The sequence below is a fragment of the Hibiscus syriacus genome, unplaced genomic scaffold (assembly GCF_006381635.1).
Source record: "Hibiscus syriacus cultivar Baekdansim isolate YM2019G1 unplaced genomic scaffold, ASM638163v2 tig00110299_pilon, whole genome shotgun sequence".
Classification (NCBI taxonomy): Eukaryota; Viridiplantae; Streptophyta; class Magnoliopsida; order Malvales; family Malvaceae; genus Hibiscus; species Hibiscus syriacus.
In genome coordinates this window covers 1,405,460-1,477,548 of record NW_024062668.1, presented here as the reverse complement: position 1 = coordinate 1,477,548, position 72,089 = coordinate 1,405,460, and the positions used below count along the sequence as shown (strand labels likewise).

General features: G+C 35.1%; 3 protein-coding genes and 1 pseudogene across 3 annotated transcripts; 2 read left to right on the top strand and 2 right to left on the bottom strand.

Annotated features, from left to right (window-relative positions):
• The first annotated feature begins 18,210 nt into the window (after positions 1-18,210).
• LOC120116600 lies at positions 18,211-23,547 on the top strand. The gene is made up of 3 exons (XM_039137039.1): positions 18,211-18,245; positions 22,806-23,094; positions 23,227-23,547. The coding sequence occupies exons 1-3, from the start codon at positions 18,211-18,213 to the stop codon at positions 23,545-23,547; spliced, it is 645 nt and encodes a 214-aa protein (XP_038992970.1).
• Positions 23,548-24,842: 1,295 nt separating this feature from the next.
• LOC120116599 (L-ascorbate oxidase homolog) lies at positions 24,843-26,702 on the bottom strand. Its single transcript, XM_039137038.1, has 3 exons — positions 26,452-26,702; positions 25,248-26,354; positions 24,843-25,158 (listed from the first exon to the last, which is right to left on the bottom strand). Exons 1-3 carry the CDS (start codon positions 26,700-26,702, stop codon positions 24,858-24,860), a joined length of 1,659 nt encoding a protein of 552 aa, XP_038992969.1. The 3' UTR covers positions 24,843-24,857.
• Positions 26,703-27,617: 915 nt separating this feature from the next.
• LOC120116598 lies at positions 27,618-41,732 on the top strand (annotated as a pseudogene).
• A 15,780-nt stretch (positions 41,733-57,512) lies between these two features.
• LOC120116565 (L-ascorbate oxidase homolog) lies at positions 57,513-59,387 on the bottom strand. Its single transcript, XM_039137019.1, has 3 exons — positions 59,122-59,387; positions 57,918-59,024; positions 57,513-57,828 (listed from the first exon to the last, which is right to left on the bottom strand). Exons 1-3 carry the CDS (start codon positions 59,370-59,372, stop codon positions 57,528-57,530), a joined length of 1,659 nt encoding a protein of 552 aa, XP_038992950.1. The 5' UTR covers positions 59,373-59,387; the 3' UTR covers positions 57,513-57,527.
• Between the last annotated feature and the right edge of the window lie 12,702 nt (positions 59,388-72,089).

The window sequence follows — 72,089 nt, the reverse complement described above, 5'->3', positions numbered from 1 at the left end:
AAATTGATTACTTTAAATATTTCCATTGTTGTAGATTTAATAGCAAACTACACATTATCATTGTGATCACTCCTTGATAAGAAAGAAATTGAATGACATACACTTCCTTGACTGGTTCCATAATTTGATAATTGTTTTCAAATAGGCAAGGAAAAAATATGTCTTTGAAGAACATGTTCATGTTAAACCGACAACTAATACCTCTAGAGCTGACAAAGACAAGTTTAAGAAACATATGAATGTTATGTTAGACGTTGAATGTCTAATGCTTGCCACCATGACTCCTGAGCTTCAGAAGCAATATGAGGCCATGGTTGCATATGAGATGATTCAAAATCTCAAGGAAATATATGAAGGGGAAGCATGTCAAGAGAGGCATGAGACTTCTAAACCTCTATTTCAGTACAAAATGGCAGAAGGATCTCCTGTAGGAGCTCATGTCATCAAGACGATGGGCTATATCCAAACGTTAGAAAAGCTAGGAGTTCCTCTCAAAGATGAATTGGCTACCGATGTTATCCTGCAATCGTTGTCAGATAGCTTTAATCAATTTGTCCTTAATTTCAACATGAATGAAATTAACAAGACTTTTCCACAATTACTTGGCATGTTACGAACTACTAAAAGTAACATGAAAAAGGTTGGACCTAAGCCCATCTAATGGTCCGTAAGGAAAAAGGAAAAGGAAAGAAAACGATAGTGGAAAAGTCTAAGGGAAATTGTAAGGCCACGTCCAAATGAAAGGATGAATTGAAACCAAATGGGGGAGTTAGAAAGGAAGGAAAATGTTTTTACTGCAACAAGATCAGATATTGGAAGAGAAACTACCATGTTTACCTTAAAGTGGTCACAAAGGCAAAAGCAAACAGAACGTTTGTTCTAGGTATTTATGTTATTGATGTTAATTTATCAACATCTATTTATTGGTTAATATATACCAGTTGTAGTTCTCATATTTGTAGTTCTGTACAGGGATTAAAAAAGAGAAGGAATCTGGCTAAAGGAGACGTAGACCTACTAGTGGGAAATAGAGAAAGAGTTATTGCATTAACTATAGGGACATATGTTTTATCTTTGCCTAGTGGACTTGATTTAAATTTATAAGATCGTTATTTTATGCCTAGTTTGACTAAGAACATCATTTCCATTTCTTGTTTGGACAAGATTGGCTTTTAGATTATTATTAAGAATAATTGTTTTTCTTTTTATCTGGATAATGTTTTTATGGTTCGACACAATTGGTTAATGGTCTCTATATTTTGGATCAAGAAAACACCATTTATAACATAAATACTAAAAGATAAAAAATAGAGGATTTAAATAAAACTTATCTTTGGCATTGTCGTTTAGGCCATATACGTGAGAAATACATATAAAAACTCCGTAAAGATGGATTCTTATATTCATTTGTTTTTTAAAAATATGATGTATGCGAATCTTGCTTGTTGGGAAAAAGTGACTAAGGCTCCTTTTAAAAGCAAGTGATTTATTGGGGTTAATACATAGTGATGTATTTGGAACGATGAATACACAAACCAAAGGTGGATTCCATTACTTCATTAGTTTCACTAATGACTTCAGTCGGTATGGATATATTTATCTTATGCACCATAAATATGAAGCCCTTGAAAAGTTTAAGGAATTTGAAAATGAAGTACATAATCAATTAGGTAAGAGTATTAAGGCACTTTGATCAGATCGAGGTGGAGAACACTTAAGCATAGAGTTTGATGAAATCCTAGAAGAATGTGGGATTGTCTCACAACTTACACTACCTGCTACACCACAGTGGAATGAAGTTTATGAAAGAAGGAATCGAACGTTGTTAGACATAGTTTGATCGATGATGAGTCATAATGATCTTTTAACTTCTTTTTAGGGAGATAAACTTGAAACAACAGCTTTCACACTAAATCGTGTTCCATCTAAATCAGTCCAATAGACACCATATGAGATATGGACTGAGAAGCATCTTAGTATGTCTTTTATGAATATTTGGGGTTGCGAAGCCTATGTCAAACATTAAATGTCTACAAAGCTTGAACCTAAATCTCATAAGTGTATATTTGTTAGATATCCTAAAGAACTAAGGGATACTATTTATTTAACCCTGAGGAGAACAAAGTGTTTGTTTCTCGAACATGAGTCTTTGTTGAAAGAGAATTTCTCCTAAAGAAAGGGAATGGTAGAAATATTGAACTTTGAGAAGTTCAAGAAAAACATATCAATGAACTGAAGTTGAGCATGTTTCACAAATTTTTAAATAGCAATCAACAGATTTAGAAACACAACCATTGTGACGATCCACAAGATAACACCATATACATGAGAGATTTGGATTTCTTATTGCCACACATTGAGACGTTCTTTTTATGGATCAAGATGAGCCTGGAACTTATGAAGATGTAGTTTCTAGCCCAGACTCTGAGAAATGATTTGAAGTCATGAGATCTAAGATGGATTCTGTGTCTGTAAGCCAATAGTGGACTTTGGTTGAACCACCTTAAGGGGTCAAACCTATAGGGTGTAAATGGGTTTTCAAGAAGAAAATCGACATGGATGGTAATGTACAAGTATACAAGGGGTGATTAGTCACTGAAGGTTTTCAACAAGTTCATAGTGTAGACTACGATGAAACTCTCCCCTGTAGCTATGTTTAAGTCCATCAGGATCTTACTTGAAATAGCTGCATTCCATGATTATGAAATCTTGCAAATGGACATCAAAATCGCTTTCCTTAATGGAAAACTCGAAGAGGACGTGTATATGGCACAACCAAAAGGTTTTGTCGTTCCAAGAAATACTGAAAGGTTTGTAAGCTACAGAGGTCTATATATGGACTAAAGCAAGATTCTCGAAGCTGGAATCTCCGTTTCAATGATGCAATCAAAGAATTTGGTTTTATCAGAAATGAAATTGAACCTTGTGTTTCTATGAATGCTAGTGAGAGCATTGTTTGTTTCCTAATCTTGTATGTAGACGACATACTCATCATATGAAATGATATTCCTATTTTACAGTCTGTTAAGACTTGGTTAGGTAGTTGGTTTTCTATAAAATATTTGGGTGAGGCAGCGTATATCTTAAGAGACCGGATTTTTGCCTAAGTCAAAGTATATATGTAGATAAAGTGCTGAAAAGGTTCAGTATGGAAGAATCCAAGAAAGGATATATGCCTATTAGACATGACATTTATCTTTTGAAGGAAATTTTTCCTTCAACTTCACAAGAAAGAGAACGGATAAATAAGATTCCATATGATTCAGTTATTGATTCTGTCATGTATGCCATGATGTGTACTTGACTAGATGTATCGTATGCTTTAAGCATGACGAGTCGGTATCAGTTAAATCATAGTAAAAATCATTGGGTTGCAGTTAAAAATATCCTTAAGTACTTAAGAGGAACTAGGATACATTTCTTGTCTATAGAGGTGAAGAAGAGCTTAGTGTAAAAGGTTATATTGATGCCAGCTTCTAATCTAACAAGGATGACTCACGATCGCAATCGAGTTTTATGTTTTGTCTTAATTGAGGTACTCTGAGCTGGAAAAGTTCAAAACAAGACACAGTAGCAGATTCTACAATAGAAGTTGAGTATATTGCAGCCAGTGAAGTAGCAAAAAAGGTTGTTTGGATAAAGAAGTCTATATCTGAACTAGGGGTTGTTCCTAGCATATAAGATGTTGTATAACTCCGTTGTGATAAAAATGGAGCCATTGCACAAGTAAGGGAACCTAGATATTATCAACAGTCCAAACATATTCTTAGGCACTTCCATATCATTCGAGAGATCATAGATCGGGGTGATGTGGAGATATGCGGAGTACACACGGAGGACAACATTGTTGATCCCCTGACAAAGCCTCTGGCACAATAGAAGTATGACTAAGTCACTCAATATTAGATATGTGAGTGATTTCTCTTAGTACTAGTGGGAGATTGTTAGAGTATGCCCAAAGACCAATCATATGATGATTGTATTGTCATAGATTATTTATGGTATTTATTAATGTCCATATAATAATATGGTTATTACTAAAAGATCCTTAGTCAAGTATTATTATGGACATGGACATTAATAATACGCTTAAGACTAACATGTTATTGATTGATGAAAATGAGTTATCATTGACATAGAGATGTCAGAATTGATACATAAATATATTGTTAGAGAACAATGTATTGGATTGACATGCTATGAGCATATGTCTTGTATTATTATGTGATTGTCATGATAATGCTCATGGTAACAACTATATGTATGATCCTTAGACTTTATCATTACTATTTCAACATATATTGTTGGATGTTTTGATACATTTAAACATGATATGTAACTGGTTGCACTACAAAGACTATTATTGAATATACCTCGATATATGTAGTGGGATGTGAATGATTAAGATAGGATTTATTCTCCTTACATAATAGGAAATATATCACAGGACACTTGATTGAGTGGGACTAGAAATGCATGGCCATGCTCGAATAAGTTGATATGAGATATCATAAATTATTTATTAATCAGAGTCTACTCTAGATATCAAGAAACAATAGATGGGCTATACAAGTGTGACTATTCCAAGACTTGTGTCTACTATAGATATAAAGAACAAAATGATGTAATACATAAAAAAGTTAATCACGAAGATGATATGTCGAATCATGATTTCTTGTATCTTAGGCGACAATGATATAATGCTAGATGCCACTCATTGTTTGTAATATTAGAATGGTTCTAATAATTTCTACTAATGTTGTATGAACCTACAGGTCACACCCTAGGTTTGAAATGAGCAAATATGTACAATTTATTGTACATTATTAAAATATATATCTAGAGTTAATATATGCATATTTGCTAAACATATGATTTTAATTATCTCGAATATGGTAAGTAAACATTAAAAAATGTAATTTTGATTACAACTCTTTTAATCGATATTTAATTTGGAATAATTAAATAAGGATAAAATGAACATTAAAAGAATGTAATTCATATTATAACTCTTTTAAGAATTAGTTTATTAAGAATTTAATTAATTTAAAATAACTAGACCTTAAATGTTAGGGTAACTCAGGTAAATAAAGATAAGTAAGGTCAAGCAACCACTTTAATCTTAGTTGATTTTATCAAAACTGTTTTTGGGAAAAGGTAAAATTTTACTCTCAACCGAGTGAACTGAATAGAGGCCGAGGCATTTTTGTAGAGGCTTACAATTCGTATCGTTCGTGATCACCATTAGTTGCTGCTGTCTTTACTGTTTTGTTCAAAGAACCCAATGTAAGTAATCATATCCCTTTCTTTTGATTTAGGATAAACGTACATGGATTGCTGGTGTGACCGTCGTATTTTGTTTTGGCTATGCCATAGGGTGCACCAACGGTCCCAATAGTTGGTATATGAGAACGAGCCATATACAACACACAATATAATGCAGCTTTGCGTAGCACCATAGATTTTAGTATTTCAGACTAAAGGAGATCGAGTGAATTAAGTGGCATTCAACTAGCGTTAGTTGTCATCAGATAGTTCTATGGTGGTAAACAATATTGAGTGCAAGACGTAAAGTCTCAGAATCCTTAATTTAAAGTGCGGTTGCGAGAGATCTCTGTTTGTGAGGTGTACTATCCAAGAGAGCCAGATGTTGTTATTTCGTTGGGCAAGTGGCCAATTTTTAGTTTTGAGGACATTGGATGTACAATCAGGTAAAAGTGAGAAATCGTCTTGGGGGCATAGATGAGTATTAAATCATAATTGCACAGCAAAAACTTGGAGATTGACATTAGGAAGTCAAGAATTATCATCATATCTTCAATATTCATTATCGAGACGGTATTGGCAAGTTACGTAAGATTTCAAAATTTCATATGTTCAGCAGGTAAAAGAGGTTATTGAGTTATGATGTGAGTTAACTCGATTGAGTAAGATTAGCTAATGAAAGATTCTATGATAGTATTAATTGTTGGAGTAACATCATCCTTATATAGCGCTCTGAGCATACATTATCAAATAGCCAAAATGTGATTTCCTTAGCTTCGTGCTTCTTGAAGGTTTTCGCTTAAGGTTCAGCGTTGGTAACGACCTCATAAAATTGTAGACCGATTTTACGAGTTTCAAGCAGCATGTCAATTTATGAGGACTTCTTCCTTGAGAATCAGTTTTTTCAAGGCTTAAGCGCTTCAAGATCTCCTAAGTGTTGACCTAAGGATAGGTCGTTTAAACCAAGTAAATTTTAAAGACGAAATTTCTTTCAATGAGGGGAGAGCTATAACACCCCAAACTCTAGGTTAGAAGTTTGGAGTTTACCCAAGAGGTAAGTGGACCTTGTGAATTTCATATTTTAAGTTGTTAGGTTGAATTAAGTTTAATTAGGTTGGTTTAGAGCCCAATTATCCATAAATGAGATTTTTGTTTAGTATAATGGTGAGAATGACCAAAAATGTAGATTGTCCAATTTTAAAAAGATAAAGACTTTATATTTTCCTTATCTTCTTCTTTTATTCTTTTCTTCATTTTTTATTTCCTTTTCATTTTCATCTCTTCTTCCTCTCCAAGTTCCTTAAGTCAAATGTAAGTCCCTTGAGCTATTTCCTACTTCTTTTAAGCTTCAATTTCATTCATAATCCCTCCAGCAACATTGTTTTAGTGATTTAAAGCTTTGAGTTCTTTGGTTACAAGAAAATTGGGGGTTTTGCATCCAAGACTTGGTAGAGGGTCTTTTCTAGCTAAAGGATATTCGTTTCAAGATTCAAACACCAAGGTAGTTTATTTATAATCCTTTGAGTATTAAGCTTTCATAAATTTTAAGTTTTGCTAAGAATTGAGTATTTAAGCATTTTAGGGTTTATGTTTGATTCTTTCCATGGATGATGTTATTTGTTAAAATATTAGTGTTTTATAGTACTAGATGACCCTAAATAACCTCCATAAGTTTTCTTAAACATTTAGGGACCCTGAAAGGGTTTTAAGAGTGATTTGGAGAGCTTTCTATTAAGAAAAAGGGAAATATATTGTAGAGGTTTCGAAACCCCCAAGATGCCTTTGAAACCCCTTATCCAGAATAAATAAATTACCAAGTAGTTTCGACACCCCCTTGGGTGGTTTCGAAACCCCTACACAAAATGTCAAAATAAGCTTAAATGTTACCCAAAAGGCCCTAAACCCATAGTATGAACATAAATAGGATTGAATATGAGTAAAACACTAGAATAAGTGTTAAGGAATGTTCTTAGAGGTGGTTCATGGCAAAGTAATCATATTGGGCGTGATACTTTCAGTATCTTCAATCTAACACATATCGAGTAATTCTAAATTAAGGATCATTGCGAAAGATGTGCCATCAGGTATAACAAGGAATGACCTAACGAGCGAGATAGAAGGAATCAACTAACATAAAGACCTACATTCAAGATGAGCAATTTACCCTATCAGTTCAAGGGTGAACCATTGGGATGTATGATGAGATTGACTAGGGAGTCATCGGATGAACTAAGCCTGAATTGAGTGTTTAGGATAGTTATAATATAACTAAGTGTGGCAATGATTATGAATTACCTTAAGGGCATAAAACACTAAAATAAGTAAGCCTTCACATAACGTTCTAAATGAGATAATGAACGAGATAACAGCTAGTATGACACTGACATAACTTTAGTGAGTCCAGCTATGTTAAGGTGTATCCAGGTACCCTTAGTTTCCCTAGTGGGGCATTACCAATGTGCAGGGCACTTCAGAGGCTAACTAGGGTATGAGACCCAAATACTTGCGAGAAATGGGTTAGCGATGTCAGTGTTATTTGTCCTATGGGCCTTAAATATGCATGGATATTTATATTAGTCCAGTTCAATTGGGTAAGCTTTCGATGCATGTAAATTATGGTTCTTACCCTTAGGCTTTTCTGTATGTAAGATAGGCTGGGTATTGTTCCGAGATGCACGTAAATTCCTTCGTCACACCACCAGACCTACTTTATGTCTATTTGTCTTAGTCATGCATGTGTAGTCTCATCAGTCCAATATGTCAGTTATGTTAAGCTTGGTTTGAAGGCTATGTGAGAGTCAGCCAATGCTTCAGCTTGTACGAAATTACACCGATGCTATGTGACATCGGGTTCCCCTCAGTGATCTACATGATAGCTATATGAGGATCAAAAGGTCATTTATTATGTTTGTGGGAATTACACATTTTATTATTGACACCAGGGTTCTCTCAATAACTAATGTCTAAGAGCTATGTGAGGTTAGATACTAGTCATGTTTATATTCAGATAATGCACATTTTGTTAGGTTTGCATTCAGGTAATGCACAAGAGTACCAGTGTCGCATTTAGATAATGTATAGTATGTTTAATCATTAGGGTTAAAGACACCTTTAGAGGTATTCTCACTGTGAGGTCGTAGTAGAGGATTAAGGGAAGCGTGAGACCTTGCTTCACTGATAGAACACATAATCCTTAAGTAGGCAAGTCTTGATTGGGATCATTAATGTACCTACTACTTAGTACCACGTCTTGGCATTCTTACACTTATGAAATTTTTATGTTGCTCTAAATTAGCGATTATATTGTTAGGCTTTGTAAGAACAACCTTCGGATGTTTTTCGTTAGTAGGTCAATAGCTGGAGCCGTTCGTGGAGCACTGTCGCAGTAGGACTTCCAGCAACTCCTTCAGAGTATTGTACTATAGCTTTGGTGGGCATTCATATTCGTAGAACCTTACTTATGTATATGAGTTGTAAACCTCGAGTTGTATTATTCTGATTTTAACTATCTGTCACAGAGCTTCGGTTTGTAAAATGTTTTATAACTGTTATCTATATATTTTTATGATACCATTTAGATTATCAGAAAAGAAAATAAATAGGTTTTAAAAGTCAGGGGTTGCCTCGGCATCTCAATGTGGAACTTTAGGCCTAATCGAATTTAGGGTATTACAGAATGAGTATCCTCAGGTGAAACCATAAAAAGAAAATTGATCAAGAGGGTAGAAAGGAAAATGTTTCTATATTTAGACTTATCAAAAGTGGGCCTCTCGACTCTATTTGGAGGTTTAATTTCAGTGTTTATATATACAAACATCTCTTATCTATCTTAAAGGCTCGGTAATTTCCATTAACCAAAGTTTTATTTGTTGCACAACTTTAGGTAAATAAATATAACTGTCGAGACGTTTATTGCCCAGCGAAAAAACAAATAGTACACATAAGTGTAGATGTCTCGAAAAAGTAAGTGTTTTTCTTCCTTGAATCAGATAAAACACCATTTTGAGGAGTCGCCACCAATCATTTAATGGGGTGTGATTGGTCACCAAAATGTTATGATATTTTAATAAAATTCCTCAGAATAATACTAAAGTAACACAACAAGGGTCTGTTTACCAGAGAATGAGTCCGGGAGTCGTTACGTATGGGAAGGATTAGCACCCCATAACGCCCAAAATTGGTACCATTGCTTACTAATTAATTTGTTTTTGCAATAAATTAATAAATTTGTATTTAATTTAATTACTAAATTATAAAAATAAAATTATTTAAAATCACTAATGCAAATACCTAATATATTAAGTGTTATAAGTTTAAATAATCATATAATTATTTACAATATTAAAGTTTAGGGAATAGATTATAAAATAATAAAAATAGTAGCCTTAATTCTAAACTTTACAAAATATAGATATTATTAATGTAATTTAACCTTTATTATTAATAAGGATTAAAATATAAACTATTAAAATATAAGGGACTAAACATGGTATTTACCTTAAAATATAAATATATATATATGGTAGTGACCAAAACATAATAAAATAAAATGTAAAAACTAAATTAAGATGCAAGAAAACATTCTTTCAATGACCAAATTGAATATTACAAAGTTACAAGGACCACGGGTATGATTTACCCATACTAGTATTTATACACATGCCTCTCCCCAAAACGACACCTTTCGGGGAGGGGTATAAATAGGCCCTAAACCGACCTAAAGAGGCCTAGAACCTCATTTCTCTCTCTTAGAGAGAGAAGCTCTCGTCCCTTCTAGATTTTCCTCGCCGGAGGGAAAACTAGCCACCGTCGGCCACCACGCACGGTGGCCGAAAATTACCAAAATACATCAAAACTTTCCCTTGTCCGTCCTAAAGCTGAATCCGATGATGTTTACCCCTAAAAAGCTACCAATCGAAGTAGATCTAAAGATTTACCTTCAATGTTTCAACTTCTTCGGTGAAATTTGGGAGCTCCGACGACAATAAGACTTTCTCACTCTCTCTTTTATACTTTACTGGTTTTGGTTGATGGGTCTTTACTTGCTTGCTCTCCTTGATTTTTATTTCTTTTTGCATATTTTGACACTATTTATAGGGTTCTTCGAACCACCCTTTGGTTCGATTAAAAGGGTAAACCTCGGTGAGTCCCCGGAGCTACGGTGGTGACTCACCCTAGGGGCAGTGAGTTGTGTGGTTATCAAGCTGGGTGCATTAAATGCACCCAGATCTCTTTGATCTAGTGATGAGGTGGTAGCGTCGTGGCAGCTGCTAGTTAGAGCGTTTGTAAGTGACGGCGACGGGTTCATCATCACACTATGGCGACGGCCGGAATAGCCCTAGGGTTGTAATGAAAACCCTAGGGTTTCTGGAAACTCCATCTGGGCCGTTGATCTTTGTCTGGATAAAACATTGAAGATGTTGGTGGCACTAGAGAAGCTAAGATGAAAACCCTAGTTGCATTTGGGCTTGTTGGGCTGCTCGGGTCAAATATGGGTCTGAACCTGGTTTGGTTGTAACATGGGCTTCAGGTTAAATTTGTTTTGTATTTGGGCCTTCATGTTGTAATTGGGCCTGTAGAATTATAATTATCAATTATAATAATATAATATAATATAATAATAATATAATTATAACGAAACCAAATTTAGACGAAAATGATTGTCGACAGCTGTGACTCTTTGCTTATTTTTGTGTCAACAAGAATAGAGCAAAGATAAAAAGACAAGAAGTTTTGGTCCAATTAACTTCATATTATGATAAAAATTCATTCCATTACTCTTCCCTGATCGAACTTTTGATATGTTCCTTCTTCACTACTCTTTCATGAAGGTTGGATTTGTATTTCTTCACTACTCTTCTATGAAGGCTTAATTACTTTACTACTTTGATGTAAAGGCTGAATTGCATTGCTTCAATACTCTTTTATGAAGGCTTAATTGCTTTACTTGAAAATAATATGTTTCACTACTCTTCCGTGAAGAACATATTCGAGGTTGATTTGCTTCCACTACTCTTCCTTGGAGATCAAACTGCAATGTTGAGAAGAACTTGTTCCACTACTTCTTTGTGGATACTAGGCTCATACAATATTTGGATATCCCTTTTTTTAGGAATTTTGAGTTGATTACTCATATCTTGGTGTTTCAATATCTTTAACCTTTAGTTTTCTTTTGAGAAACCTGTAGATATGATATTGTATTTGCTATCATGCATGTCATGATTTTATTTATGCCTAAATATGTGAAATGAAAAAGTTGTAGGGTATTTTATTTTTCGAATAAAGACCCTCTTTTGTTGTCCATTCTTTACTCAGTCTCATTATGGGTGTAGCAAACACAACCGTTTTATCTCAACTGAAATCTTAATCCTTTTTTGTCGAACCCGAACATGTTTTTATTCTTGAATTCCACAAGTACTAATGACAAACCACTCAATTAGTGAAAAAAATTAGATCATCTTCAAATGTCTTAAACTGTTCATGTACTTCAATGCTTAATGTATCATGCCATTACATGTTAAAAACATTGTCTGCCTCAGAATATCTGTATTTTTCAAAAAACTTTTTGTATAATAATACACCATGATTTCATATATTTCAAGTTAAACTACATGTTTAAAATTTTTAAAGCAAAATACTTACAAAAAGAGAAATTAACAAGAAAATGTCATTTTTTATTCATATGAAGCTTTTTTAAGTAAATACAGGAAAACTTGTACTGAAAATTTTTAAAAGACAAAGTATGCATCTTCAAACATCAATAGCACAAATGCTTTTAAACTGATATGGCGTAAAATGATTCAAGTGTAGCCTTTGTCAAAAAGATCTCGAGGTTGTGATAAAGGTGTGGAATTCCTTCTTATACCACCAAATCTTCAGTGCTAAAACTTATCATCTATCATAAGAATGAACAACAAGATCTTAAATCCTTCTTTTCTTTCATGTAAAATACCTTTTAACCGCACCAGAATTTATTGGATAAGGTAATTCAGGTCCATCCATTTCAGCAAGGACTAAAGCTCCTCCAGAAAAAAACCTTTTTTACAACATAAGGTCCTTCCTAATTTGGCATCCACTTTCTCCGAAAATCCTTTTGAAAAGGTAAAATCCTTATAAGTACGAGATCTCCTTTATAAAATTCTCGGAGGCAAACTTTCTTATCATGTCCTCGTATCATCATCTTTTGGTACATCTGACCATGACAAATAGCTTTCATTCTCTTTTCTTCAATCAAATTCAACTGTTCATATCTGGTTTATACCCAATCTGCCTCATTTATCTTTACTTCTGATAAAACTCGTAGTGAAGGAATTTCGACCTCAATAGGTAGGAATATTTCCATCCCATAAGCTAACAAAAACGGAGTGCCTTAGTCGATGTTCATACTAAAGTTCGATAAACTGATAGAGCAAATAGTAGTTTCTCATGCCAATCCTTATAAGTTTCAGTCATCTTCTCTATAAGCCTCTTGATATTCTTATTAGCTGCCTCAACCGCTCCATTCATCTTTGGGCGATAAGTAGTGTAATTATGATGCTTTATCTGGAATTGTTCATAGACTGATTTCATCATTTTATTGTTTAAATTCAAAGCATTGCGGTAATAATTCTTTCTGGCAGACCATATCGACAAATAATTTCTTTTTTCAAGAATTTACAGACTGTGGAATGAGTGATGTTTGCAAAAGAAACTACTTCTACCCATTTGGTAAAATAGTCTAATGCTACCAAAATGAAGCGATGACCATTCGAAGCTTTGGGAAAAATTTGTCCAATAACATTTATGCCCCATATAAGAATGACCAAAGTTGTCATCACATGCAAAAGATGAGGAGGAATGTGCTTTCTGTCTCCATAAATCTGACACTTGTGATTTTTGGTATAATTGATACAGTCATTTTCCATGGTTGACCAATAGTATCTAAGTCTCATAATTTGTCTAGCCATTGTATGTCCATTGGCATGAGTTCCATATACCCCTTCATGCACTTCTTCAAGAATTATTATTGGTTTTTTGGTATCTACACACTTTAATAGGACTTGATCCAGACCCTTTTTATATAAGATTTTACCATTGATTACATATCCTGACGTCATTCTTCTAATGGTTCTTTTATCATTATCGGTTGCTTGTTTAGGATAACTCTGATATCTGATGTATTGCAATATATCATAGTACCAGGGTTTCACCTCTTCTTCTTCATCAATACTAAAACAATGATCTAGATATTCATAGGCCTTCATTTCAATAGGCATCATGCTTGAATACTCATCTACCTTAAATGCGACTGCCAAAGTTGCCAAGGCATCTGCCATTTGGTTTTATTCTCTGGGGAGATAATTGAAAATTACCTTTTAAATTCCTTAATGAGTTCCATAACCAATTTATGGTATTCTACAAGCTTGAAATCTTTTGTCTCCCATTCTCATCTAATTTGGTAAATTACTAGAGCTGAATCCCCATATACCTTGAGCATTTTTACTTTACGTTCAATGGCAGATCTAAGACCTAAAGCACATGCCTCATACTCAACCATATTATTTGTGCAGTCAAAATTAAGTCAGCTGGTAAACAGATAATGTTCTCTATCAAGTGATACCAAGATTGCCCCAATTCCATGCCCCAAAGCATTCGAAGAGCCATCAAAAATCAACTTTAATATTCACTGGTGGATGTAACTGATTATTCCACAGAGATTTCCATTAAATTTTCGTTTGGAAAATCAAAATTTATCGGCTTATATTCTTGAGAAGTTCTACTTACTATAAATTTAGCTATTACATTCCCTTTTATTGCTTTTTGACTGACATATTGGATGTCAATTTTTGATAAACAGAATCTGCCTACGAGCTAACCTTCTGGATAATGCGGGTACATCCATTAGATACATCAAAGGATCAAATATGGATATAAGCCATGTAGTGTGATATAACATGTACTGTCTAAGTCTTTGAGTGGTCCATAGCAGAGCGTAACACAATTTTTCAATCAAAGAATATCTAGTTTCACATTCAGTGAACTTCTTACTGAAATAGTAAATAGCTCTCTCTTTTTTCTTAGTTTGATCATGCTGTCGTAATACACACCCCATTGAATTTTCCCAGACTGATAAATAAAGAATTAAGGGTTTTCCTGGGATGGGTGGTACCAGGATTGGAGTACTTGACAGATATTTCTTAATTTTCTCAAAAGCTTCTTGACATTCTTCATTCGTACCCCAGATTTACTATTTCTAAGAAAGCGAAAAATATGATCACATTTCTTAGTTAGTTGCGAAATAAATCGAGCTATATAAATCAGTCTCCCCAAAAATCCTCGAACCTCTTTTTGTGTTTGTAGTGATGGCAAATCTTGAATAGCTCTGAATTTATCTAGATCTATTTCAATTCCTTTTTGGCTTACCAAAAATCCCAAAGGCTTGCCAGATGTTACTCCAAATGTGCACTTATTTGGGTTAAGCTTTAACTGACATTTCCTTAATCTTTGGAAAAACTTCCTCAAATTCTTAACATGTCCATCTTCTTACTTGGCTTTGAGAATCATATCATCGACATAAACTTCTATTTCTTTATGCACCATGTTGTGAAATAATGTTACCATGGCCCTTTGATATGTTGCCCCTGTATTGTTTAGACCAATCGACATTACTTTATAATAAAACGTTCCCCATATGGTGACAAACATTTTTTTTCATATCATCAAGGTGCATTCTGATTTGATTATAGTCAGAGAAACCATCATAAATGAGAATAAAGAATTCTTAGCAGTATTGTCTACCAATGTGTCTATGTGTGGTCAAGGAAAATTATCCTTCGGACTGGCTCTATTGAGATCTCTGTAGTCAACACACATTTGGACCTTTCCATCTTTTTTGATACAGGGACAATATTTGATACTCATTCAGGGTACTTGGCTACTTTAATAAACCCGACATCGAATTGCTTTTTTACTTCTTCCTTGACTTTAAGTAACATTTCGGGTTTCATTCTTCTCAACTTTTGCTGCACAGGTTTACATTCTAGCTTTATTGGTAGCTTATGTACTATCAATTTTGTATCTAATCCTTGCATGTTATCATATGTCCAAGCAAATAAATCATTTTATTCTTGCAACAACTCAATCAAACTCTGTCATCCTTTATCAGATAAGGTAGTGCCAATTTTTACCTTCTTCTTGTCATATAAGACCCCAAATATAAGATCTCAATAGGTTCTAATGAGGTAGAATTTTCTTATCCTCCTTTTCTACCATTTTTAACAACTTGGGAGGTAAGTCACATTCCTCATTATTATCATAACTCTCAACTTCCTCAGGACACATGGCTGCTCGAAGTCAATTTCCAGGTCAGTATCACTAGCATTCATGTTATTGATATTTAAGTTCCTAAAAAGAAAATGAACAAGAGTATATACATATAATCATAAAAATGTACTTAAAAATGATTGACATTTGGAACTAATGCATATTTTATTGAAAAAGAGAAACACATAGTTTAACCCTTTACACAAAATCAAACTATTACCCCAGGGTATAAGCAACAGTGAAAGTTCTGGTGTATTACTCTGAAAAATATTTGAAAACTACATGTAATTCTTATACAATCCAATTATTTAACTCAAAGTTTGATGGTGTGGGGTAAATGCCCATATCTTTCTTTTCTACAGATTCATCATTTGATATGAATATGATACTCATTTTTTTCAAAGCATTCTCAACAATCAACTCTTTGTTTTGCTAATCCTATTGGAAAATGTATCCTCCATATACAAAAGTATTACCTAATGGTGGAAAAGTCATTGGTTCCCATATGAGATCCTCTCCAGCTGATATGGCCTTCCTCAGTTCTTGATTCATTCTAATACCCCCTTTGTTTCTCCTTTACAGTCGGTTGGTATCCCAAACCAAATCGATCTTTCTTAGAGATAGGAAAATTGGATTAATTGGTCCTTGCAAATAACTTCCTAATCCTTTTCCAACTTTTTCTCCTTTTCTTAGGGTCATTCTGAGCCCTATTTTAGTACAATTTTAAATTTTGGGTTTGGGCATCTTTTTGCCTTCGGCCACAAATATAGCGTTAACAAATTCCAATGATCTAAAAGAGCACTCAATAGCTTTTTCCTCTAATTCAACATATAGAGCATTGGTAGAGACTGGAGTAATGATGTCTTGTTCAGCATTAAGACATATCAGCTTGCCATCTATTACAAAATTTTAACTTTTGGTGTAGTGTAGATGGAACTACCCCTGCTTGGTGAATCTAAGGCCTTCATGGTAAGCAATTATAAGTGGGTATAATATCCATTACAAGGAATTTCACTTCATATGTAGCTGGACCAATAGTTAAAGGAATGTCTATTTTCCCAATACCTCTTTCTTGGTTCCATCAAAAGCTCGGACAATATTCTGACTATTTCTTATGAGTGTACTTCGACTGGTAATTTCTTCAGAGTCAATAATGGCATTACGTTCATAACTGAGCCATTATCAATTAATACAAGAGATAGAATATGTCTTTTGCACTTAAACGTGATGTGCAGGGCTTTAGGGCTACCACTCATCTCAGAAGGGATTTCATTTTCAGAAAAAGAAAGGAAATTGTCAGCCTGTATGTTTGCAATCAGCATATTCAATTTGCTTACAAGCAATTCCTTTGGCACAAAAGTTTGATTTAATACTTTCAGTAAGGTATTTTGATATGCTTCTGAGCTTAATAAAAGTGCTAAGGCTGATATACGAGCTGGCAATTTGTGTAACTGTTTAACAAATTGTATTAACTGTGTTTGAGAAACTTCAAGAGTTCTACAACTTCATTTTCAGTTATTGGTTCATTGATGACAATTTCATATTCTTTCAGTTGTAATTCAACATTCTTTCCTTTATTGACTGTAGCTTGCTTTTCAGGCTCCTTAGAATAACACCTTCCACTTCTGGCAAAATGTCCAACCTCATTTACCTCTTTATTTTCTCCCATTGTTTCCTTTATTTTGCAGTTATAATTCCACGACACTGTCTTTTATCTTTATACGTGAACGAGGATGGGGAAGTGATAACAACCTTTGGAGCTATTTTATATGATAGACGGTCCTTGGTGTAATAAGTAGAGGATAATTAGAGTTGTAGACCTCTCTAGATGATCCTTTTGAGGCACAAATATCTATTTCATCTTTTTCTGGTACTTCCTTGAAAAATTCCATTTCCTTGTTATCCATCATCCTTTGTACCAAAGCTCTAAAATCTAGACATTGTTGTATAACGTGTCCTTCTTAGCAATGGTAATGACATACATTTCCAATGTCTGATTGTTCTGTTAATAAATTAGGCTCCAATAGATAAACTTTGATCATTTGAACCCATACCCAAAACATAGGTGATTTCACCTCACTGACTTGCCTTATAATCTACTTTCCTTTTTCCTCTACAACTGTATTGATTCCCGCTCCTACAAGGTTTGGCAATGGGTTATGAGCCACATTCGATTGCTCATTATCACCAAAATGTATGATATTCTTTGTTCTAAGCCTTTGGATGATTCTTTTTAATGTAATGCAATTTTTAATAGAATATCTACGAGTACCTACATGATATTCGCATTGCAAACTATCATCGTACCACTTAGGATATGGAGGTTGTACAGGTGACACGTGATAAGGTGAAACTAGATGTTTGTCATATAATATCTGAAATAACTCTTTGTATGTCATAGAAATTGGGTCAAACTGGAGCTTTTCTCTTTCTTGTCTTGGTTCTCTTGCCCCTTGCTTGGCAGAGTTTTGTGTAGAGGATCCAATAACCTGAGGTCGAGATACTGTGATATTGTTTGATTCATATTTTCTCACATCATTTACCTCACTTTCCTTCTTTTTCATTAACATTTTTTTGCTAGATTCACCAATTTCAAGTTTCCCACTTTTAACCGCCATTTTAATCATCTCACCTGCTGTGACTATGTCAGTGAAGCTTTTAAAAGAATTCCCTATAAGGTAAGTAAAGAAATGAGCTTTTAAGGTGTTTACAAAGAGTACATTTGTTTCTTCTTCTTCTTGCATGGGTGGATACACCTGTACAGCTATGTCCCTCCATCTCTGGCATAATGCCTGAAACTTTCATTGAATTTTTTTCCATGTTTTGTAGCACCATTCGATTAGGTCTTATATCCTTCACATGCTTATATTGTTCCAAAAAAGATTTATCCAAATCTTTCCAAGACTTAATATGAGCTCTACTTAACTGGTTGTACCATCGAATGGTCGAGCCTGTTAAGCTTTCTTGGAAACAATGAATTAGCAGTTGATCAATCTCTATATAACTCGTCATTTTTCTGTAAAACATTGTGATATGGGTAGAAGGACATTTCATGCCATCAAATTTTCAAAATCTAGAATCTTGAACTTAGGTGGTAATACCAAATCAGACACCAAACTCAATTCTTTTGCTTCAATTCCATATACGCTAGAGCCCTCTTTCATGACCCTAACTTCTTCTATTAGTTGTTCAAATTGTTTATTTGATTCTTTCTTTTATTCTTGATCAAAATCCGGAACATTTTCAACTTGTTGTTGGCTTATTGAAGCACTAGGTAAGTTTATTTTTACTCTTCCTGATTGAGTAATATCATCTGACTGGGTCCTAACATGAGATGTTGCAAGGTCTGGGGGTATATGGGTCCTCAGTTACTTGAGCTTTTTGACGATCTACTTTTGGTGTAAAGCCTAGAGGGTACAAAGGTTCTTCAATGATAGTACTAACAACTGGGGTATTTACTTGGTTCATTGTTCTCCTTTGTAGAATACTTGCAAATCTTTCCATCATGTCATTCTGTGATTTCAACATTTTTTCATACATCTCTTCCTGGGCCTTCTTAAAATTTTCTTGCATCTCGAGTCTTTTCAATTTGAGCGATTTTATTATCCATTACCCTTTCTCTGGTATTGTATGGATGCTTAGAGGTTTCCAGTATTCTTCAAAAAAGAAAAAACCCCTTTTAATAAAAATGGATGTTTTATTAACGAATATGCTCAAAAAATATAACAAAAATGCTTATGAAAAAATATGCAAGATGCAAGGTGTTGATATTGGAATGATTCCTTTATAACAACTTTTATACTAAAACAAAGTTTTATTATAAAGCTTTTAAACATAGTACAAATACAACATCACAGATACATCTGAGCAATTTCTCCTAATTGCTATATATGCTCAAGTAACTCAAAGACCTTATGAGCTTCTTCGGTTTCTGGCTCTAATCCTTTACTTAAAGTGGTAGCCTCATATGCTAAATCAACCAAGTATTGTGCCACTCCCTGAGCTTGCTCCAAATATTTTGCAATAAGATTCTCTTTGTTTGACTTTCCATTGGGCACGTTCCCAACGATAACGCCATTGCAAAATTCCTTAATAAGGGACGATAAGGAGTTGAGTTTGCTTTCCCGCAACCATTGCTCTAATGTCTCCTTTTCTTTGAAAAGTATCTTGGCATGATGTTTATTTTGTTTAAGCTCTTTTTTCTTTCTTCAGCCTTTCTTTTTAAACCTACCAATTTTGCTTGAACCTTTTACAATCTGAGTCCTTACCATCTGCTGATAAGATGTCTGGAGATCATTAAAATCTAGTATGAGCTATTTTTCAACTTTGCTAACTTGATATGCTCTTCCTTTATGGATGTCTATCTCAATTCCCTTATGGTATACTTTATCTTCCATTTTTTACAGAGTTCTTCTCCATTGTTTCCTTTCAATCTCAAATTCCTATCTTGCTAACTCTAATGGAGATGGTATAAATCTTAAATGTTCTTGGATAGGTAGAACATTCTTAAGATTAACCATTGGGAGGTTGTCGTTAACTCGGTTGATTCTCCATTGCTCATATTCTTGTGAAAGCTTCTGACTGAAAGTGAATAAATTTACTCGATGAATCACTTTCCAAGCATCAGCGATTCTTCTGACTTTATCCTTGTACTGATCACTTCTAAATGTAACTATGATTTAGACAAACCCGATGTTGTAGGAATAAACTGCCTCGGTCCATATTGTCTGGAAACCATCAAAAGTGCATATCCTACTAAACCCCAAATGACAGGCAAAGGAACCCAATCATATTCTCCACATTTATACAGTATATTTGAAGAAAATTTCCAGGAGGCACGCCATAATATGTCATTGTCTTTGAGATTTTTGAAGATATTCTTCCATTTTTCTTCATCATAATTTCTGGGCCATTCTTGAGAAAGGAAATATTGCAGGGGTGAAAAATCTTCCAGAAATACTCGGCCAGGTGCTCTTTCCTGTGCTTAAGATGATTAAGAATCCCTACCAACAAGAAAGGTGCACAGCCTATAAAACGTCCCTCTCCTTCATGTCTGCAGGAATTTATAGAACGAAATGTTTTAGCTAAAATAGCTGGTACTTGTAACACCCATAACCCGTATAATTATACATATACAGATTATAGATGTTATCCAAATTTGTAAAACCATTATGATATTCAAAAGCAATTTAAAATTTATATTCTTAAAATGGTAAATGATATTATAAATAAAATTTCATATTATATAAATCATGTTTGTTGTAACCAATTTAATTCGAAATTTTTTTTTAAATAGTGAACAGTACCCGTGAACAGTGGGGGAATCGGTTCCTCTATGGGGGAATCGGTTCCCCTTTTGCATACTGGAAAATTTTTGCCAATTCGTGGTTATTGTTCATTGCTCCAGTAAAACATATAAATTCCATTTTGTTTCCAATTTTTTTCAACAAAACAAATAAAACATAATAATTACACGCCACTAATTAAGTCTATATTACATCTTAGGATGTCTTACTGATATAGAAATATACTTCTTGATGATTGATTTCGCTTTGTACTCCTTATTCCACTACTGGCTTTTTACCTACGCGTGAAAATCATCACACGCTAAGTATATACTTAGTGAGGCAATTATAACAATAATAGTGCAATGTAACTCATGCATGAATTTCATAAAAAAAACAAATACCTTAAAATCATATTATCAACATATCCAATATTTTACCATGATAAAAAATAATATAATTGAGTATAAAATTCCTTACCAATATACTTGCCATGATTTTCTTAAGCAAGTAAACTTAATTTTATGCTTACCATTTATTAACCAATAATTTATAAAACCATAGAAAATAGCCCATTTTAAAACCCTGAGGACCCTGGGTATTCGAGTAAAATACATGCACCGTAGTGCTAAACCTGCACTAAGCTTACGCCATAGTGTTAATCCGGATATGACACATAAGGTCGTGCCCACCACCTATACTAAGCTTACGCTATAGTACTAATCCGGATATGATACATTAGGTCGTATCCACCTTACCGCACTTAGTGCCCTTTCGCACTATAATGTTATTATAAACCTGCAGCTGCTATACTCTATGGCATGCCAACTATACCCTGTCCCTCAATGACTTACTTGGGCATATAATCTATTTCATTCGATTCATCCATGGCAAAGTATATTATCAATATTTAACATTGGGCAGTTCATACCCAAAAAACATTCATGGTAGAATATCATAATTTCCATAATCAATGCATTATATTTTTCAACCTTTGACATATTTAGAATATATCAAATATATGATAAATGACGTATATCATGATGATATAAATAAGGTCGACTTATCGCAAGTCTTCCTGATGATGTATACAACATTCATGTATAATTCATGCATGTATTGCACTCACCCTGACACTTTATATAGTCCACACTATGATCCTCACTAATTGTCCACAATATCTCTTTTATACTTGATTTGCTTCAATCACACTTAAATCAAAATCTGTATAAAATCACAAATTCATAACAATACTTATGTTAGTATTATACTAACATAAACACATCCATAACAATTCCATATTATACTTGGAACTCATTTTCTACCAAGTATTTAACACTTAATAATTCCTTATACTATTATATTATAGATTAGATAAAATTTTATAGTTTCATAGAAAATAGATAAAATACATATACTATTATAGTATTATAAAGTGAATTGCTCTCTTATACAAAATTTATATAATAATAAATAAACATATAATTATAATACTCAATGTTAATATAAAAATTTAATTTAAAATTAATGACGTCAATTTTAGATATGAGAAAAATTCAATTTAAATTTAAATTAATTTAATTTTAAAATAATGTTAATGAATAATTTTATTAATTTAAATTTAAGTAACTAATTTTAAGCATAACTATTACGATATTATTAATCATATATATTTATAATTCAGTTTTAAGAATTAAATTAGAACAATTCATCTATGTAATTTTATATTTCAAATAATTTAAAGTTAGTTGCGACGTTGCGGTGCAATTTATAGCGCGTTGCGGTATTACGTAACGGTTTTTGACCGCAACAATCGTGATGTGATTACCTTATCGCGTTGCGCCGATATTACGTCACAGTAACCTTCAAAAACGATACGATGCGGGCGTTACGCTGCAGCCGCAATTTAGTACTATGATGGGACGACGTTGTTCCTGCTTCCCAAAATGCCAGCTTCTTCTCCACTGATCTCTCCACTTGGCTGCTTGGTAACCTTGCAATCACAACTATCTCCCCAGGCTTAGAGATTCCTTCGTCTCCTCTCTTTGCTTCAGTCCTTCGGCAGGTTTGGAAGAATCGTAATGACGAAACCTTCAATGGAATTGTGCAGTCTCCTTCCTCTGTCTTCCAACGTGCTTACAGCTGGGCATGCTGCTTTGAATCAAGATCAGAGAAAGTGCATGGGGTGTCTTCTGCCAGCTCACATAGCAATGGTACTTGGATTAAACCGCCTAAAGGTTGGGTCTGTTTAAACTGCGATGGCAGTGTTCAACCCTGGACGGGGTTAGGATCTGCTGGTGGTGTTTTACGCGACTCTAATGGTCATTAGATCACCGGTTATGCCAAAAATCTGGGCCTCTCTTTTGTCCTTCAGGCGGAATTATGGGATTTATATGAAGGGCTTAGACTCGCGTGGAATCATGGTGTTGCCAACCTTGAAGTTCAATCTGATAACTCTCAAGCCGTGAAGCTCATCAACTCATCTGATGCTGCAGTCGGCTCCCTCTCACTGATCCGAGCTATCGCCTCCCTGCGTAATCGCCAATGGGAGACCCGTGTTCGCTGGATTCCACGATCTAAAAATTGTGTTGCTGATAGTCTCTCCAAAATGGCTCCTTTCGGTCTGTCTGATGCCACCTACTTCGAGACACCTACAAGCGGCGTTGCTCATCTGGTGGAACGCGAAGCTCATTGATCAACTCCAGTAGCTTAGTCTTTAAAGCTTCTTTCAATTAAAAATAAAATAAAATTGTCTAACAATTGCATCAAGTCTAAATTTTAAATTAATCCGAATAAATACTTCAATCGAACCCTTTTACTGCTTGTTCTTTAATATCTTTTTAGATACAAATCTTAAGTCAACATTTGAACCAATGAGTTTAAAAATATAATATTGTTGATTTCTTAGATCAAATTATATAATATATAAATATTAAAAATTATTTTTATTATTATATTAATTAAAATCATATATAATCGTTTAAAAATATCATGTTATGTTAAATCATATATAATCATTTAAGCTTAATGGTATGGAGAAGACCGACTAATGTTGAACTCATTAAATGATCTTAGTAGTTAAACAAAAGTATTGTTCTCCTTTAAGATTATAAGTTTGAGTAGTTGCGAGGATTTGTATTCGTTATCAATAGATAAAAATTCTTATAAATAAATACTACCTTTAATGACCTCATACTACTAAAAACAATACTATGTATTATCCTCCCGCCTATGTCGAAATTTATCAATTTCTTTTATAATTTATGATAAAAAAAATTAATAATTAATTGAAAATAAAATATTCAGATAATATTTTTTATTTTTTTGGAATTTAAATTCTCTATTAAAATATATTTTTAACATTTATTTTATTAAAAATTGTTATATAATCAGGATCTGACACATAATATATTTTTAATTTCTTTTCTTTTAAACCAACCTCATTAATTTTCTAAAACCACCTAAAATTTTTAAATTGCTTAAAATTTTTATATCCTTAAACTCCTAAACCTTAAATCTCTAAATATTATATATCATTGTTAAATAATCACCTCTGGTCACCCTTCTATTATCCGACTCCTACCGGTCGTTGCCCCATTTTCGTACATGATGTTGTCCGAAATAAAATAATTGTAACATATAATACACCCATCATACGAGATAACTTTATTTTAACCCAATCATAGCCCGTTTGTTGTCGTTAATGAGATTATATTGTTGTCCAAGCCTTTCTATTTTGTATATCAATAATAATTATACTCAATTTTGTATAAAATTAATAATATAATGAAAAACAAATGTATTTTTATTCGGTTCAAAATTTTATTTCATATATATTATATATATATATATATATATATATATATATATATATGTTATACTTTAATTATTTGATCATAAAGTTCATATAGACGACATCATTAGGAATTACAAACTTCCTCGTACTCTCCCACTCCTTCTAATATGCATTTAAACGGAAATTAGGCACACATAAATGAGGTTAATTTAACTGCTAAACGGTGGAGGCCTTGGCATACCTTCCACTACACCGCAAGTCATTACGTCGTCGGGCAAGTTGTACTCGTCTCTCACAGAACGATTAGGGGAAAGAAGACTAATATAAAGTTGTTGTCCAAGGTAATGCCTGTCCCATATCTCGGACCTGATGTTCCACATCCCGCAGTTGTCAAGAGATATAAGGATAGCAGCCCATGAATGTGGGAATACCTGAATGGTGTGCCTGCTCACCGCGTCTAGAAGATTGTAGTTCATCCTCTTTTCTGGACTCCATTTCCCTATCTCTACGCTGCAAACAATCATTGTAAAAACAACTCATTATTCATATCAAATGATTATATTAAAAGGTACAGTCTTAGTTAGATTTCCAACGCTTACGCCACAGCGAAGAATGCATAGCCATCGACGTGCCAAGATTGAAGGGCTGTTTCACGATTCTCGAATATAATTTCTACAAAGCTTTTGTGTGTCATGTTGAGGACAATAGATTCTAGAGCTACTTTGGAGATTTCAGCTGGTGGCTCATCTGGAATATTATTATACTTGAAAACCTTGTCAGCAACTCCGTAGTATTCCACAAGTTTCAAAGGAGTGGTTGGCTCCACAAAGGAGACTCCATTAATTGCATATCGAAGCTTTCCATCTACCTTCTCAGCGGTGTTAGCCAGCGTGATGGTACGGGTAATGTTAATGCCACCATATTTGTAGGATCCCTGAGGGTTAGGCCTTGCAGCACTAGCAGTAAGGTTCCAACGAAAGGTGCGGAATTGATTGAGAGACCAAGCCCAACCAATAGGTGGCTTAGGAATGTCAGATGAGGGTCCTCCTTTACCATTCATGTAGCGGATGATGCCCATTGCTGTAGACTCTCGTTTGGTAAAACGAGAAGAGACAACAACATAGTAATCCCTTGGTTCTTTGTCGGCCGTGACGAGCACAGTGTAGCACTGTCCGACATGCACATCAAGCGACTCATAGTCATTCTGAACTGTGTGAGAACCTTCCATCTCAACTAGTTTCATGGTGTGGCCTTGGAACCTGAAGTTGAGAGAAGTCTTTAATCCAGCATTGCAAATCCTATATCTGTAGGTTTTGCCAGCTTCCATGGAGAAGAGAGGTTCGTCTTTACCATCACCTTTTGCCACTTTTCCATTAATGTGGACACCGTCAGCTCTGCCGAGGTTGCGGCCGCTGTCGAGTATTTTCTTGAGTTCGGTGTGTCCTTTGTTAAACCAATCTCCAATCATTAAGGTATAGTCATCAGCTGGAGGGTCGTATGGGACGGGAATCATTGCACGACTATTAATGCGAAGGCCTCCAAAACCACCAACGGCCTTATGCATAGAAGTGACAGGATAGTACATGTAGCTGCCAATCTGATCCTTCACCTGGAAATGATACGTGTAATTTGTCCCGGGGGGGATTGGACAATTAGTTCCCAACACACCATCTTGCCATGAATTCTTCCTCTGTTGGATACCGTGCCTGCAACAAATACCATTTCCAAAAATAACTACCTCAATCATTTATTAGAATAATCAAATAGAAAACTATCCTTTGTTCATGAGTCATAGTTACTTACCATGTTATGAGGAATGGCTCATCAAGATTATTAAATACATTGACCACGACATTGTTGTTTGTGGTAGAGTTTATGTTCGGGCCGGGAAATTCATTATTAATAAGAATACCTTTCACTGGAACTCCCAAAGGAGAAACAGTGCCATACGTAACATGCCATTCGAAAAAAATATAAGGATCTCCACATTCGACCATAAACATCGACCCAACACAAACACATAAAAACATCGATATTAACTTTATCCGATCCATTTCTTACTATGCAATTTATTAGCGTACAACTCTTTATCTCCTACTAATGGAAGATATTGCTTGGGTTGTTTTTAGGTTGCACCTATGACTACCCTTTTATACAATAAATTACCTCTTTCACTATCATTTTCCACCATTCATTGTTTCTCTCCGTATCCGTTCATTACGCTCTTTTTTTGTTTGTTTATGCTCATACCATTTTAGCATAAATAGTGATTTTGTTATGTACCATTTCCACCATTTTTTTTCAATATAAAAATGGTGGTTAAAATGAAGGGGCTATAGTTGGGTGGTCACTGGTATAGTTTACCCTTAATTTAAAATTATGATTTATTTAAAATTACGATTACATTTTTAACTAAAATATAATAATACGATGAGTACCTTATATTTTTAATGTTTTACAATTTCATTTATTGTTCCTCGTCGGTATTAGCACTCGTCGCCGCTTGTCGAGCGCGTAACAATCATCCTATTCTAGTAAACCATGATTATTGAATAAAAGAAGTTAATGTTTCCTTAATATAATTTCCTAATAAAACTCTTGCCATAGTTATCAATATTTATATTAAAAATGTATAAAAATATAACTATTTTCCGCACATAAAATACACAGTCCATACAAGGAATATGCAAATTTCTTGTTATAATAAAAACAGAATGATTCAACTAGAAAAATTCCAAATCAAATTGGTTTGTACTAAAAAGGGCATGGTAATAAACAAAATTTGGGGTCAAAATATACGGATACGGAAGAAAGCAATAAATGGTGGAGAACGTAATAAAATTGGTGAATTTCTTGTATAAAAGGGTAGTCTTAGATGCAATCTAAAACCAACTCAAGCAATATCTTCCTTTATGAGGGAATAAAGAGTTGTTCATCAAAAAATGATATAGGATACATTTTAGTAAGAGATGGCTCGGTTCAAACTAATTTCGTTGTTATTATGTCTTTGGGTTGAAATGATGCGTATCGTTGAAGGTGGAGATCTTTATATTTTTTCGAATGGCATGTTACCTATGGTACTGTTTCTCACTTGGGAGTTCCCGTGAAAATTATTCTTATTGACAATGAATTCACCGGCCCAAATATACACTCTACTACCAACAACAACGTCGTGATCAATATATTTAATAATCTTGACGAGCCATTCCTTATAACAGGGTACGTAACTACGATTCATGTATTAAGGGTAGTTCTCTTTTTTACCATTTGATTACTATAATGAATGATTGAGGTAATTATTTTTGACAATGGGATTTGTTATAGGGACGGTATACAACATAGGAAGAATTCATGGCAGGATGGCATTTCGGGAACTAACTGTCCCATCCCCCCTGACGTTACACTTATCACTTCCAGGTGAAGGATCAAATTGACAGCTACATGTAGTATCCTGTCACTTCTATGCATAAGGTCTTTGATGGTTTTGGAGGCCTTCACATTAACAGCCGTCCAATGATTCCCGTCCCATACGACCCACTGTTGGAAGCGTAGATGGGCTCTTGGTAATTTATAACTCAAACTATTATTGATACGAGGCAAAATACATTACAACGACGTTACCTCAATATTACAACACTAGTTGCGACTAGTTTACAAATACAACCTCGCTATTCAAGTTTTACTAAGTTTTACCCTCTCTCATAACTTTGCTAAGCTATCTTTCATTCTGGCTTTTCTAAGCTTTCATTTTTTTCTCTTTTCTTGTATTACATCTCATACATTTCATATATTTATAATAGTTAATAAACCGTCTACTTTTGCTCTGGATGCTTCTCAATTTCTCTCCATTATTGGAGCCTTAATACTTGCTTGACGTGAATGAATTTGTGTTGCCAATTCCCAAGCTTTTATAACATCAATTAGCTGCCACCTCATCACTTTATTGCTGCCATATTTGACTTTGTTATAACTTCAACATTTTGATGATGCAAGTCATTTCCCATATGCTTAATGATTAAGCATACATATCTTAGTTGTTTTTGTTTACTTTGTTAACTTTTAGAAATCAAGTTTGATTTCTAACACTCCCCCTCAAACTTGATTTTCCATTTCAAGTTTTTCTCCATTTGTCTTCAATTGATTCTTGTTGGAAGCATAGGTGGGCACTCGAGTAATTTATAAAACTCACACTATTATTAATACGAGGCAAAATACGTTACAACAATGTTACGTCAATATTACAACATTACAACACTACAACACTAGTTGCGACTTGTTTACAAACACAACCTCGCTATTCTAAGCTTTGCTAAGCTCTCTCAAATTATCTCTAGCTTTTCTAAGCTTTCAATCATATTTGTTTTTCTCACTTATATTACTCTAAAATCTAACAAGCACACATATATATAGTGTATTAAAATCGCCTAAGACTTGCCACCTTATAATTCATTCATAATTAAGTATTATAGATACTGCCTTTTCAATCCTTCACGTGGACATGTTTCATTAATCAAGAATCTTATAGAATTATCCATGCCTTGCCAGCATAAGTAGTAAAATTAGATTTGAATTCTAACACTCCCCCTCAAATCTGATTTTTCATTCCAAGCTTTTCTTTGAGTCGGTTGAATATATCTTCTCTCAATGGCTTTGTGAATATGTCTGCTAGTTGATCTTCAGTTCTGCAGTAAATTAGCTCCACAATTTTATTATTCACCTGCTCTCGTATAAAGTGATACTTTGTATAATATGCTTGCTTCGGCTATGGGAGACTGGATTCTTGGCAAGTACACACTGCTGCGACTATGTATTCTTCTTTGCTTTTTTGGCACCTTGGATAGATTTTTGCTAAATCTCCCACGCTTGTTTTCAGGTCTTCGCATCAGAAATTTTTTCAAAGATAGATTCATCTACTCCTTGAAAAATAAATAACAACACTTTTTTATCTCTTTTCCAGGATTCCTTCAATACCTTCTTTTCTTCATTGGCTAGGGTTACTTCTGCTGTTGCATTTTCAGGCTCGGTGTAACCATCCTCGATGATATCCCAACAATTTTGGGAGCCTGGTAACGCCTTCATTTGAATGCTCCAATTGCCATAATTCGTCTTTGTCAATCTCGGGATTTCAGGTTGAATCATGTTGGATATCTTCTCCACCACATTAAACTCGAACCAAGCTCTGAGGCCACCTGTTGGAAGCGTATGTGGGCACTCGAGTAATTTATAAAACTTGCACTATTATTAATACGAGGCAAAATATGTTACAACAACGTTACCTCAATATTACAACATTACAACACTACAACACTAGCTGCGACATGTTTACAAACACAACCTCGCTATTCTAAGCTTTGTTATGCTCTATCAAATTCTCTCTAGCTTTTCTAAGTTTTCAATCGTATTTGTTTTTCTCACTTATATTACTCTAAAAACTAACAAGCACACATATATATAGTGTATTAAAACCGCCTAAGACTTGCTGCCTTATAATTCCTTCATAATTAAGTATTATAACTGCTGCATTTTCAATCCTTCACGTGGACATGTTTATATCCAAGCTTAGTTCTTAAGTAATTCAAGATCGTGCTTCATTAATCAAGATCGTGCTTCATTAATCAAGAATCTTCTAGAATTATCCATGCCTTGCCAGCATAAGTAGTAAAATTAGATTTGAATTCTAACACTAAATCTGATTTTCATTCCGAGCTTTTCTTTGAGTCGGTTGAATATATCTGCTCTCAATGGCTTTGTGAAAATGTCTGCTAGTTGATCTTCAGTTCTGTAGTAAATTATCTCCATAATTTTATTCTTCACCTGCTCTCGTATAAAGTGATACTTTGTATCAATATGCTTGCTTCGGCTATGGGAGATTGTATTCTTGGCAAGTACACGCTGCTGCGACTATGTATTCTTCTTTGCTTTTTCGACACCTTGGATAGATTTTTGCTAAATCTCCCACGCTTGTTTTGAGGTCTTCGCATCAGAAAGTTTTTTAAAGGTAGATTCGTGTACTCCTTGAAAAATAAATAACAACGCTTTTTTCTCTTTTCTAGGATTCCTTCAATACCTTCTTTTCTTCATTGGCCAGGGCTACTTCTGCTGCTGCATTTTCAGGCTCGGTGTAACCATCCTCAATGATATCCCAACAATTTTGGGAGCCTGGTAGCACCTTCATTTGAATGCTCCAATTGCCATAATTTTTCTTTTTCAATCTCAGGATTTGAGGTTGAATCATGCTAGATATCTTCTCCACCACATTAAACTCGAACCAAGCTCTAAGGCCACCTGTTGGAAGCGTAGGTGGGCACTCGAGTAATTTATAAAACTCACACTATTATTAATACGAGGCAAAATACGTTACAACAACGTTACCTCAATATTATAACATTACAACACTACAACACTAGCTGCGGCTTGTTTACAAACACAACCTCGTTATTCTAAGCTTTGCTAAGCTCTCTCAAATTCTCTCTAGCTTTTCTAAGCTTTCAATCATATTTGTTTTCCTCACTTATATTACTCTAAAAACTAACAAGCACACACATATATATAGTGTATTAAAACCGCGTAAGACTTGCCAACTTATAATTCCTTCATAATTAAGTATTATAGTTGCTGCCTTTTCAATCCTTCACGTGGACATGTTTATATCCAAGCTTAGTTCCTAAGTAATTCAAGATCATGCTTCATTAATCAGGAATCTTCTAGAATTATCCATGCCTTGCCAGCATAAGTAGTAAAATTATATTTGAATTCTAACACCCACCAACCGATGACTATACCTTAATGATTGGAGATTGTTTTAACAAAGGACACACAAATCTCGAGAAAATACTTGACTGTGGTCGCAACCTCGACAGAGCTGACGGTGTCACATTAATGGGAAAGTGGCCAAATGTGATGGTAAAAACGAACCTCTCTTCGCCATGGAAGCTGGAAAAACCTACAGATATGGGATTTGCAATATTGGATTAAAGACTTCTCTCAACTTCAGGTTCCAAGGCCACACCATGAAACTAGTTGAGATGGAAGGTTCTCACACAGTTTGGAATGACTATGAGTCGCTTGATGTGCATATGGGACAGTGCAACACTGTGCTCGTCACGGCTGACAAGGAACCAAGGAATTACTATGTTGTTGCCACTTCCCGTTTTACCAAACGAGAGTCTACAACAATGGCATCATCCGCTACCTAAATGGTAAGGGAGGACCCTCATCTGACATTCCTAAGCCACATGTTGGTTGGGCTTGGTCTCTCAATCAATTCCCTATGTTCCGATGGAACCTTACTGCAAGTGTTGTAAGGCCTAACCCTCAGGGATGCTACAAAGATGGTGGCATTAACATTATCGGTACCATCACGCTGGCTAACACCACATAAATGGTAGATGGAAAGCATCGATATATAATTAATGGAGCTCATTTGTGGAGCCAACCACTCCTTTGAAACTTGAGAATACTACGGAGTTGCAGACAAGGTTTTCAAGTATAATAATATTCCAGATGATCCACCAGCTGAGATGTCATAAGTAGCTCTAGAGCCTATTGTCCTAACATGACACATAAATTGTAACATCCTCTATATCGGGTTAGTGATCAAATTGTGGAATTTTAAAATTTTGTGACCAAAGTAGATAAATTGAATAGTTGAAAGATTTAATGGGAATGTTTCATGTAGGATGGATAAGCAAAGAATAGAAAGTAAGAGGGAAAATGAGTCTTTTAGTAAGAGAAATAATTAAATATTACTTAAGGTTATTTAATAAACCACGTGGAAGTTAGTAGAGAAAGCAAAAGTTTCTAGATTTCAGTTCTTCTTTTTTCTTCTTCTTCACCATGAAGACAAAGCTAAAGGTGAGTTTTCTTGTTAATCAAATTCTGGATGAATTTAAGGTTGCTTATTGATCATTAGATGATAACTAAGCTTAAGGAAAGCTTAGGTTATCTTAAAACCATAAGATGATGGGGTTATGAAGGATTAAAGAAAGGAAGTAGAAAAGTAAAATCTTGTATTAGAGTTCATAATAAGAATTAGAAGTGGGATTTGACTTGTCATCAAGCTAATTAAAGGATATGAAGTGTCAGAATTCGATTTAGAACATGTTGAAAATTGAGTGAAATTCTTAAATTTTATATGGAGAATTGAATTTCTATGTTTTAAAGGTATCGAATGGATTATAATTAGTTTAAGTAAGTGTATGCAAGTTAGGGATATAAAAGGAGGTGAAATATAAAGTGTAGAGAAGATTATAAAGATATTTTCATGCTTAAAATGACATTTCTAGGCTATGTGCATCGATGCACATTCAATGTGCACCGATGCATCAAAGATAAATCCCAGAAATTGTTCAAGGTGTATCGATGCACATGAAGTGCATCGATGCACTCTTTTAAAATACAAACATCGAATTCCATTAGTGCATCAATGCATAAGGATTGCATCGATGCACCTCCTTAAATATAAACATCGAATAGGATTTATGCAACGATGCATGGTGTGGTGCATCGATGCATACCTTCATTTAAAGTTGAAAATGGCTTTTCTTTTAGCTCAAGAAATGATAGTTTAGAATACATTAATTAGTATATTGATTAACATCAATGAATTACTCTGTAGATACCGAGCCTAAACAAGTTCCAGAACAATTGCCTCGTAAGATCGATCGAGGAAAAAGAAAGGAAATATAGGTAAGTTCATATGCATAGCATGAATATAGTATTCTATTCAATTCTAGACTTGTGATAAGTCTTGATTCAATATTTTGATACATGATCGCATTTCATATTATGATACATGACATGAATTCATATTATATGCATTAAGTGACATGAATATGCAGGAAATGTTATATAAGCTATGTGATATAATGATAGAACATGATATGTTTATGTGATAAAGATATGGAAATTATATGTCTATACAATATAAATTATGGAAATGGTGAAAGCCCATGTTATGTAGATGATAACTATAGGTATAGTTGGCATGCCAAGAGTAGAGGGTCTACGCGGTCCTTCGGGACATATATGTATTCTTTGGAACATGTGTGAGGTATTTTAAGACACATACTTGATCCTTGGCATATGTATATGATTCTTAAGAAACTTTCTACGTGGTCCTTAGGGACAAGTATAAATGGCACTACGGTGCAATTCTACGCGGCACTTTGGTGTAATTCTACGTGGCACTTCCGTGCATTTATACGAGTGTGGTGACAGCATTCTTCATAACCTCGCAGTACTCACATACCTTAGGTTCTCAGTATGGTATCATGGGCCAATAATCTTATTAATATGAATTCATGAATGTTAATATATTATGCTTACAGGTAAAGAACATGGTGATATAAACTGCATGGTTAAGCAATTGATTTCGTCTCATTCCATTTAATTATGGCATTTCCATTATATTTCTTTTTTATCATTATTATTATATTGCCTCACTAAGTCGATTACTTAGCGTGTGAGTGTTTCACACGTAGGATCCGATAAAGTAGACGATCAAGGTTAAGCAGCTGGACAACATTACTCCTACAACTATTATATCAGAAGCAACTTAATAGTATGTCATTTTGTTATGTAAATCAATGTTGGGATGTAATAGAATGTTAAGTTGTGTATGCTCTGAGTATTTTGATAAACTTGTATTAACATATGTATATTATTGTATTTTAATAATATAAGTTCAAATGTTTTATCGGTTTTTTTAAGAGTATTGTTTTGTTTAGTCAATGTGACATCCTGGACTTGTATCCGAGTTGGGTATGAGTTGAGGGTGTTACATTTAATGGTTTCAGAGCTACGGTTTAGCCGATTCTAGGCATAAACCAGAGTTTATAGAGTCTTTAAATGGAATACATACCAACAAGATAGGCCGCTGAAAGTAGTAATTCACCTACCCTGGCCAGGTAAGGTGAACAACAGGCATCTCAAGGAGTGCCTGTACAAGATCAAGACACTTTCTTCAGGACGTTGGATGCTATTCTGACGCGTCTTCAACCTCCTGCCCCACCAACTCAAGGAATGAATGTAGCAAAAGAGTTGAGAGGTTTAGGAGCTCCCGAATTTAAGGGAGAAGCTGATGAAGGTCCGGTTGCGGCGGATCTTTGGCTAATGATTTGAAAATCATGTTGGATGGTCTCCACTACTTTGAAGTGGAGAAGCTAGATGGAGATGTCTCTTTACTGAGGGGTCAGGCAAGGATATGGTGGATGAACGTCACCATGAGGATGTCAAGTAACCAACTGACTTGGTCTTTGTTCTTAGATGAATTTAAAAACAAGTACATTGGAGATCAATTTATTCGGCAGATGAAGCAGGAGTTTATGAACTTGAAACAGATGAACCGCTCTGTATATGAGTATGAATGTGAGTTCAACAAGCTGAGTAGGTTTACATCTAAGCTTGTGCCTACTGAAAAAGAGGCTTGCGAATGGTTTATTGAGGGCTTACGCCCTAGATTGAAAGAGATGCTGATAGTGTTAAATTTGTCCTCGTTCCAAGAGGTGATCAATCGTGTAATGGCTCTTGAAAGAGCTCAGAATGAGAGATTTGGGGACTCAAGAGTTCAGACATCAAAGAGGACGAGTGCTTCTTCTAGCTCAGTACCATTCAAAAAGAGGAAGAGACTCAGGGTTTCGATCATAAGCTAGATCAAAATTAGTTGCATCATCTGCTAGGGGAGCAAGTCAGGCAAGACCTAGATAGACACAGTCAGTGGGATCTGGTACTGGGAGATTAATCAGGTACAAGCAAGACAGTGTCAGTATTGTGGGAAAAACCATTTTGGGGCCTGTCGGATGGCTATTGGACTTGTTTTCGATGGGTAGATGTCGGACATTTTATCCGGGATTGTCCATTGATGATTGGTGAGCCTGCACCATCAGAAAGAGTTGGTTCTATCTCACAGAGAGGATGAGGAAGAGATAGAGGAAGGAACCAGTCTAAATCCTCTGCTCAACCTGAAGTTCGGTCAACCGCACGGGTGTACAATTTAAAGACAAGTGAAGATCTTGATAACTCTGATATTATAACAGGTACTTTTCAACTGTATGATAAATTGGTATTGGTACTAATTGATCCAGGATCTAATTATTCTTACATTACGAGTAAGTTAGTAAAGGAATTGAGGATTCCCTTAGAAGCTACGAGTAATGAGATTATAGTAACTAATCCTTTAGGCCATAGTGCTTGGGTGAACAAAGTCTGTAAGGACTGTCCCATAAAGATTTAGGGAATTGAATTCCCTGTTAATCTGATGGAATTACCCTTTGATGAGTTTGAAGTGATTCTGGGAATGGATTGGTTGTTCTGTTACTATGGAGTTATTAATTGCAGATCAAAAATGGTAACCCTAAAAAGTCCAAGAGGAACAGAAATAAGTGTGAGTAGTGAAAGGTTTAATCCTTTAGCAAATGTAATATCAGTAATGTCTGCTAAGAATCTATTGTTACAAGGATATCAGGGTTTTCTTGCAAATGTGATAGATACAAGAGCTAAAGAAAAAGGATTGGATGAGATTCCAATAGTTCAGAAATTCCCTGATGTTTTCCCTACTGAGTTGTCAGGATTACCTCCAGATAGAAAGGTAGTATTTCAAATTGAAGTAATGCTGGGAACAGCTCCGATTGCAATGGCACCTTATCGGATGGCTCTGAAAGATTACAAGAGTTAAAGAATCAATTGCAAGAGTTGTTAGAAAAGGGATTTATTCGACCAAGTATGTCGCCTTGGGGAGTTCCGGTGTTATTTGTTAAGAACAAGGATTGATCAATGCGTCTTTGTATTGATTATCGACAACTTAATAAGGTGGCCATCAAGAATAAGTATCCCCTTCCGCGCATTGATGACTTGTTTGATCAGCTAAAAGGATCTTTGGTATTTTCGAAGATCGATCTACATTTGGGTTATCACCAATTGAAGATTCAGGAGAACGATATTCCAAAGACGGCTTTCAGAACGAGATATGGTCATTATGAATTCATTGTAATGTCATTCGAAGTAACGAATGCACCTTCTGCTTTCATGGATCTCATGAACAGGATTTTTCAACCCTATTTGGACCAGTTTGTTGTTATCTTTATTGATGACATACTGGTGTACTCGAAATCCATAGAAGAGCACATCACACATCTGAGGATAGTTTTGCAAATTCTCAAGGATAAGAAGCTTTATGCGAAATTGTCCAAATGTGAATTTTGGCTAAATGAAGTAATTTTCTTGGGGTATGTGATCTCGGCAGATGAGATTAGAGTGGACCCTCAAAAGGTTAAAGCTATAATGGACTGGGAAGTTCCCAAGAATGTATCTGAAGTTTAGAGTTTCCTGGGACTTGCCGGTTATTATCGAAGATTTTTAAGAATTTTTTTATGATAGTGCTACCTTTAACGAAGCTGATGAGAAAGAATGTACCGTTTGTTTGGACTTCTGAATGTCAAGAAAGTTTTGAAGCTTTAAAGAGAATTATGACAGAAACTCATGTATTGGTTCAACCGGAATTTGGCAAGAATTTTGTCGTATACAGTGATGCGTCCCATAATGGGTTGGGGTGTGTATTAATGCAAGAAGAATGTGGTAGCGTATGCATCGAGGCAGTTGAAACCACATGAAAAGAATTACCCCACTCATGATTTAGAAATGGCTGCAGTGGTGTTCACTCTCAAGATTTGGCGTCATTATCTGTATGGAGAACGAAGTTATTTGTATACGGATCATAAGAACTTGAAATACATGATGACTCAAAAAGAGATTAATTTGAGACAAAGGAGATGTGTTGAGTTTTTGAGAGATTATGATATAATAATTAACTATCATCCCGGAAAGGCTAACATGGTAGCAGATGCTTTAAGTAGAAAGACGTTTGCAGCTTTACGAGCTATGGATGCAAGGTTATCTTTAACTGGAGACGGTGGCCTATGTGCAGAGTTAAAACTTAAACCAACATGGTTGGAACGAATAAGAGAATTGCAAAGTAAAGATGAAAGGTGTTTGAAAAGAATTGATCAAGTAAAGAGCAAAGAGATTAAAGACTTTGAGGTTAAGTCGGATAGAAATTTGTATTATAAAGGAAGAATTGTGATACCAAATTATGAAGAGTTGAAGAAAGATTTATTGAAAGAGGGTCATTGCAGTCAATTGACGATGCACCCGGGTGGAACTAAGATGTATATGGATTTAAAAGATCGGTATTGGTGGCCAGGGATGAAATGAAGCATTACTGAATTTGTGTCCAAGTGCTTAACATGTCAACAAGTCAAAGCCGAACATCAAGTTCCATCGGGATTATTGCAATCACTTTCCATTCCACAATGGAAGTGGGAAAATGTCACAATGGATTTTGTTTCGGGGTTACCCCTGACTCCAAACAAAAAAGATTCAATTTGGGTAATTGTTGACCGATTGACCAAGTCAGCACATTTTCTTCCTGTCAGAACAGATTTCTCTATGGAAAAGTATTCGAAGCTGTATATTAGAGAAATTATTAGATTGCATGGAGTACCTATTTCTGTAGTTTCTGATCGAGATCCTCGATTTACCTCGAGATTCTGGAAATCCTTACATGGAGCGTTGGTGACTCGTTTAAATTTTTGCACAGCTTTTTACCCTCAAACAGACGGACAATCAGAAAGGACAATTCAAATATTAGAAGATATGTTGCGAGCATGTGTCATTGAGTTTAAAGGGTTGTGGGAGAAATACTTACCACTGGCAGAGTTCGCTTACAACAATATTATTAGTCCAGTATGCACCCTATGAGGCGTTATATGGGAGGAAGTGTCGTACGCCATTAAACTGGTATGAGCTCAAAGATCGAAGTGTACTTGGTCCAGATTTGATTCAAGATATGGAAGAGAACGTTCGGGAAATCCAACATAACCTAAAAGTGGCATTTGATCGGTAAAAGTCCTATTCGGACCTTACAAGAAAGGAGATTGAATTTAAAGTTAGGGATAAAGTATTTCTGAAGGTATCTCCATGGAAAAAAGTATTACGATTTGGTTGGAAAGGAAATCTAAGTCCTAGATTCATCGGACCATATGAAGTTGTTAAAAGAATAGGACCAGTAGCATATCAGTTATCTTTGCCACCAAAAATGGAGAAAATCCATAATGTTTTCCATGTATCCATGTTACGAAGATACAGGTCTGATCCTTCTCATGTTGTTGCACCAGAACAAGTAGAAGTTCAACCTGATTTGACCTATGAAGAGGAACCAATACAAATTTTGGCTCACGAAGTTAAGCAATTGAGAAATAAATCAGTTCCATTGGTCAAAGTTCTTTAGAGGAATACAAAGTAGAGGAAGCCACATGGGAACGTGAAGAAGATATGCGATTTCAATATCCTCATCTGTTCGTGCAATAAAAATTCGAGGATGAATTTTCTTAAGGGATGGAGATTTGTAACATCCTCCATATCGGGTTAGTGATCAAATTGTGGAATTTTAAAATTTAGTGACCAAAGTAGATAAATTGAATAGTTGAAAGATTTAATAGGAATGTTTCATGTAGGATGGATAAGAAAAGAAGGGAAAGTAAGAGGGCAAATGAGTCTTTTAGCAAGAGAAATAATTAAATATTACTTAAGGTTATTTAATAAACCACGTGGAAGTTAGTAGAGAAGGCTAAAGTTTCCAGATTTCTCTTCTTCTTCTTTCTTCTTCTTCACCGTGAAGACAAAGTTAAAGGTGAGTTTTCTTGTTAATCAAATTCTAGATGAATTTAAGGTTGCTTATTGATCATTAGGTGATAACTAAGCTTAAGGAAAGCTTAGGTTATCTTAAAACCATAAGATGATGGGGTTAGGAAGGATTAAAGAAAGGAAGTAAAAAAGTAAAATCTTGATTAGAGTTCATAATAAGAATTAGAAGTGGGATTTGACTTGTCATCAAGCTAATTAAAGGATATGAAGTGTCATAATTCGATTTAGAATATGTTGTAAATTGAGTGAAATTCTTAAATTTTATATGGAGAACTGGATTTCTATGTTTTAAAGGTATCGAATGGATAATAATTAGTTTAAGTGTATGCAAGTTAGGAATATAAAAGGAGGTGAAATATAAAGTGTAGAGAAGATTATAAAGAGATTTTCGTGCTTAAAATGACATTTCTGGGCTATGTGCATCTGAATGTGCACCGATACATCAAGGATTAATCCCAGAAATTGTTCAAGGTGTATCGATGCACATGAAGTGCATCGATGCACTCTTTTAAAATACAAACATCGAATTCTATCAGTGCATCGATGCATAAGGAGTGCATCGATGCACCTCCTTAAATATAAACATCAAATAGGATTTATGCATCGATGCATGGTGTGGTGCATCGATGCATACCTTCATTAAAAGATGAAATGGCTTTTCTTTTAGCCCAAGAAATGATAGTTTAGAATACATTAATTAGTATACTGATTAGCATCAATGAATTACTCTACACATACTGAGCCTAAACAAGTTCCAGAACAATTGCCTCGTAAGATCGATCGAGGAGAAAGTAAGGAAATATAGATGAGGCATATGTATAGCATGAATATAGTATTTTATTAAGTTCTAGACTTGTGATAAGTCTAGATTCAATATTTTGATACATGATCGCATTTCATATTATGATACATGACATGAATTCATATTATATGCATTAAGTGACATGAATATGCAGGAAATGTTATATAAGCTATGTGATACAATGATGGAACATGATATATTTATGTGATAAAGGTATGGAAATTATATGTCTATACAATATAAATTATGGGAATGGTGAAAGCCCATGTTATGTAGATGAGAACTATAGGTATAGTTGGCATGCCAATAGTAGAGGGTCTACGCGGTCCTTCGGGACATATATGTATTCTTTGGAACACGTGTGAGGTATTTTAAGACACATACTTGATCAATGGCATATGTATATGATTCTTAAGGAAATTTTCTACGTGGTCCTTAGGGACAAGCATATATGGCACTATGGTGTAATTCTACGCGGCACTTCGGTGCAATTCTACGTGGCACTTCGGTGCATTTATACCAGCTGTGGTGACAGCATAGTGCACAACCTCACAGTACTCACATACCTTAGGTTCTCAGTATGGTATCATGGGCCAATAATCTTATTAATATGAATTCATGAATGTTAATATATTATGCTTACAGGTAAAGAATATGGTGATATAAACTGCATGGTTAAGCAATTGATTTTGTCTCATTCCATTTAATTATGGCATTTCCATTACATTTCTTTGTTATCATTATTATTATATTGCCTCACTAAGTCGATGACTTAGCGTGTGAGTGTTTCACACGTAGGATCCGAGAAAGTAGACGATCAAGGTTAAGCAGCTGGACAACATTACTCCTGCAACTATCAGATCAGAAGCAACTTAATAGTATGTCATTTTGTTATGTAAATCAATGTTGGGATGTAATAGAATGTTAAGTTGTGTATGCTATGAGTATTTTGATAAACTTATATTAACATATGTATATTATTGTATTTTAATAATATACGTTCAAATGTTTTATCGGTTTTTTTAAGAGTATTGTTTTGTTTAGTCAATGTGACATCCTGGACTCGTATCCGGGTTGGGTATGAGTTGAGGGTGTTACATAAATCCTTTGTGTAAATTATATTCGAGAATCCTGAAACGGCCATTCAATCTTGGCACATTGATGGCTATGCATTCTTCGCTGTGGCGTAAGTGTCGGAACAATTAATTTATCTAAGATTGTACCTTTTAACATAATCATTTGATATGAATAATGATTTCCTTTTATAATCATTGTATGCAGTGTAGACATAGGGAAATGGAGTCTAGAAAAGATGATGAACAAAAATCTTCTAGACGCGGTGAGCAGGCACACCATTCAGGTATTCTCACATTCATGGGTTGTTGTCTTTATCTCTCTCGACAATTGTGGAATGTGGAACATCAGGTCCGAAATATGGGACAGACATTACCTTGGACAATAACCTTACATTAGTCTTCTTTCCCCTAACCGTTCCATGAGAGACAAGTATAACTTGCCCGACGACATAATGACTTGCGGCGTAGTTGAAGGCATGCCAAGGCCTCAACAATTTAGTAGTTAAATAAAACTTATTTTTCATTTATACTCAGGATTGGAAAAAAGTGGTTAGGTTTTTTATTATTTTAAAATTCAAATTCAAGTTGAATCGATTGAGTTTTTTTAAAGAGTTTAATGTCGAACTTAAGATGTATATGATCCTACTCATCCCAATATAATTATCATAATATCAATGTCATGACGACCTTTCGAGCGCCCGATGAATAATTCAAGAATGGATTTTTTAACGAAGAAATATTCAGAAAAGGATGGAGTTGTTATCTACCTTTGGGATTAGGTAGGTCGAATATCTAAGAAAACATCTTTTGAAAATAATTTAATAAAAATTATAAAAAGACGCAGTTGGTCTATGTTAAGAGATTTTGGGTTTGAGAGTCAATTATGCTCAAGGAATGACTAGCACCCTGTAGCGCCTGAAATCAGTACCATCAATTTTAATTTGTCCCTTTTATTAGAAATTTAAGAATTCATAATTTTTATTCTAAAATATATTTTAAGGGGATTTTAAGAAAAATTTAATATTCATTATTCATTTTCGATTATAGAAGAAAGTAACTCTCTAGTTATGTTAAGAGAATTATTTCTTATGATTTAACCGGAAAGTTAGAGCATCATTTGATTTTTAAGGAAATTTGAAAATCCTAAGAAATATTTATTACTGTATTAACGAAGAAAATAACTCCCTAGTTGTTTTAAGAGAATTATTTATTATATTTTCACCGAAATAATATCAACATTTTCTATATTGTAAAAAATTTGAGAAAAGATAACAACACTTGTCCATTTTTATTAATGAAGAAAATAACTCCCTAGTTATGTTAAGGGAATCATTCTTTATATCTTGGTTAAAATGATGTCATTTATAAGAAACAAAAATAAAAAAGAATAAACATAAGAATTAAAGATTAAATAATTAATCAGATTATTAAAGAAGAGTGGATTGATATTTATTCGAAAATTAATGAGACCTAATTTATTTTAAGGTGACCACTTGAAAAATATTCATTTATTTACTAATATTGAAATTGAATGTCCAATTATATTAGGAGCATTCTTTTCAACATTAAAAATTAAAAAAATCATTTTTATTAATCAATTATGAATTTAACGAGTTTCTATTTTTTTCAATAATCTTAACCTAAAAGTTTATTTCTAATCTAACTATTCTAATTAACTAATTAAAAAGAACCTAAAATCTAAGGCTTTAATTAAATCTAATAAGTGACTAAAACTAAGGGACCTAAAATCTAGGAGTTGTAATCTATAATTAATTCAACCGATTAAAATGAAAGGGCTAAAAATTCATGTACACATGGAATAAATAAACACATTAGTAAGCAAATTGAAGAGAGTTGGAATTAAATTAAATTGAGTTAAAAGTTGGAAGACCCGAATTACAAAAAGACAATGGCTAAAATAAAACAAAGGAAATACCACAAGCCGAAAGCAAAACACGCCTATAGTGGGGGTTTTATTAAGCAATTTTTCGCGAAATTCTTCCCAGTATAAAAGCCACTTTTTTTGGACATAACCTCATTTTGTCCAAAAATATTTCCCTCCGCCTTGACGTTTCTCTCAAACCGAATTTTCTCTTTTTCCACCCCTCATATTCAACCTTGTTCTTCGCATATTCAACTTCGAAACCCATTTTGATCCTCCATAAACACCAATCTCTTCTAATTTCTTGTCTCTTTAAGATTAAAACCCCAAAATCATACTGAAACTCATCCAAGTTCTTCCAACTTTATTTCTTGAATCCAAAAAAACACCAAAAACTCCTTACAAACTTGTTTCTAAGCATCAAAACTCCTGAATTTCATATATTTCCCAAATCAAACCCAAGAACACCCCAAAATAAACCTAAAGTGTTATTAATTCTAACCTAACATAAACTCAATTCCAATAGGAATCACCCACCTTCAACCACCTAGCTGCCCGACTGTCGCCGTCATGCTTCCCAGGCCACTGCCATTAATCGATCATCGTCCAGTCGTTGCCGACCACCGTGATCCAACTCTCACTGCTACCGCCGACCACTGTACACCGTGGAGAATTCAAAAAAAATAAAAACAAACGGGGCTCACCTTCACTCTAACGAAGCTCCAACGAGGGTAAACTCTTAATTTTCTCTTTTTATCTTTTTGTATATAGAACCTTGGTTGAGAATAGCATGTTGTGGAGATTACTTTGTGATTAATGATTTATACTAACTAGAACGGCTCCAAGTTAGTTATTTCCCTCTCAAAAATTAGTTATGAAAAACGGTTATGTCTTGCATGCTTGAACATGATTTTTTTGATGATTTTCCCGGAACGACAAACGACGAGTGACGAGTGGCGTGTGGAATTCACGCGCCAGCGACACAACTGGCGGTTGGAATCCTCCTCAAGCAAGGTTGTGTTTGTTTCACCAAGATTGATGACGTGGCACCATCTAAGGCCATTGGATCAAACTAATTCAAAGGTCCCAATAATTTGTGCTTCTTTCACGAGGATTGCTTATGTGACACATTGAAAATGTAAATTCTCAATCAATGCACCCAATATATGAAAGGGCCCCATCATATATCTTCCCAAAGCAAAAAAATAAATTTGCCTCCCAAAAAGCAAGCAAAATGGGCGACAATGTAAGAAGAAATTAGGCTTGAATTTTTAATTTTTTAAAATTGGATGGGCTTAGTTTTGGGCTTTAAAAATTTATTTGTAAATTGGACCTGTATTTATCAATTGATTCTATTTAATGGACTAGTTTATCTATTTATCTATGACTAAAAATGAGTTTATATTCTAATAGTGAACTTGGTATTTATCTACAATATTGTATAATCATATACTACAATTTAAAACCATACACTATATACTGAAAATTAAACACTACACCACATTGAAAACTATACTACTATATTCTAATATTTAAAACCATATACTAAAAATTACGCACTACATATACTAATACATAATCTGAAAATTAAAACCATACACTACATTGAAAACTATACTAATATATTCTAATATTTAAAACCATATACTACATTTGAAAACTATACTAATATATTCTAATATTTTAAACCATATACTACATTGAAAACTATACTAATATATTCGAATATTTAAAACCATATACTACATTTGAAAACTATACTAATATATTCTTATATTAATACTAATATTATTATGAAAATAGTTCATTAATATGAAATCAACACCCGATAAAATAGGTTATGACAATCTCCATATATATTAAGTTTTTTAAAAAATTTCTCTTTTTAGCTTATCACATCTATTTGTTTCTTCTTTTCTCTGCGTAAATCTCGACTTTGCATAAAGAAAATTTAATCGCATATGATTCTAGTTCGCAGCTATCATTTAACCTTAGAACTATAGAGAACTCCTGGAAATAAGTAAAAACAAAGTGAATTTAGTAAATGAGAAGAAAACATTATAGAAAATCACTTCTTATTATTGTTAACACACATTTTTCGTCCTACTAGGATTCAAACTCCTAAAAATATGATAGAATTTTAGGATTCAAACTCCTAAAGATATGATAGAATTTTGCTAGGATTCAAAAAATAGGATAGAATTTTATGATTTAAACTCCTAAAGATATGATCCACAAGCACTATAAATACATGTAATCCTCCCCATTTGTAAGACACGATTTACACACAAAACATAGAGGAAAGCACGAGAAGATACAAAGGCAAAGCTATTGTAAACGATTCGAAAAATAAATAAAATGTAGTATCTTTTTTACTTTTGATTTGGTCTCTTACATTTACGTTTTAATTATTATTATTTTATTTATTTAACTTTATTTATAAGCACATTTCCCTTGTTACTCATTTTATTTAATTGTTTTGTTATTTTTTTTTCATGTAATATTTTTTTTTACATTTTATGTATTTTCTTTTTTACTTTAGTATATATTTTTATTTTTTTAGATTATATATATAAATATATTATTTTTTATTATCAGTTTTATTAATTTATATATATATATATTTACTTTTTTTATTTTTTTATTATATATATATATTATTTTTACTTTTTTATTATTATTTTATTTATTTGTTTTATTTCTATATTTTTTCTTCTTTTTCTTCTTTTTCTTTATTTTTATATTTATTTTACTTACTATTTTATCTTTGTTTTCTTTATCTTATCTTTTATTTAATTTGTTTTCTCTTTATTTAATTTAATTAATTTATTTATTTCTTACCTTTTTATCTATTACCTTTTTATCTAACATGGTTTTTTGACCTTCTTAAGGCCACACCTTTAAAACTATCTAAGGTAAGTAATTGTGATCGTATTTTTACCTTTTAATTTTAAATTACAATTTTCTTAATTTAAGACAACCAGCAAATTACGTAGTACCGAAAGGGCGGTTCAAGGGTGCTAATCCTTCCTTGACCGTAATCGACTCCCGAATCCGACATATCTTTGGTAAGACGCAGATCAGGTAAGATATAAGGTATCCGATTAACCTATTTATTTTTTAAATAAATAATCGGTGGCGACTCCAATCACATTTTTCAAGTCGAAGCCCAATTCCGGGGCCCAACCAAAAGACGGTTACGACAGCTTGGCGACTCTGCTGGGGACACAGGTAAGTGAGTCAAGCTAAGGTAATTTCCAGTTGTCTTTTTAATGGAAATGGTAAGTTTAAATTTAAGGTAACATTTCGATCCTTATTACTTACTTTTGATTATATTTTCGAGTAATTAGTTGTACTAACCGTTTTCTCAATGATTTCAGCCCTTAAAGTCTTTTTTCATCTAAGGCTCTAAACCCGAGCTCCGAACCCGTTTTAAGTGGGGGTGAAAGCGACGCATTCGTGTGAATTTATTCACCGCATATGCCTAGCAAGTAGCCTTCGGGATTCATACCTTATGTCTTCGTGTGAATTTATTCTCCGCATAGACATAAGGGAATGTGTCCTCTCGAGTTTAACTTAGTCCACACAAACCTGTGATGGGTTTAGGACTAAAGGTCTGGCAAGCCCAAAGGGGCACCAGCAAGGAGAACTCGGGTACCATTTTTTAAGAACCTAAACCGGGAGACTATGGAGAATTAGAGCCCACCCCAAAACCTCACTTCAAACCCTAGGCTGTTTTATTTCATGCTTTACTTTCTGTTCAAGCATGCGAACTAGACAAATATGCGGTTAGGATTTGTTTGAAATTAGCATGCGGGATAGAGATCATGTCCGGGTAGGAATAATAAGCATGTGGGGTAGATATCATATGGGGTAGGACTTTCATTTTTATGATCGTTTTTGATTATTTTTCACCTCACTAACTCTTTTCATCTTTATTTTATTTTATTTTCATCACTTGCATCATTAAAAAGAGGTTATTGATCCACTAAAACATGTTTGTTAAAACTCGAATAATCTGAATCCATGGACAAAGGTGTTGTAATACAAGAGATGAAAATACAGAGGATAGTCTACAAGGCGACTATGTGTCACATTCAATCCTGAAGACATGGTGCCCACAATTGAAGAGTATATCACTCTGCTGCATTATAAAGGACTCAGAATGAACCGGGTCTACATCAAGCACAATGAAAGCTTATCTTTGAAGAACTGACTGGCAGAGGTTGCAGGGGTATGATGAAGGTTATGTATCTTGGAAGTCCCTTTGAACACGACAATGGCAAAATGATAGCTGAAATTGGAGACCATTGCTGGCGAATTCAAGAAACAGATTAATGAACTTCACATAGTTCCTATCAATTAAGGGCTCCAATGACGAATTCATTGGGAACATACTCAACAAAAGTAAATGCTCGAGATGCGATCATTCAAGACTTCTTGGACCAGTACGAAAAATAACTCAACATTTTCACAGTTCATCTAGAGAGGCCGGAGCGGTTCGACAGGTTATTCAACCGGTGAAAGACGAAAGCAGAAGACTAGTCAACATGTCAGAAGCTGTCAGGATATTTTTGTCTCTTAAAAAATAAAACATTTTTGTCCCCAATAAGGATTATTCATAATAACAGACACATTTCTTGGATCAATGCCTCGAACATTTCATGCATTCTTGCATTTTTGCATCTTCATCTATATTTTTAAGCATATTCATAAACATGAAATTAAGTCACGGATGATTCGATGAAGTGGTCTTAACCACATTACACCACATGAAAGTAAGATTTTAACAATTAAAGAAAAACTAAAATCAGTACAGGGGGAGCTGGATCAGCTGATTGTAGGACTAAGCCTGCCAGGATGATCTGAGAAAAGAGTACCCATCTCCTAAGGGCTACGATGTTGAAGCTGTTGCCATATAAGGATTCCCAAAAATTCTTCTGAAAACTGTAAGGCGCTTGTCGAAGAAGGGGGCATGGCATATACTATTTGTACTTATAGGATTGTTTTGTTTGAACACATCTTTTAAACGATTGAATTCATGTTACTTTCTAAGGTGGAGCAATTGAACAAATTTTAATCTTTAGTTCTTTGAATATTAAATGAATTAAGGATTCTTTTAATTCTTCAAGAATTATAGATTTTTGACATATGACAAGATTAGACCTTTCTTACCCTGTCTCAAACCCTAGAATAAAATACCTTGATTCTTTACCCAAAATAACTCATGGTCATTACCAAAAAACCAAATTTTGACATTACCTCCATTTGAAATTCTTGAACATTACCTTTATCTTTTTGATACACCCATACCTTTCTTTGAGTCAATAAGATCACACAACTGTCTTTTTAGACTCAAAATTAACCTTTTTTACCATTAAAACCCAAGGCATTGAGTTGTTCATTTGAACATGAGCATTCTTCCAAGATACAATTTGGGGCATCTCGCCGGGAGCCTAAACATTGAGACATGATGGGAGCAAGGAGCAGAAAAAACAATTCATTTGAAATAATTCTATCATGCATTAATTGCACTGTTTTCATGTGAATAGAATTAATCCTGAAAATCTATCCCCCTGGGGATACCTCTTCTGTGAGGACTTCCATGTATGAAATGATGAACTGCTTTCTTTCTTTATCCCTTTACAACAGGAGAAAATATATATCCCTTGTGTCCCCTTTTGAGCCTGTAGTATTTTTCTTCTGATTCAACCCTAACCAAGGATCACCCTCCACATTGGGGGGTAAGGTGGAAGAAATCTGCTCACATGAGTGAAGACATCAATCAAAAGGAGACACCAAAAGGTGGACCAAATGGCAAGTGCGAAGATCCAATCAAGAACAAAAAAGAAAAGAAGCAAAAAAGCAAAAAAAAACAAAGAAAAAGAGAAACAAGAACAAAAAAAAAGAGCAAAAATCAAAAAGAAAAAGGGAAAAAAAGCACATGCAAAGATTCCCTAAAGACAAATGGCACATCAAGCTTCAAACTATGAGATTGATCAAGCACAATCATTCCCGAATCTCTGAATCACTTCACTCGAAGATCATGGAACATCCAGAGAAAATCCAGAGAAACACATATGAGCAGATCCAAATTGAGCAAGACAGGATTGAAGGCATCAGAATGAATTGATCCTTAGTTCAACACCCTGAAACACTTGTTTGGGCCTATTTATCCTTTTCTTTCATAACCATGAGCCTTGGCCTACATTACGTGCCTTAAAAGTCCCTTCTAATCATACATGGATTTCTAAACAGAAGATACTATCTTCAGATTTCATCCCGCCCATCAGGATTAATCTTTGTTTGCAAAAAAACAATGTAATTAATGCATGGTAGAAAAAATAACAAAGGGGGGTTCAAGACGTAAATCCTGAATAACGTCTTGAAACCAAAGGAGGGTTCGAGTTGAAAACATGAAAAGGCGGCTCGAATATAAAAATTGTGCAACTGAGGCGATCACACAAATTCCTTGATAAGGCATCGCACAATCCGAGTGTGACCACGAATACTAGGAGTCGAAGAACACTTCCAGTAGAGGAGCATGCAGGCTATCCCATCAAACCTTTGAGCATCAAATGCCAAACCTTTGAGCATCAAATGCCAAACCTTTGACCAAACACAATAACCTGAGACTTTTTATCCTTTCCTTACTTGACTATCTCCCAAAGATGGCTTGGATCTTGGCAGTTGTCAAATAACTATAATTTATTGAAGGATTAACATTATAATTAATTCTTTGATATCCGATGAACTCTAGTTTTATGATTCGTCTCAATTGTAAAACCGTGATAGGGGCAATATTTTTAAAACTTGAGATTAAACATTTTTTGAAACTCTTTTAATTGATATTTTCATGACTTTGAAAATAAAAGAGAAAGAAAAACATTTTTTTTTTCAAACAAGACAGTCTCTCTAGAGTGGATCTTGGTAAATGACATGTGACTCTCAAACACAAAGCTCATGCTTAGAATCAATGATGAAGCAAGAAATGAGGAACATTTGGGGTATCTTTGAAGATTCAACATCAAATATTGGGGCATTTTTGGATATTGAGGCATCTTTGGGGATTCAACATCCTAATGCGAATTATCAGACCTTTTTCAGGAGATAAAATATAACCAATTCATGTTACATGCATCTTATGCATACATTTTAGAGCGTCATATCTATCATTTTCTTTCCACGTACATAATTTTTACAGCTTTAGAGTCAAGTTCGACTTCAAGACGAAGGATACTCGATTCAAAAGCACCTTTACAGAATGATGTCGGTTGCTTAGCTCAGCAGCAAGAAGCTACACTTCAACTAACTCGACAGATAGAAAGATCGACATTCATTTTCAGATTCGACATTTCCAATATAAATTCTGTCTCGCTTGAGACAGTCTCATTTAATGCATATGATTATCTCACTTGAGATTGCTTTTTTAAAACAGACTTTGTCTCACTTGGGACTGTTTTGCTCGAAAGAAGATTTATTTCACTCGTGATTGTTTTTCTTAAAACAAGATTTGTCTCGCTTGAGACCGTTTTCACTAGAAGAGTTTTGTCTCTCTTGAGACAGTTTCCCTTGAAACAAATTTTGTCTCTCTTGAGACAGTTTCTCTTGAAACAAATTTCGTCTATCTTGAGACAGTTTCCCTTGAAATAAATTTTGTCTCTCTTGAGACAGTTTCCCTTGAAACAAAATATTTGAATATGTTTTCTTTGAAACAATTTCGTCTCCCTTGAGACAGTTTCTTTTGGAACTAAGTTTTGTCTCTCTTGAGACAGTTTCCCTTGAAACAAAATCTTTGAATTTATTTCCCCTAAAACAAATTTTGTCTCCCTTGAGACAATTACTCTTGAAACACAAAATCTTCAAATTTATTTCCCTTAAAACATAATTTTGTTTCCCTTGAGACCGTTTCTCATGAAACAACAGATATCTTTGAGATCGTTTCCCTTGAAACAAATTCTATCTCTTTCAAGACAACTTCTTTTGAAGCATCATCTGAACCGTTACACTCAGCTCAGGCACATACTTGAGATGGTCGAGAAGCATTTCTCAAATCAAAAATAGAATGTGCACATCAAATTTGAACATTTGAAGAATTCAAGATCAGGGATCAAAATTTGAAGATTCAAGAATCAAGATTCCAGACAGGCAACTAGAGATCGAGATTTCTCTCCAGAGCCCCAAGATAACATATGTTGCATATGCATTTTAGGCACACCTAAGAGCATTGCATCCATAGCATCACATATATGCATAACTTTTTCAGGTTTTAGCTAGAGTTAATTTCAACTTCGCGGCGAATGATATTGAACTCAAAGCGACACAATTTGCTCGAGAGTGGATTTCAACTTCACGACGAAGGATATCTAGCTCGAAGCCAAACATCCATGATTTCAACTCCACGATGGAGGATATCGTGCCACTCAAGACAACACAAGTTCAACTTCACAACGAAGGGACGGCTGGTTGTCAACGAACAACTTTCCAATTTCAAAGCTGATTTTCCACGACAGAGGATATCATGCTACCTATGACAACACAAGTTCAACTTCACAACGAAGGGACAACTGGTTGTCAACAATAATTTCCCAGTTTCAGGGCCAATTTCAACTTCACAGCGGAGGATATTGGACCCAAGACAGCACAAGCTCAACTTCACAGCGAAGGGGCGGCTGACTGTCAACAAACAATTTCGGAGCCAATCTCAACTTCACAACGAAGGATATTGGACTCGAGACAACACAAGTTCAACTTCACAACGAAGGGATGGCTGGTTGTCAACAAACAATTTTCCGGTTCCAGAGCCAATTTCAACTTCACGACGGAGGATATTGGACTTGGAACAATGCTACTTACTTGGATTTCAACTTCACGACGAAGGATATCCAACTCAAAGAAGGATTATTTGCCATCAAAATTGTCGAGTTCGACTCCATTCAGCTCGATGACACATCAATCGCACTACTTTCCGGTTGCAGTCGAGGTTTTCAAGTCGAGGAGAGGACCTGGGTTAGCCATGCCTTAGTCACAATCAAACATTTTCAAACAGCATAACTTAAGTCAAGAAAAAGCTATCTGTCAATGAAGATTTCTCAGTTCTATTCCGATCCAAGGTCTTTAAACCGAGAAGAAGACCGAAGGGTAACGGGAAGCCACGTGCTGATTCAAATTCCGAACTACGGCTTTAATTTCATATCATTTCAAGATGAACTCGACTTCACGATGGAGGAGTCATCCGTAACTCAATTCGACAGGGAGTTATTGAAACATCAGAGTTAATTTTCAACTCCACTGAACGAAAAGTGTGTCTTTTAATCTTTGCCCTATCCCCGTTACACGACTATGGGCAAAGAGGGGCAGCTGTCAACACACATTTTTCGTCCTACTAGGATTCAAACTCCTAAAAATAGGATAGAATTTTAGGATTCAAACTCCTAAAGATATGATAGAATTTTGCTAGGATTCAAAAAATAGGATAGAATTTTATGATTTAAACTCCTAAAGATAGGATCCACAAGCACTATAAATACATGTAATCCTCCCCATTTGTAAGACACGATTTACACACAAAACATAGAGGAAAGCACGAGAAGATACAAAGGCAAAGCTATTGTAAACGATTCGAAAAATAAATAAAAGGTAGTATCTTTTTTACTTTTGATTTGGTCTCTTACATTTACGTTTTAATATTATTATTTTATTTATTTAACTTTATTTATAAGCACATTTCCCTTGTTACTCATTTTATTTAATTGTTTTGTTATTTTTCTTTTCTTTTTTTTTCATGTAATATTTTTTTTTACATTTTATGTATTTTCTTTTTTACTTTAGTATATATTTTTATTTTTTTTAGATTATATATATAAATATATTATTTTTTATTATCAGTTTTATTAATTTATATATATATATTTACTTTTTTATTTTTTTATTTTATATATATTATTTTACTTTTTATTATTATTTTATTTATTTTTTTTATTTCTATATTTTTTCTTCTTTTTCTTTATTTTTTATATTATTTTACTTACTATTTTATCTTTGTTTTCTTTATCTTATCTTTTATTTAATTTGTTTTCTCTTTATTTTAATTTAATTTATTTATTTATTTCTTACCTTTTTATCTATTACCTTTTTATCTAACATGGTTTTTTTGACCTTCTTAAGGCCACACCTTTAAAACTATCTAAGGTAAGTAATTGTGATCGTATTTTTACCTTTTAATTTTAAATTACAATTTTCTTAATTTAAGACAACCGGCAAATTACGTAGTACCGAAATGGCGGTTCAAGGGTGCTAATCCTTCCTTGACCGTAATCGACTCCCGAATCCGACATATCTTTGGTAAGACGCAGATCAGGTAAGATATAAGGTATCCGATTAACCTATTTATTTTTTAAATAAATAATCGGTGGCGACTCCAATCATATTTTTCAAGTCGAAGCCCAATTCCGGGGCCCAACCGAAAGACGGTTACGACAATTATGTTAGTCTAACAATTAATAAAAATGTCATAATTAATACAAATTACTAAAACCATAATACTCTCGCTTGACGTTCGAACCCTTAAAAAAACCTACCGCCGCGATGAAGATTCGCCCGACGCTGGTAGAACTTTGCCTAACCCCTCCTACGGAGGCGCAGGCCAGGCCACCTTACGTTGGTTCTACAGATGTGTCGGTGAACCCCAAACCCTTCAACTGTCCACTGCCTGTTTCATACAAGGATACTCTCATTGGAGGTGTTAACGTCATACCCTCAGTTGAAGAGGAAATATTTGACGACGACTAAATTGAAATCATTGAATGTGATATAACGAGGGGTCATTAATGGCCTAATCTCTATCGATTTTTCTAATCGTATCTACGACCTTGCCAATAAAAGCTTTGATCAAACGGTCATCGTTAAACTTCTTGGTTGGAAAATTGACTATACTACACTGTGTAACCGCCTTTACGAGCTATGGAAGCCATCCCAACCTTTTCGCCTTATGGATATCGAGAATGACCACTATCACGTCTCCCTCCGTACGCACTCAGATTATCTCAAGGCCCTCTCTGATAGCCCTTAGACCATCTTTGGAAACTATCTCAGTCGCCTGAGATCTCAACAAAACCCTATCATAGCAAAATTACTACATGGATACGATTACCAGGCCTGCCTCTGACTATTTACAAACAAAACCTCAACATGGAAATAAGTAAATGCATCGGTCCCATGCTCAAGATTGACTACCATATGGGAAGTGGTCGTCGTAGGCGGTTTGCTCGCATAGTCGTCAGCATTGATCTCCACCGCCCTCTGGTTTCAAAAGTAGTTATCAATGGTTTTGTCCAGGTTATAGAATATGAGTCACTCCCAACGATATGCTATTCTTGCGGCCTCCAAACGATATGTTATTCTTGCGGCAGCTATGGCCATGTGAATGACAATTATCCTAACACTCAAACACCTGCAACAACTGCTGCACCAACCGAAGACCAACCAAGTTTCTCAGTTGTGAATGAATCGTCCGATGACCCCTTGTTCAACACCTGGATGATAGTTGAGCGTCGACAACGTCGAAGCACCAAGCAAAATGTTACCTCCCGTAACCCTAGTAATGATGGATCCCGATTCACTCCCATTGTGGATGCTTCTAATGATAACGCCCAACCAGCCGATAGGTCTGTTGAACCTTCCTTTTCCCCTTAAACCCGCCAATCGGTTAAAGGGCAACATGCTGACCCTAGGAGCAATAAGGGTGGCAAGGACCCAGAATCACCAAGGGTAAGAACCCAATCTAGTCTGCAAGCCTTTATCCATTTCTACCTCCAATGCATGTATTACTCATCCCAAAACTCAATTTTCTGGCTAAAGCAGCAACAACCCACGTGGCTTAGACCACCCCAATCTCACCATGATGCAGGACAAATCGAAACACTCAACTGTGTCTATTTGAAAATGTTAATCCCAATGTAATGCCTATGGACATATCGGATGGAAGTTTTGCTGCTAATAATTCATCCAAGAACGAAACCATAAAGGCTGATAGTACACACCCATTGGCACCGGACCCAGTCAGTGCCTTTTCATCGTCCCTTTGGTCTTGCGGAAGCCATGATTGAGTATTTTTCTTCTCATCTCTTTCTTATTTTTTTAATGATATGCAGAATATTTTGTTGGAATGTACAGGGGTGTGGCCAATCGCCAATGAGAGACCCGTGTTCGCTGGATTCCACGATCTAAAAATTGTGTTGCTGATAGTCTCTCCAAAATGGCTCCTTTCGGTCTGTCTGATGCCACCTACTTCGAGACACCTTCAAGCGGCATTGCTTATCTGGTGGAACACGAAGCTCATTGATCAACTCCGGTAGCTTAGTCTTTAAAGGGCTAAACTTTCGAGATAATGTTCTCGAAAAAATTATTTCACGAGATAATGCTCTCCCAATATTAATTGCTCAAATAGAGTGAAATACAGTGTTGGCCGTAGGTTGCCATGCCTTCCGGGCGACCTACTACGTGGCCAGCTTCCGACGACGAACACACAGAGAAAATGAACGTGTTGCATGGCACATGCACGTTCCCAAGCATAGGTTGCCATGCCCTCCGGGCGACCTTGTAGGTCGCCATACAATCCTGGCGACCTTGTAGGTCGCCATGCACTCCTGGCGACCTTGTAGATCGCCATGCACTCCGGGCGACCTACCCTTGCTCGCTCGCTCGGATGCCCTCGCATAACTCGCTTGGCTATCCTCGCATGCCCTCACATAATTCGGTCGGATGGCCTCGGTCGGATGGCCTCGGATGCTCTCGCATAGCTTCTCGGATGGCCTCGGATGCCTACCGTGTTGGGACGTGCATGGAGCATGCAATCTCTCTCATAGCTTCCCGGCGAGCTACACAGAGATAATGGACGTTTTAACGTCCCCAACACATAGGTCGCCATGCCCTCCGGGCGACCTTGTAGGTCGCCATGCCCTCCCAACGACCTACGACAAACACTGTGGCTTTCACCTTATTTCAGCAAATAATATGGGGAGTGCATTATCTCGTGAATTATTTATTTTGAAAGCATTATATCGTGAGTTTTTCCGTCTTTAAAGCTTATTTCAATTAAAAATATAATAAAATTGTCTAACAATTGCATCAAGTCTAAATTTTAAATTAATCCGAATAAATACTTCAATCGAACCCTTTTACTGCTTGTTCTTTAATATCTTTTTAGATACAAATCTTAAGTCAACATTTGAACCAATGAGTGGATCAATCATTTTAAATACAATATTTAAAAATATAATATTGTTGATTTCTTAGATCAAATTATATAATATATAAATATTAAAAATTAATTTTATTATTATATTAATTAAAATCATATATAATCGTTTAAAAATATCATGTTATGTTAAATCATATATAATCGTTTAAAAATATCATGTTATTTTAAATCATATATAATCGTTTAAACTTAATGGTATGGAGAAGACCGATTAATATTGAACTCATTAAATGATCTTAGTGGTTAAACAAAAGTATTGTTCTCCTTTAAGATTATAAGTTTGAGTAGTTGAATCTGAAAGATTTGTATTCGTTGTCAATAGATAAAAGTTATTATGAATAAATACTACCTTTAATGACCTCATACTACTAAAAACAATATATGTATTATCCTCCCTCCTATGTCGGAATTTATCAATTTCTTTTATAATTTATGATAAAAAAATTTAATAATTAATAGAAAATAAAATATACAGATAATATTTTTTATTTTTTTGGAATTTAAATTCTCTATTAAAATATATTTTTAACATTTATTTTATTAAAAAATAGTTATATAATCAGGATTTGACACATAATATATTTTTATTTTCTTTTTTTTTAAACCAACCTCATTAATTTTCTAAAACCACCTAAAATTTTAAATTACTTAAAATTTTTATATCCTTAATCTCCTAAACCTTAAATCTCTAAATTTTTTATATCATTGTTAAATAATCACCTCTGGTCACCCTTCTATTATCCGACTCCTACCGGTCGGTTGCCCCATTTTCGTACATGATGTTGTCCGAAATAAAATAATTGTAACATATAATACACCCCATCATACGAGATAACTTTATTTTAACCCAATCATAGCCCGTTTGTTGTCGTTAATGAGATTATATTGTTGTCCAAGCCTTTCTATTTTGTATATCAATAATAATTATACTCAATTTTGTATAAAATTAATAATATAATGAAGAAAAAATGTATTTTTATTCGGTTCAAAATTTTATTTCATATCATATATGTATATATATATATATGTTATACTTTAATTATTTGATCATAAAGTTCATATAGACGACATCATTAGGAATTACAAACTTCCTCGTACTCTCCCACTCCGTCTAATATGCATTTAAACGGAAATTAGGCACACATAAATGAGGTTAATTTAACTGCTAAACGGTGGAGGCCTTGGCATACCTTCCACTACACCGCAAGTCATTACGTCGTCGGGCAAGTTGTACTCGTCTCTCACAGAACGATTAGGGGAAAGAAGACTAATATAAAGTTGTTGTCCAAGGTAATGCCTGTCCCATATCTCGGACCTGATGTTCCACATCCCGCAGTTGTCAAGAGATATAAGGATAGCAGCCCATGAATGTGGGAACACCTGAATGGTGTGCCTGCTCACCGCGTCTAGAAGATTGTAGTTCATCCTCTTTTCTGGACTCCATTTCCCTATCTCTACGCTGCAAACAATCATTGTAAAAACAAGTCATTATTCATATCAAATGATTATATTAAAAGGTACAGTCTTAGTTAGATTTCCAACACTTACGCCACAGCGAAGAATGCATAGCCATCGACGTGCCAAGATTGAAGGGCTGTTTCACGATTCTCGAATATAATTTCCACAAAGCTTTTGTGTGTCATGTTGAGGACAATAGATTCTAGAGCTACTTTGGAGATTTCAGCTGGTGGCTCATCTGGAATATTATTATACTTGAAAACCTTGTCTGCAACTCCGTAGTATTCCACAAGTTTCAAAGGAGTGGTTGGCTCCACAAAGGAGACTCCATTAATTGCATATCGAAGCTTTCCATCTACCTTCTCAGCGGTGTTAGCCAGCGTGATGGTACGGGTAATGTTAATGCCACCATATTTGTAGGATCCCTGAGGGTTAGGCCTTGCAGCACTAGCAGTAAGGTTCCAACGGAAGGTACGGAATTGATTGAGAGACCAAGCCCAACCAATAGGTGGCTTAGGAATGTCAGATGAGGGTCCTCCCTTACCATTCAGGTAGCGGATGATGCCCATTGCTGTAGACTCTCGTTTGGTAAAACGAGAAGAGACAACAACATAGTAATCCCTTGGTTCTTTGTCGGCCGTGACGAGCACAGTGTAGCACTGTCCGACATGCACATCAAGCGACTCATAGTCATTCTGAACTGTGTGAGAACCTTCCATCTCAACTAGTTTCATGGTGTGGCCTTGGAACCTGAAGTTGAGAGAAGTCTTTAATCCAGCATTGCAAATCCTATATCTGTAGGTTTTACCAGCTTCCACGGTGAAGAGAGGTTCGTCTTTACCATCACCTTTTGCCACTTTCCCATTAATGTGGACACCGTCAGCTCTGCCGAGGTTGCGGCCGCTGTCGAGTATTTTCTTCAGTTCGGTGTGTCCTTTGTTAAACCAATCTCCAATCATTAAGGTATAGTCATCAGCTGGAGGGTCGTATGGGACGGGAATCATTGCACGACTATTAATGCGAAGGCCTCCAAAACCACCAACGGCCTTATGCATAGAAGTGACAGGATAGTACATGTAGCTGCCAATCTGATCCTTCACCTGGAAATGATACGTGTAATTTGTCCCGGGGGGGATTGGAAAATTAGTTCCCAACACACCATCTTGCCATGAATTCTTCCTCTGCTGGATACCGTGCCTGCAACAAATCCCATTTCCAAAAATAACTACCTCAATCATTTATTAGAATAATCAAATAGAAAACTATCCTTTGTTCAAGAGTCATAGTTACTTACCATGTTATGAGGAATGGCTCATCAAGATTATTAAATACATTGACCACGACATTGTTGTTTGTGGTAGAGTTTATGTTCGGGCCGGGAAATTCATTATTAATAAGAATACCTTTCACCGGAACTCCCAAAGGAGAAACAGTGCCATACGTAACATGCCATTCGAAAAAAATATAAGGATCTCCACATTCGACCATAAACATCGACCCAACACAAACACATAATAACATCGATATAAACTTTATCCGATCCATTTCTTACTATGCAAATTATTAGTGTACAACTCTTTATCTCCTACTAATGGAAGATATTGCTTGAGTTGTTTTTAGATTGCACCTATGACTACCCTTTTATACAATAAATTACCTCTTTCACTATCATTTTCCACCATTCATTGTTTCTCTCCGTATCCGTTCATTACGCTCTTTTTTTGTTTGTTTATGCTCATACCATTTTAGCATAAATAGTGATTTTGGTTATGTATCATTTCCACCATTTTTTTTGTTTTTCAATATAAAAACGATAACAATGTGAACTTTTATTAGAAAAATGTATTAAGGAGACATTGACTTCCTTTATTGAATAAACATTGTTAACAAGCCTATATTAAAACATTTTGTTGAAATAAATTTAATCTTTGAATCAAATCATACCACATGTCGACACTTGATTGGAGGATTTAATCCATTTAATTCGTGTTACAACAATTTATAACTAAATGCATAATGTTAAAGCTAAATGTGCCAAAAAAAAGGTACCTTTAGAACTAAAAGCCCAAAAATTTTCAGAACTGTAATATGGAAAGCGCCTAGACATTGAAGCTAAAAGAACAAAGAAAGAATACATCTATGACTAAAAGAATTTAGAAAATCCTTGAATTATTGTATCAAAAAGCGTAAAACATTGAAACTAAACAGTTAAAGGAAGGGGAAATATGGCTTTAATTAGATTTCTTTTCCCTTTCAGGGGGAGTTGATTAGAGTTTTTTATCCGTACGGAGAATAAAACTAAATTTTAAGAGAAAATAATAAATACTTGAAATCGAATCGAAAAAATGAGTATGATTTTTGAAAATCTGATCCGACAGTTCTGATAATACTAAATTAATTGTATAAAAGTCTCATTTCTCTATTTTTTTAATGATTCATTTTCGACAAATATTCAGTGCTGCATCTTATATATTCTTGTTGGACCCTATTGAAATTACATTATCATGGATATTATTAGTAGCAACCTTTGCTCCCTTAAGCATTTTCGTAGATATATGTGTGGGCAAAGGGATTTATTGTATAGAAAATATAAAGTGTGCAAGCAAGGGAGATTTTTCTTTTCGAGATTTGAAAGAAACAATTATAATTGCCATGAAATAATCCTTTACATTATTGCTATTTTTTCTGTTGTTGGATTTAGATTCTCATGAAATATTTTTATGGGATTAGAAAATGAAAGAACAAATATTTTATTATGAAAAAAAAGCGCAAGGAAGAATAACAATGGAGGAGAAGAAATCTTGAGTTAAAATAGCACGGATAAAATATTTAATGACACGTAAATTAGTTCTTATTGGATATAACATTATTTATTAGATACCATGACTGATGTGGTGGAAAAGTTCACCTAATAATTTCTCCCAATCAACGTATCTTATTAAACGAACGTTTGCAAGGTGACCTAACAATATATAATTGAAGAAAAATTATTTTGAGGGAAATCAAACTTGACTCCTTAGGGGGAATACCTACTAAGCCAAATCTAATATTTGATGTCAACTATACTCATTTGTAAAGCTCTAAATCTCATGTTAGTAGTTTCGGGTTAACTCGAGTAGGTTTAGATAATCTATTAGCTTTCTAAGAGAGCTTGGGCCAAGTTAGTCTTGAGTTTGGAGCTTGGGTTTGGCCTAACTTGAGATAAAAAAGGGTGTTTTTAAGTCGGGATCAAAACTAGAGTGATCAAAGGAGTAATTATACCCTTTATATTTTGAAAAGCTGAATCCTTTTAATGAAGGATGATATCGCGTCGTCATTCCCTCTTTTTCTCAACTCTCATTTTTCATTTTCTTCTTCCTCCAAACTTCATCTTCTTCCTTTAGAAGCTTCAGCAAAAGTGGAAGCTTTGTTGGCCTACCATTCAAGCCCAATTTAGATAAGGTAAGAAAAAAATTACCTCTCCTAGTGCTTCGATTCTAGCTCTTAACCTCTTCATTTCTTCAAGATAGCCAAAAGTGTGTTTAAAGGGGGTTTTAGAAACCCAAGTTATTTCATCTCATTTCAAAAAGATTCATACCTCTAGAAACATTTTTAAATTCTCTTCTAAGCTTCCCAACAACATTAATAACCCTTGCTTTGATTTCTTGCTTAGTGTGAGAAGTTGGAGAAAGCTCCAAAGCTAGGGGGAAGGAGAAACTCACTCTTAGTTGAACCTTGGGTGTTTCTAACAGTCTAGGCATTCAAGGTAACTCGCTTCTAAATCAACTCTACCACATATAGGTCCTTAACTGTTTTGGTAGGCTGCATGAGTTATGAAGCATGTTCATGGTAGAATTCAGAAATCAGTGTTTCTAACATGTTTATAGACTCTTTATGACCCCTATGTTCATACATAAGACTTTAATAACAATTGGGCACTCAGTAGAATATTTGGGGGTAGAAAGTTAGTATTTTTCAAGCTCAAAATAGGGCATTTTTGTTGGTACTGTAAGAACAGTACAGTAGATACCCATTTTCGTTCAAGGTTCAAATCCAATTCTAAGTTCCAGTCTAGGTTTGAAGAATCAGTGTTTCTAATATGTTCATCGAAAAAATGAGTATGAATTTTGAAAATCTGATCCGATAGTTCTGATAATACTAAATTAATTGTATAAAAGTCTCATTTCTCTATTTTTTAATGATTCATTTTCGACAAATATTCAGTGCTGCATCTTATATATTCTTGTTGGACCCTATTCAAATTACATTATCATGGATATTATCAGTAGCAACCTTTGCTCCCTTAAGCATTTTCGTAGATATATGAGCGGGCAAACGGATTTATAAAGAAAATATAAAGTGTGCAAGCAAGGTAGATTTTTCTTTTCAAGATTTGAAAGAAAAAAATTATAATTGCCATGTGTAGTCACTCATTTTCGTCCGGGGTTCTATTTAATATATAGATAATATATAGTTTTGAAAACGTTTTTGAAAAATATATATATAATATATAGTTTTGAAAACATTTTTCGAAAATATATATAATATATAGTTTTAGAAAACATGTTGGAAACTATATATAATATTTGGGGTTTGAAAATGTTTTTCAAAATATATATAATATTAGTTTTAAAATGTTTTATAGTATACTTATTTTTTGTTTATTATTATTCCTTTATTTTTATGTTTTTTATTTTTATTTTTTAGGTCCAATAAAGTCTAGCAGAGGCCTAGCAAGAAGCCCAATCGGGTAAGACTGACCCAGCAAACCCGATTAGGTGGGCCTAACTGAGCCTAAAATCCAAACTAGGGTTTCGTATCAAGCCAAAGGCGCCACACGAGGAGCGCGCGTGGAGTCACACACCCGAACAACTCGAGAACTGGTCGAATTTTTCGACCCTTGAGCATGGAATCGAAACAACAACAACGTTCCAACAACCGACCGAAGATTGGGACTGAACCATCCCTAAAACCTCGACCAACGACGCACGAAAAAATCAGAACGAGTAACCCGACGAATCCTTCCGATTGGGACTAAAAAACGGCCAAAATTGAGGCTATAAAAGCCTTCGGTTAGGCCAAACAAAAAAACTACGAAGAAGCCTAGTGAACAACAAGTAAAGTCCAAGCATAAACCACCAAAATACCCAAACACTATTCGGCCATACAACCAAAACAAAAAAAAAACAAGCAAGCAAAGTTCGAAAAGAAAAAAAATAAACATATATCAACGACAAGGGTGTAGAGGAGCATCGTCAGAGAAGAGAACGTCGGGAAGCCGATAAGATGCGACAAAAAAGGGTAAAAGTCGAGACCTTGTTACTTAGATCTATGTCGACTTGGCTTATTTTAGGACGATCGAGCCTCGGATTCATGATTACGGGGTTAGGGAGAGCATTTTAGGTAGTTTGGGTTTTTTTCGGCCACTGGTGACGACGGCCAGAGTGACGGTCGGTGGCCACCAGGCGTTGGCCAACCATCAGGGCCGGTTTGAGTTGAGAGGATTTAGAGCAGAGAAATTGGTTTGGGGGAAGAAGAAATAGAAATGATATTTTTTTTGAGTTTTGGGGGGTATTTATAGGGACCAAAGTGTAATTATGATATTTTTAAATTATTTTCATAGTCCTTGTACTTTTGATGTGTAATTCAATTTGGTCACTTGTTGTAATTTTGCCTACGAATTTTCAATTAATTCGATTCAATCCTTACTTACGTTTATTATATTTCGCGATTTAATCCCATAATTATTTTTCTCTTGCAGCTCATTTTTAGTATTAATTAAATCCATAAATTTCAATTTATTTTAATTTAATCCTTTTTAATTTTTTATTTAAACTTTTTTATTTCTTTTTTTTCCAAAACATCTTTTATTTTATTTATCCTTTTAGCATTTTGCTTATTTTATATTATTCCTTTAAAATTTTCTTTTTTATTTTTGTCATAATTATTTTCTTTTTTTTATTTTTTCTATTTTCTTAATTTAACCATTTTTGTTATTCTCCTTTATTTACTATTTTATTTCACAATCTAACATTTTTGTTGACCTTTTTTTAGAGGTAATTTCAATTGATCAAAGATAAGTAATTTGAATCGAATCTTTAAATTTTAATTTTCGCAATTAAGAGAACCGAGAAATTAAAATGGTACCGAAAGGGTAGTTCAAGGGTGCAAATCCTTCATTGACTGTAACCGACTCCAGAATCCACACATTTATGGTAAAACGCAGACCAGGTAAGATGGTGTCCGATCAACCACATTTTTACAAAAAAAAAACAAATGATTGTGGTGGCTCTAACATTTTTATTTAAGTCAAACCCCAATTTTGGGCCAACCCGAAGGACGGTTACGATAGCTTGGCGACTCCGCTGGGGACAGGTAAGTGAGTCAGACCAGAATTAACTTTTTTTCCGCTAGGGACAGGTAAGTGAGTCAGGCTCTATACCCGATCTCCAAAACCCTTTTGTAAGTGGAGGTGAAAGTGACGCCTTCGTGAGGATTTATTCTCCGCATAGGCCTAGCAAGTAACCTTCGGATTCATATACATTATGTCTTCGTGTGAATTTATTCTCCATATAGATATAAGGGAATGTATCCTCTCGAGTATAACTTGGTCCACATAAGCTTGTAATGGGCTTAGAACTGAGGGTCTGGCAAGCCCAAGGGGGCACCAGCAAGGAGAACTCAGGTACCTTCTTTAGAACCTAAACCAGGAGATTTGCAGGGAATTAGAGCCCACCCGAAGCTCTATTTCAAAACCTAGGATGTTTGAATTATTTCCTGTTCAAAGCATGCGAACTAGAAAATATGCGGTTAGATTTGCTTAGAAATTAACATACGGGGTAGAAAACATGTATGGGTAAGAATTAAAGCATGTTGGTTAAATATTTTATTATTATTTTACTGACTTGTTTTTCTTTCATCTTTTGTTCTTTTACCTTATCATTTGCATCATAAAAAATAGGTGTTGATCCGCAAAGAGTAGTTGTTAAAAACAAATAATCTGTATTAATGGACAAAGGCTTTGTAAGGCAAGAGGTGAAAAATGCAAGGTCCGACTATGGTCAGAGATGACTCAGAAAGAAAAGGGAGATAGTTTGCAAGATAACTATGTGTCGGAACTAGTTGGTTATGCTTCTGTCAGCCTTAAGTAAAATGATGTTCAAGAAATGCGAGGCATCTAGGACAGTTGAAAAGGTGATTAGAAACAGAAATTTTGTCAACGATATGGTGATATCACACTTTTACTCTATGTCAAGATAGACAACCCCTAATTGGAGCTTTAGTGTAATTCTAGAATCCAGGGTACAATTGTTTCACGTTTAGCCAAGAAGACATGGTACCCACCATTGAAGAATATACTACTTTGATGCATTGAAGTAACCATAATGGACAAGGTCTACACTAAGTTCATCAAGAGTCAGCCTTTCAAGAATGAGTTAGCAAAGATTGCAGGGGTAGATGAAAAGTGGGTAATTGATCTGACTCATCACAAGGGTAAAGGGGAAGGAATTGCTTGGACCCACATCAAGCAATTAATGAAGAATCATCCTGATGAATTGAAGGTCATTGGTCTCTTTGCTTTGGGTATATACGGTTTAGTTATTTTCCCAAAGACTTTGGGATATATTGAGGCAATTGTGATATAGATATTCGAACAACTTCCGAAACGAGTGAACCTGACACCAGTAATATTAGCGGAGGAAGATTTATAGGATGCATGCAGCTTCTTTAGGTCTGGATCCATAGTCACTTCTAGAAGACTAACGAGGTTTCTTACCACTGATTCAACATCAATTACTCTCCTTTGGGGGAATTCCTCGCACTGAAATGGGAAGAAGACGTCCCAAAAGAGAAATGGTTAAAACTTTTCACACATGTTCAGGATAAAGACATTGTCTGGAGAGCTCATTGGTTGACCCATAGTGACATCCTTTATCGATGTGGAGACTCAGAGACCATAACTTTACTTGGATTATAGAGAATCGGATATTCTCCACTTTTAGTACTTTTAGTATGGGGCACGCCAGTTTTTCCCAATTACACATGGGATATTTGGAGCGTAATTCGCATACCATGAGGATAACTATAAGAAAAAGGTTAAAGATGTAGCTGAGTCATAAAAGAAAATAATCCGTATCGATGTTGTGGCTGCTAAAGACATGCTTACTCCAGATTATTTGGAGTAGCGGAGAGTAAGAAAGAATGACACTATTCCTGTACCAGAGCATGAGGATACTTGAACCATGGAAGAACATCTTAAACCAGTTTCCTCCAAACTAGAGATAGTAAAGAAAGAGTTCGAGGCTGAAAAAAGGAACTTAAGTGAAGGCTAAGGAGATCAAAGCTAAAAGATTCCAGTGGAATTTAGATACCGATACTTAGAAAGATCGAGCAAACAAATTAGAAAAAGAATAAAAGAAAGTCTGCTTTGAGCTATAAGATTTGAGAAGGGGTCAACAACAAGTTTAGAACAATTCCAGCCTAAAAAGGTCTTCTGAATACTGGAAAAGTGAAACAACAACCTGAAAAGGAAATTCGAAGGACAAGATGAAAAAAGTATCTGAAAGAACAACTAAATACTTCCCAGAGATGTTTGTTAGACATCCAACACCAGAATAAATGTCTAAAGAACAAGGTAGCTGATATGGAGAAGTCTCTTCAAAGATAGCAAGAACAGGATGCCAAAACCATAGTTGAGTTAGAGGTCATTGTGGATGAGTTCAAGAAACAAGCAAATGAGCTTCAATAGTTCCCTTTGATGGAGGGTTCCAATGGCGTTTTCATTGGGAACAGGCTAAGAAAAGGGTAAAATCCAGAGATGCAGTCATTCGAGACTTCTTGGAATGAGTACAAAAAGCAACTAGTCACTTGCACAGTTTAGCGAGAGAAGCCGGAGTGGTACGACAGGGTATTCAACAGGTGACAGATAAAGGAAGAAGACTAGTCAACCTGTTAGAAGCTATTTGGGGTCTAGAGGACTTAGTCAGAATGTACCTCTAAGATGTTTTTGTCTCTTGAGAAATGACACTTTTGTCTCAATAAAGATTGCTTATAATAATAAACGCATTTTTGGATCAATGCCTCAAACATTTCATGCATCATGCATTCATACGTATTTTGAATTTGTTATTTTTTCTTCATTTCTTTACCTTCACATTAACTAATAGAAATGTCTCATAAAAAAATGAACAAACACTGGACATACCACCCCAAGCATTGGACACACCTCATCCACGTAACACACGTTCAAAAAAGAAGAAAATGGAAGCAAAAATAGCCCAACTCGAGGAGAACAGTTAAGTTGCAAAAGAAGCTCGATGAGAAAATAAGTCAGAATAATCAAAAAATTTGGAGTCAATCACCAAAAGCCAAGAGTCTTTGGTTGACCAAATAGTTGTAAAATTATCTGGCTTGAATCAAGCGAGCACACCTGGGGAGGGACATCTGAAGGGGTAATTATGCCACCTACCTCGCAAGTGGTTATTTCACCTGGAATCTTACCAGGACTTCAAGGGGACTCATCCGCTACAAAAGGCCTCGTCTTCTATAAGAGTACAAATTCTGTATCCAACCCTAAGAATAATCCCGGTGATTACCATATACCGGATTTTGATGAAAATGACAAGGCGAAGAAAATGGAAGAGAAAATCAAGCAATTGGAATACCAAATTATATGGTTAAAGGAGACCATGACTACTATGGAGTCGATGTCACGGAACTAAGTTTAGTCCCAAATTTGGTTCTTCCTCTGAAATTCAAATCCGTAGAGTTTGAAAAGTATGATGGGAATAGCTACCTATTAGCCCACATTACCATGTTCTGTCGAAAGATGATAGGATATGTAGGAAATGACTAACTTCTGATTTCATTTCTTCCAATAGAGTCTGTCTGGTTCAGCCATCCGGTGGTACAACAACTAAATCGATCTCATATCAAGACCTGGAATGATTTAGCCAAGTCATTCTTGGAACAATATAAGCATGTCAATGATATGAAACCAAATCGAGTTATGCTGTAAAGTATGGAGAAGAAGCACAATGAAAGTTTCAGACAATATGCACAGAGATGGAGGGATTTAGCTGTGCAAGTTCATCCACCCTTGGATGAGAAGGAAACCAGGAAGCTCTTTGTGCAAACACTGAAGGCTCTTTACTTCGGGCACTGGTTGCAATCACATCTGGAAATTTTACTGATTTGGTTATAGCCGGGGAAATGATAAAAATAGCCATAAAGTAGGTAAGATCGAGGGAGGGAGACTAGTAGGAAATCTCCTATGAAGAAGAGGGATGAAAAGGTCAACAACATCAACACCTACAACAACAAAGGTGTTACAATCTCCAACCCAAAATCAACTGTTGTTGTACCATCATGTACTTCTAAACAAGATTCAAGGGAACCCATGAAAGAAAGAGAAAGGGAACATTTCGATCCTATTCCCATGACTTACAAAGAACTTTACCAACATGTCTTTGGCACTCATGTAGTGTCACCATACCCGGTAGAACCTATGAAACCCCCGTACCACAGGTGGTATAATGAGAACACCCATTGTTAATATCATGGTGGTGTTACAGGCCACATTATCGAAAACTGCCTCATATTCAAAAGGATCGTGTACAAAATGTGAAATAAGAATTGGATCCACTTTAACAACTCAGGGCACTGAATATCGCACAGACCCTTTGCCTAACCACCAAGAAGGCGGGGTCAATGCAGTTGTTGAGGAAATGAATATGAGAGTTAAAATAAGTGTTGTCGAAGTAACGTCTCCCTAGCCTGGATATGGAGACAAATGGTAAAAATAGGTTTCTTACACACTATTCCAATACACCATAACATGAAGATGGTAACAACTGCAGTTACCAGAATGAAAAAGGGTATGATGTGCAGGATTGGTTGGATTTTAAAGCTTTGGTACAACTCATGATGGATAGGAAGGAGTTGAAATTCTAAAAGAAGCCAAAGACACTCTAGAATTTGATGTTTGTGCGACTGAAGAGTCAGTCGATAGAGATACATTAGAAGCTGTCCGTTATTAATCACCCTAAGGTACAACCAATAGAACAGTCACCGGTAAAAATGGTGATCACATACCTAGACCTTTTCCCTACAAGGACAACAAGCAAGTGCCTTGGAAGTACGTATGCCAAATAAGTTCTTTGAAGGAAGAGGACAACGAAGTGGGGCATACTATGGGGAAGTACTACTCCCAAGAGACTAAATCACCCCAGATACCACTTGAACTATTTAAAGGGGATGTGCTAGCAATAAATGAGCCAATAAAGGAAGAAGAAGCTATAGAGTTCCTGAAGTTTTTAAAACACAGTATGTACAATATCGTGGAATAATTACATAGCCTGCCAGCACGTCTTTCAATGTTGACTACTACTAAGTTTAGAAGCACATAGGGAGGCACTTTTGAAGTCTAAAATCAGACATTTGTGCCACAAGACATACCAGTTAGCAAGATGGATTGACTGGTTAACAATATTCAAGCTGATAATCTCATCTCATTTTCTGATGATGAGATTCCATCTGATAGAAGAGGTCGAGCTAAGGCACTACACATCACCACTCATTGCAAGGGGCACACCTTACCTAGTGTGTTAATCGATAATGGTTCAGCCTTTAGTGTGATGCATTTGGTTACTTTAAAAAGGATGCCAGTGGATACTTTCCACACGAGAGCATGCCAGAATGTGGTCTAAGCATTTGACGGGACCAAGAGGGAAGTAATCGGGAAAATTGAGATACCTTTAACCGTTGGACCTACTACTTACAACATCAAAGTTTTGGTGATGTACATTTTGCCTTCCTACAACTGCCTTTTGGGAAGGCCTTGGATCCATCAAGATGGAGCAGTACCATCTACATGCACCAAACAGTTAAGTTTGTCATTGACGGGGCTCTTGTAATCATTAATGTTGAAGTAGATATAGTGGCGAGTGTGACCACTGATGCCCCTTACATAGAAGTGAATGATGAAGTGGTAGTGTGTTTGTTATGATCTTTAGAGCTTGTGAATGTCACATTTGTGGCTGAAGGAGGAAATATTTCCAAACCCAGGCTCTCCGAATGCACTAAAATGTAGATCAAGCAGACTTTGGAAGACGTGCCAAGATAGGAAGATGATTCGGGAGCATGTTGCAAGGAAATGTCAACCACATTCTTTCTATAACAAAGTTAGACCAGTTCAGGCTTGGTTTTTAGCCCAATCACCAACAGAAGAGGAAGGAAATTTAGAAGGGCGAGAAGAAGGTTGGCCAGATTGAACGGAAATGAATTTCTAAGGGAACCCATGGTTTTCCCACCTCTTTGCAATATGTTTAAATCTGGTGGTTATGTGTTTGAGGTCACCTTACCAGTTTGGGAAACTTCTTTGAAAGATTTGAGTATCAATGCCATAATCACAGAGAATCCTGAAGATGAGGATAGATCTGGAATCCGCCCATTACTACCCGGTTTGTTCTTAACAACTGGATGGCTAAAGAACTACATGTGGTTTTCAAATGTCTTTCAGAGTAATACCCAAACTATCCTTATTCGCTTATACTAGGGGCAATAGGTGATTTTTTCAAGGGTGAATAAATGATTTTGTTATTCAATAAAAGATACAGTTCTTTCACGACAAACATTTTTTCTTACTTTATTTCATTTCCTTTTGAATTTAATTTTCTTCCATTATGTAATTCATTTCATCTCTTTTAGAATTTAATTTTCTTTCATTTTATGTGGGATATTTACCTCTCGTATATACACATTTCTTTTTCCTTCCCCTTTCAGGTCCCAAGATATTAATTATGGGGGCATTGATGATCTGACCCATAGATGGATTGTGAACAATTCAATTATCTTGGGGACATTGATGAATGTGACAATAAAGAAGAGTGCAACCTACCTTCCAAATTGTTAAGGATGGTAGAAAGAAAAGAAAAACAAATATTGCCACATGAAGAGAAAATCGAAGTATTGAATCTGGGTACGGAAGAGGAAATGAGGGAGGTTAAAATGGCATAACTCTTTCTGTTGAAGCAAGACAAAGCTTGATAGACTTACTTCGAGAATACAATGATGTGTTTGCATAGTCGTATCAGGACATGGTTGGACTAGATACAATATGGTAGTTCACAATATACCTATCATGCCAGAATGCAAACATTTATAAAAAAGCTAAGGATAATGAGACCTGAAATGTTCTTTAAAATAAAAGAAGAAATTAAGAAGCAGTTCTACGATGGCTTCCTTCAAGTGGCCAAGTATCCGGAGTGGGTGGCTAACATATTGTCAGTTTCAAAGAAAGACAGGAAATGCGTATGTGTGGTGACTACTGAGACCTTAACAAAACAAGTTCTAAAGATAACTTTCCCCTGTCGCACATACACTTTGGTGGATAAAACAGCAGGGAATATTTTCTTCATGTTCATGGACGAATTCTTAGGATATAACCAGATTAAGATGCATCTTGATGACATGAAAAGACCATATTCGTCATAATGTGGGGAACTTTCTGCTATAAGGTGATGCCCTACGAATTAAAGAACACTGACATAACGTTCCAAAGAGATATGGTGACCTTGTTTCATGACATGATGCATAAGGAAATTGAAGTTTATATCGACGACATGATTGTCAAGGCACAAACCGAAAAGGAACATGTCGAGAATCTGAAAAAGCTCTTCTAAAGATTAAGAAAGTTCCAGTTGAGACTGAACCCTAGCAAGTGTAATTTCGGAGTAACATTTAGAAAGTTATTAGGCTTCATGGTCAGCAGGAAATGCATTTTAGTTGATCCGATAATGTTAAGGTCATCCAGAATTTACCCCCCATGAACATAAAAAGAAGTTTGAGGTTTTCTGGATAGATTGAATTACATAGCACGGTTCATATCTCAGCTGACCGACAAGTGCAACCAAATTTTTCACCTTCTTCGAAAGAACAACTATAGAAAATGGAATGAGGACTGCCAGACTGTATATGAGAAAATAAAGAGTATTTATCTCACACTCCTGTCTTGATGTCCCCCATCCCGGGCAAACCTCTATTATTGTATTTGTTCATATTTGAGAATTCAATGAGGTGTGTCCTGGGCCAACATGATGAATCCAGGAGGAAGGAAAGAGACATTTACTACCTGAGCAAGAATTTCACTGATTGTGAAGTCAGATATCCTCCCATTGAAAACGTTTGTTGTGCTTTAGTCTGGGCTACACGTAGACTCAAACAATACATGATGTACCACACCACTTGGTTGATTTGCAAGTTAGATCCACTAAAGTATATGAT

Bases quoted from the DNA above. Each gene is read 5' to 3' on its own strand.
- LOC120116565 (XM_039137019.1), bottom strand. From the start codon at position 59,372: ATGGATCGGATAAAGTTTATATCGATGTTATTATGTGTTTGTGTTGGG. The intron at 59,025-59,121 runs GTAAGTAACTAT...GATTTGTTGCAG, and splicing joins GAGCCATTCCTCATAACATG to GCACGGTATCCAGCAGAGGA. The intron at 57,829-57,917 runs GTAAGTGTTGGA...GATTGTTTGCAG, and splicing joins TATGCATTCTTCGCTGTGGC to CGTAGAGATAGGGAAATGGA.
- LOC120116599 (XM_039137038.1), bottom strand. From the start codon at position 26,702: ATGGATCGGATAAAGTTAATATCGATGTTTTTATGTGTTTGTGTTGGG. The intron at 26,355-26,451 runs GTAAGTAACTAT...TATTTGTTGCAG, and splicing joins GAGCCATTCCTCATAACATG to GCACGGTATCCAACAGAGGA. The intron at 25,159-25,247 runs GTAAGCGTTGGA...GATTGTTTGCAG, and splicing joins TATGCATTCTTCGCTGTGGC to CGTAGAGATAGGGAAATGGA.
- LOC120116600 (XM_039137039.1), top strand. From the start codon at position 18,211: ATGTCAGTGAAGCTTTTAAAAGAATTCCCTATAAG. The intron at 18,246-22,805 runs GTAAGTAAAGAA...CCAAAATGCCAG, and splicing joins TTAAAAGAATTCCCTATAAG to CTTCTTCTCCACTGATCTCT. The intron at 23,095-23,226 runs GTCTGTTTAAAC...TTTGTCCTTCAG, and splicing joins TTAAACCGCCTAAAGGTTGG to GCGGAATTATGGGATTTATA.